Here is a 72,089-nt window from a genome sequence, read left to right on the forward strand (position 1 = left end):
CCAATCAAAATCTGAAATTCAATTCAAAAATTGACAGCGGGGCCCATGTCTATGAATCTGGAAAAACGTTACAAATTATGAACGCCCATTCAACCACGAGTCCAACCATAGAAATTTTATCAAATTCCGACATCAACTCGACCTTCAAATCCCCAAATCTTATTTTCAAATCTCTAGGCCCAAATCCTCAAATTTTACCTCAAAAACACGTAATCTAGTCGGAATAATCAATGATAATTCAATATTATTGACTAACAATGATCACAAGTGACCTACCTCAAGTTTTTCCGTGAATTCTTGCTCAAAAGTCGCCCCAACCCATACTTGAAATGTTCAAAAATGAGAAAAATCTCGGAACCACTCTGTTTTGTAATATGTCCAGTGCTTTCGCACTTGCGAACACTTAACCGCATTTGCGGTTCCGCTTTTTCGGAAATTGTGGTTGCTTCTGCGGCCTGGCTCGCTTCTGCGACGAGGCTGCACCTTCCCCTTTTCCGCTTCTGCGATGCGTGTGCCGCTTCTGCGAGGCATCGTCTGCTTCTGTAGACCTCACGCTTCTGTGATGCAAGGCTCGCTTCTACGAGCTCGCACCTGTGAGCTAAATTTCGCAGGTGCGATTGCACCAGAAGGCCAAAATTTCCAGCAGCTGTTTAAGTTCAAATTTCGATCTGTTATCCATCCGAAACTCACCCGAGGCCCCAGGACCTCAACCAAATACACCAACAAGTCCTAAAACATCATATGAACTTAGTTGAAACCTCAAATCACATAAAATAACGCTAAAATCACAAATTATACCCCAATTCAAGCTTAAGGAACTTAAGAATTTACAACTTCTACATTCGATGCCAAAACCTATCAAATCAAGTTCGATTGACCTCAAATTTTGCACACAAGTCATATATGACATAACAGACCTATTCAAATTTCTAGAATCGAATTCCGACCCCGATATCAAAAAGTTGAATCCGCGGTCAATCTTTGGAAATCTTTAGCCTTTAAGTTTCCAGTTTTCGTTAAATGGCGATAATTCAAGCTAGGGCCTCCGAATTCGATTTCGGGCATACGCCCAAGTCAAAATACCGATCCCGGTCTGTTTCCTTAAAACGTTGACCGAAGTCAACTCAAAAGAGTTTTGAAGCTCCATTTTACATTTTAATCAATTTTTTCACATAAAAACTTTCCGAAAAAATTTATGGATTGCGCCCGCAAGTCGAAGAATGCTGAAAGGTGCTATTTGAGGTCTTAGAACACATAAGTAAATATTAAATTTAAAAATGACATATTGGGTCATCACACTGATTCGGCTAAGTGTCTTCTAACCACAGACACATAACAATTTCATTTTCAACAAAGTTTTGAAAGAAACATACAATGAAATACAATGTATGTTACATGAATACACCATAAAAAAATGTTGAATACATTTGTATACAACAATGTATTATAAACACAATAATATAAATAGTTCACGAACCTATAACTGTTTCAGCACATTCAATTAAAAACACTGATACTATTCATATTATGTTATATTATGAATACAACATAATATATGTTGTATAATAATATGATGCCATGAATACACCATAAAACTATTACGAATACATATACATACAGTTGAATACAACATATTGGTGAAGAGGTTGTAAGTAATAACACTCAAACCTGATAGCATTTGACCTATCAACACGGAATTAAAACCTTTCAGCAATTGCATATTGCTCCATCACCGCCTTCAATGTGGCCTTATCCTTTAATACTTGTCCAGCCATCACCTCTTTTTGTTTAGAAATAATCAAATCTCTTTCCGGTTCGAAAACCTCAATTGGTTCACCTGAGTTTAAAGACATAAGTGCAAGTGTATCAAATGTATCAAATTTATTCACCCCATCGGTTGTGTCAAGTTGCATTAGGTCTCTTTGAAATAAACTTCCTCCATCTACAATTTCTTGATCCAATGTAGTTATACACAATTGATACATCCCTAATTCTTTGTTCTCCTTTTTTAACTCTACATACACCTTGTAACCCATGTCGTTGTGTATTTCCATAGGAGTGCAATTTCCTTCCACTTTGTATTCAATTTTAATTGACTTGGAGCTCAAATCTATGCCAAGTTGCTTCGAAATTGAAGCAACCAAATCATTGTACGACGCATACTCCATTATCAATATCCCATCAATCGAATAATCGACATAACAATTTTCAATGTTCCACTTTCCAGAATGACGAATTAGCACTGTTAAACTTGCCATCTAGAAATTCGAACTTCAAAATATTTTTGTAGATACTTGTATCAATTCCGAGCAGAACCTTGAACAATATCAGGAACAAAAACCTCGAACTGTGTTAGAAAAAAAAGAGGGACTGAAATTGTAAGGCCCCATAAATTTTACCTAAAAACTCGGGACTTCGTGGTGTCGGGGTAGACTTACGTGTTCATGATTGTAAATATCTCGCTGCGGTATGGACTTTTTGGATTGCACGGTGTGCTGAGGAGTAAAGGAAATATTATTCACGCTGGGTAGACACTACCGCGCCGCCCCATGCGGCGCGCTTGTGGCGATTTCCAGAACACTTCGAAAAAACATTTTTGGGCACATTTTTCACTGTCGCATCACGCCCTGCGGCGCGTCTGTGCTAATTTTGGGTTTTTATAACCTCGACCCCCATTTCATTTATCTAGACTAAGGGTTCATTTTGGGGGGATTTTCTGGTATTTTAGAGAGAGGGGAGAGCGACTCTAGAGAGAGGAAAGGGAGGACTAAGGTTTTCACTACTCTGCCTTGAATCAAACCTTGAAATTTTATCAAAGAGTTACTAGGGCTTCAAAGAGGTAAGAATTTCTTTCCCCAATTCTTCAATTTCGAAATTTAACTAGAAATGGGTAATTAGTAAGATAATATTTGGGCATGGGAGTTGTCCATCTTGCATGCATGTGCTTTCAAAGGGGTGTAAGGAGATTGTTGAGCTAAAAATGGTAGATAATGGGTTTGGGATGATGGAATCCTCCATAAAAGGTCCTAGGAACCTTAATGCACACCTAGTGTTTGATAAAATGCTCAACTGAGCTAGAACCATGAGCATCTTCCTAATTTTGGTTCAATTTATTATATTTCTAAAATAGATTGAAGTTGCTAAGATTTCTGGAATATTTTAGAGTGTAAGGAATCTCAAGTGAAGTATGTTGGCTAAACCCTTCTTTAAGAATTGAACCCCATATTACCCTTGTAAGTTCCAAGATGTTTATTATAAATCGAGTATTCCGAATAAGTTTTGTGACAAAGATATATGTCAATTCGTGTTTCAAATGCTCTTATCATGTTGTATTATAAATTGAGGATGTGTTCCAAACTATGGATTGCGTATCTACATGTTATAATTCCAAGTCGTGATTTATGTGAAAGTTATTATGCCAAATTGTGTAGAGATTGTGATTAAGATTACACCTCCACCCGCATACATTGGGGTGAGGCGGCATGACTGCTTTGTGTAGGTATTGGTATCGTTGATGGATTTCCACCCGCATATATTAGGGTGAGGCGGCATGGCCGCTTTGTGTAGGTTTTTGGTAGTGTGGTTATACCTCCACCCACATACACTGGGGTGAGGCGGCAGGGCCGCTTGAGTAGAGTTGTGGTATTGTGCTTACACCTCCACCTCCATACACTGGGGTGAGGAGTCGGGGCCGCTTTGTGTAAAGATCGTTATAGAGGATCTCATCTTAAATTCTATAAATGTTATTGACAGTTCTTGATAAGCTTGCTTTGGCTTAAACGGCTAACTATGCTATTTCTATTGTCGACCCGATTTATCATATTCATATTGTACTTCCGAGTTCTTAAATTGGTGTTTGGTTTTCATACTAATACTATTAGACATGTACTAACGTCCCTTTTGCCGGAGGCGCTGCATCTTTAATGGATGCAGGTGGTTCCACATAGGAGGATATTGACCAGTGATAGTGGTGCTCATTCTTCCCAACTGACTTGGTGAGCCCCATCTCATTCCGGGGTTGTGCATCTTTTGTTTCGTATGTGTTATCGTATTTTTAGGTATAGCCGGAGCCTTGTTGTTGGCACTATCATTGTACTCTTTGGTATCTTTAAAGGCTCTGTAGACTTGGTGTGGGTTGTATATAGGTGTTGAAAATGTTAAACAAGTTGTGTTGTGATTGAATCACTTGCTCCACTTCTGAACCATGAAGGTGTGTGTGTGTGTTTTGAGACTTATTAAATGAAGTAATTAATCGTAATGAATTTAGTATTGTCAACATGATCTCCTTATTGGTTAATTAACAAAGTTATGTATACTCTTAAAATCATAGGTGAGTTGGGTAGAAAGTATTCAATAGGCTTGCTTGACGGGTTCACTCGGTTGAGCGCCGGTCGCGCTCCCCGAGTTTGGGGCATGATAGAAACTCTGAAGAATGCTATATTTTTTGGTGTTTAGCGTCTGATAAATCTTCTCATTAATTGGATTGATAATGCTGCGCGTTATAATTGATTTAGTTGAGTTATATTAAGAGTGTATCACGTTAAATTAGCAGCTTTCCATTATTAAACAACTGGATATACCTATTATTACGTTGATTATCGTCATTGTATTCATGAATACATGTGAATACAACGGCTAACAACTCGGCTGCCCTGTTTTTTAGCCGATTTTTGCTACCGTATTCATGAAAGTAGCGCGAATAAATTGAATACATTACCATAACAACTGAAAGATAACTATAAAAGTAATTATGTATATGATAACTATAGAAAATTAATAACCACTAAACAATAGTGGTTTTACAAAATTTATCATTAAAAAAATCTGAGGTGAGACAAAGGGAATGAAGCCAAAGGAGCTGATAAGGAGCCGAATCAGCTGAAAATGGTCTGGCCCACAATAGTGTAGGATAAGTCAACCAACCTTTTCATGAACACGTTGTTCAGTTGCTAAGGGAAAAAATTCATTTATTAAGTAAAGAGTGAAGAAAGAGAGAGAAGCTCTTTTCTTTGTTGATATGGCAGAAGTAGGAGGTGCACAAGTGAAATCAATATTCATATACCCAGTGAAATCATGCCGTGGTATTTCAGTTTCTGAAGCTACCCTTTCTTCTACTGGTATGAAATTACTTCAAATTTCTTTTAGGATTCTCCAATTATCCTTTACAGTTTTTATGTGGGTTTCATCAAGAAAGAAAAAAAGGACCCCATTTGAATTTTGAACTTAATTCCTTTCAAATCACAACATAACCATTTCTTGTTATTTTGCATCCTTATAGTTGTACAGTTACATGTTTTAGTAACTTTTTTTTTTGCAAGTTGGAATTCTTAGATCATTGGGGATATGAAGTTGGTAAGAGTGATTAGTCAACTGAAATTGAGAACTAATTCCTAACGGATGTGCAGTAAATGACTGCTTTCTGTTACAATAAGCCCTGTGATTTCACCATTTTACAATTACAACACTAAATTTGCTGATATGGAGCATAAACACTCATCCAACTCGAACCCTCGATCGAGAAAAGACGATGACTTGGTAAACTTTAAATATCTTGGGTTATGTCAATATTAGCCCAAATTAGTATAACCCTTCCAATCAAAGTTTGATAAGTGAGGTGATTGATATAACGGAGTAACTGGGCTAAAGGAGTGTAACTCGACAAGTTAATTGCCAACGGAAGTGGCAGATTCCTTTAGAATAGCTGATGTTGTGATACAGTTAAATCAGGTTAGACAACAGTACCAAGTTGCAACGGACTTTCAAGTCGCAACAGTAAGGATTGACAATAGCAAATGATTTACTTCCTAGAGTTGCATGTTTAGTGCGGATTGTGGTACATGAAGCCTGCCTTACACTCAGAGGCGGATGAAGGATTTCTACTACATGGGTGCACTATTAAAAAAAGGAGAAAAAAAATGTATCTAGTGGGAATTGATCCCTATACATCTTGGTAAATAACTCAACCTTCAACCAAGTGCACCATTCAACCTTCTTGAAGTATGGGTGCCAAGAGTTAATATTAAACCAATTTTAGAAAATATATAGATAAAATATTTAATTTTACAGAGAGACTATGGATTCACGTGCCCCATAATTAAACCTATAAATCCGCCCCTGCTTACACTAGATAATTTGATGAGAATGGGGTTCACATCTGTAGCGGATGCTTTATGTATGAAAGAAGTTGGAAAATGTAGACCATTTCTTTTTTCATTGCCCTTCAGCAATAGAATTGTGGAGTATATTTTTGAACGTCTGTGAAGTCAAATCAGTGATGCCTAAGACCATAGAGCAATCTTTTTGCAATTGGTAGAGAAGGAGAATCTAGAGAGAGGGATCAATCTATGTTTTAAAGGGTGTAGGAGATCAGGGATCAATCTATGTTTTGAAGGGTGTAGGAGATCAGGGATCAATCTATGTTTTGAAGGGTGTAGGAGATCTTTATAAATGATTTGGACATTTTGCTATATTTGTTAGTTCCCTACATACACAGCTAATAGGGAAATACTTTTGTACTTTCTTTATATTTAACCGGCACTTTCTTGATGCTAAATATGAAGAAGAGGAACCTTACTTTAATAAAGATAAAAAATGTTAAATGAGGCATTTCTCTCTCTCTTGGCTTTTTTTCTTTTTTTGGCTGCAAAACAGCCGTTTTGCTCTTTGGAGATTCAGTTTGCAGAAGCTTCTATGTTTGGCTGTTGTCAGTAGAACTAATGCACTAAGCCTTTGCAGCATGCTGAAAATAGCATATTTTGTATGCATTTCGGCCTTTTCTGATTCCATGTGAAATTGCTGATATTTTAGCTGTCCTACTGTTGCTTGATACTCAGGATATCGATCCCTGCCCGGGTTAATTTGAAGCCCATCAGGAACTGCGCTTTACAACCTAATAGAATGAATAATATACCTGGCTCCATAGCAGATCTTCTCGTTTTAAAGTTCAGTTGTCACCAACCAGATATGGGGTATGTAAATTGTTGAGGAGAAAGCCATACTATGATACCTTCTGTCATTTACTAATGTTAAAATGTTCAAAAGAAATTGAAAAAAAAAAGAAACAAAGTTATTTAAGAAGTCAAACCCATCGACAAATATTTTGATAATTAACGAGCAACTCTAAACTTTGGACAACAAGGAGCGACTCTGAACTACTTGGGAGTTCTTTAACTGAGGCTTCCTCTATTTTCTATAAATTGTTCATTTCCACTTAAGTTCGTATCAAGGTTTTAATTCTCAATTCGCCTAAACTGTCTCGGTTTTTGGTGTGCATCACCAATGCCTAATAATCTTTGAATTGGTTGGCTATTTAGTTAACCTATTGTCTCAACCTGTAGTTACCAATAGAAGAAAAATAAAAAGATATTATCATGTAGTAACTGCATTGTTCTGTATTTTTTTTTTTTTTTGAGAAGGTAACATATTTATATAGAAGATAAAGTAACCCTTTTCACAAAGATTGTGCTAAGAGAGTACAAAAAGTTTCAAGATCCCCCAAAAGAGCAAAAACATAGTCTTGTGGTAGTTGTTGTGCATTATAACATTTACCATTGTTATGGAGGCATATGGTGCAAGATCATAGACTCTGTACGCTGGTATGTAATGAGTTGCGCATATGTTTGGTAGCATGTCTTTATAACAGTCATTTAGCACATTTTTGCAGAAATTGAATTTTAGAAGAAAATGTTAGTGAGATATTGTAACCCAAAGCTTCAAATATATAGTACACAAATAATTCTTATTAATTTCTTAGTTAGTTTTCACTTTCAAAGTCAATGACGCGTGAACTCAACAATCACTTCTTGTGCTTTGTTGTACTCAGGATTTCGATGGGATCGGCAGTGGATAGTTGTAAACTCCAAAGGCAGAGCGTGTACTCAAAGAGTAGAGCCATCCCTTGCTCTAGTTGAGGTTGAACTTCCAAAGGAGGCATTATTAGAGGGTTGGGAACCCAATCCAAGCTCATATTTAGGTTAGCGAGAGAACTAATTTTATGATCCTTGTTTCCTCTTGCCTATGCTCCATTATCTCTGTGAGTGATTATGAGGAAATTTACTGGTAAATTGGAAGAATTATCAGTTCATGATAATAGAAAAAATCATTTCTTCCTTTCAAATCTCAATACCGTTAAAAGGAGCAAGCCAAAATGTTGTGAATATGGAGAGCAGCAAAAAAGTATGAAAGAAGAATGCAGAAAACGCTTTAGTAAAAGCAGAAGCAGAGGTGCTCCTGAATTTGTTGTGTTTACCCATTTATATAGTACCATTTTTGGTCTGGTTGTTGAACAGGGAAGAATGTTAGTTGAGTATGAGATACGTCACATTGTCAACTCTATCACAGTTAGTTCATACTTTCTTCTTCTTTCTCTAGTATTGATGAAATCAGTTCTAATTGATAATTCTCTTGTTTCCTTTTGAATTTGGAAAAATCCTTCTATTGTTCAGCCATGAAAGACCACTTCTTACTCGGTCTTTCTTGAGTCCAAAAGTTATTTTTTTGTACTAGAAGTTGCGGACGCAGGCAGCGGAAAGTTATCATGTTATATCCCCTCTACTGAAAATAATAAATTCTGAATACAGAACTGAAAAGACAAGTGAAGTTTCTTATTTTGTTTGCATCTTTTGCATTGTGCCTTTAACTGGTTATTTCAATCGCTTTGCATTTCTTGATACAACAACTACGACGCCTCAATCCCAAGTTGCTTTGCTTTTCGTGAAACTTAATTAAAAATAATAATAATAAAAAGAAGCTTTGCATTTCTTAATCTTCATCATTTCTTTTGAGGCATTGTCCAAACTCCAAAAGTAAAGCAATTTTACCTGCAAAAAATGTGAAACTTCACTAGTATCAGTAGTTCACCTTTTTCTGACAGTGATAAAGGCCCCTGGTATGGATGTGCTTAAAGTCCCACTGGTTGAGCCATCTGAAGTAGCAAATGGTGTCTCAGTGTGGGAATGGTCTGGCTCTGCTTTGGATGAAGGAGATGAAGCATCGAGGTGGTTCTCCAAATATCTAGGGAAACCTAGTCGCCTCGTTCGTTTCAATGAAGGTATACTTATGTGTCTGGCTATACTGATGGTTTTGTTACTTCTGCTTATAAATTTCCCTTTGTAATCCACCAAAATTATCGTGTAGTTTGTAACTTCATGGTATTACGTTTACCCTTGAACTGCTTTTGAACATTTAACATTAGAAGCTTCAACCCAGACAGATAAAGATCAATGTAATGTTATCAACACTGTCTGTTTTTTTAAACACTGATCGGCAGTATTTGCTTTCTATATTGTATCTTTTATATTTCTCATCAAATGCTTGTATTCGATGCGGCTTCAACTACCTCTAATTCCTTCCTCCCGGGTATAGAGGGGGAAGGGGGGTTTAACAGAAGGAATCCAAAAAAAGAGAATCATATGGTCTAGAGATTGATGTCTTGAGAAGCCTGTATGTAATCTAGAATATAACAATCTCGGAAATACCAATGGTCTCTGAAACTACTTTATTGTCACTGACTCCATAGTCTAATCATATCTTTTTTAAAGCTTGTTCTTGAACAATCAGTTATATACTCTATTTCTTCCATCTTATTTGACACTATTTCTTTATTAGTCCGTTCCGAAAAGAATGAGATTTTTCTATATTTAGAAATAATTTAACTTTAAACTTCCTATTTTACCCTTAGTGACATGCTTTTATGGCCATAGAAATCGCATGGCATGTTTAAGATCACAAATTCCGAAAGTCTTTTTTTCTTTCTTAAACCCCATATCCACTCAAACTACGCCACATTTATTTTTGAAACGGAGGATGTATATTTAAAGATGTGTGCATCTGAAAGCATGCTCAACCATAGTCATTTCACTCATTTCTTTTTGCTCATGCAGTATCAGAGTCTAGACCTACCGACCCTAATTATGCCCCTGGGTACAAAATTAAATTTAATGATGTGTATCCCTTCCTCCTTATCTCCCAGGTTAGACAAGTTATCATTAACTTATTATTTCTTTCTAAAGATGAAATCTTATCTCTCAATTTGTTTTTATTTTCTAATCCTGTTTCCTTTATCTTTGGCAGAAATCACTGGATACATTAAATGAACAACTCAAGGAGCCTGTGTCAATTAACCGCTTTAGACCAAAGTATCTTCTTGCTCTTATTCAACCTTTTAATGGAAGTAATTAAATTTTTTCTTCCAATACAGTGATTTTATATCGAAGGAGCTTCTGTTTGGAAGTACTAAAGAGGTCAATCCAGTAGCTTAATTCTTTCATCTTTATTTATGACATTGAAGCCCTGAAATATGAGCCTATTTCCTTAGAGTAAGAACTTAATTGTTGCCTCAACATGACTCCTCTACATGGTCTACTCGTTAAGCTAATGATACTGGCTTCTTTGGAATAAACGCTCTGTAAATGAATCTTAACGAAAATCCCCTAAACCATCATTCATTTCTTTTGTTGTCAACATAAATGGTATTCTGTTTTCGCATCAATTTGTAACATCTAACTGTTGGATGCATGCATACAGCATCCTCGTTGATGGATCTGAGCCATTTTGTGAAGATTTATGGAAGGATATCAAGATAGGCGAAAATACATTCCATAGCACGGAGTTATGTTATCGCTGCAAGGTAAATGGTATCCTTTCTCTAAGTCTTGATAATTGCCATTACCAGTGGCGGATCTAGGACTTTTAAATCATCGGTGCTCGGCTATTTTTAATCTGGAAATTGGTACTGAGGCTGGTGCTCAGTTAATATATTTGTATGAATTGCTAGTTTTTCTATATAAGTAATGATGTTTGGATCCAAAAGTAATGGGTTCTTGAACACCCATACCTCATTGGCGTTACTTTGGGGGGATTTTCAATTGTAAAAGATTGAAGGAATGTCATCTAGCATGTTTGTGTCTGAGTGTTTGCATACTCACACACACAGACACACACTTAACATATGCCTGCGAATAAGCAAAAACATGCTGAACATTTTTCGGATCATATTCCATTTACAATAAAGTAACATAATGGAGGAAAAAGGGGTTGCAAACTTATATCAAAAGTAATGCTTTGTCGTCTCAAACTTCTTGAGGTTGAAATTCTCAGTGATGAACTCTAGGCTCTGTGTCAGAAGCATGAAATTCCACTTTGTTTGCCCCTACTGTAATTTTTTGTTTATGAAACTCTTGGTTCTTATGAAGCTCCAATGATAATAAACTTGCCTTTGGAAAAAATATCCTAAATCACGTACATCAACGCTCATCTTCTTCGTTAACTTTTCACATATCGCCTTCAGGTTCCCACAATCAATCAAGAAACTGCAGAAGCAGGTTCCGAGCCAAGTGAAACACTCATGAAGTTTCGTTCAGATAAGATCTTAAAAACAAATAAGAAACCGCAAGGACGAGTAAGCAAATTAAATAAGTTCTTGTGTTCATCATTCACTTGACGACAATTAAATTGCTAAAATTTCATTGAATGCAGATTTACTTTGGTCAGAATTTAGTGTGCGTAGATTCCCTTGCTCAAGAGAAGAGAAAGACCATCAAAGTGGGAGATCCCGTTTATGTCATCAAGATGGTCTCGTCCTATATTGATGTATCTGTTTGAGACTACTATATGCAGTCATTGGCTTTGAGGAGACTTTGAGAATAGACAAAGCATGATATAATAACAAGCACTTGACAAGAGACTAAAAGAGGAGTTGGAAACTATATAAGAGCAAGATTTGTGAATTCTTTATATTGATGATTGTTACAAATATGAGATAAAGAAATGTATGTGAATGTTATAACTACAACAAATAATTGTGTGCTTGCATTTATTGTGATAGATCTTTCCTTTACTTCTATGTCGTGCACTTTTTGAGTGAGTTGTGGACTCTTGGTCTTCTTGTTCATGGTGCAATGTATTGGGGTGAACTTGACTCCTCAACTTCTTCATATCATTATTTTCCCGACTTCCAACATAATTTTCTTATCTTCCAACTCTCCCTCTCAAGTTGGTGCATATAAATCATATGTACCAAACTTGTCACAAATGCATGGACTATGAGGTCCTCTAAGAGCTTGGTAAAGATGTTTGTTAGTTTACGTGAATTATGTTATAATTTCGTTGAAAGAGCTTTTTTCCCGACAATGTGGCAGTTTATTTCTATGTGCTTAGTGATTTCATGAAAGATTGTATTTGAAGTAAGGCGGGCAAGTGAGCTGGTCCAGGACCGGCCCAGGACCATGGCCCATGTGGGTAGTGGACCTAAACGGGTTGAACCGTTTAAGACCGGGACCGGGGGAGGTGGGCCGGTCCTTATCTTGAGGCCCGCGAGACCGGACCATTTGAGACCGGGACCGGACCGGTCCTAGCGGGCCTAAACGATCCCAACGGCCATAATTTTAAGAAAAACAATCTGCCCGTCTGGGCATTTAAATTCCTCTGCCAAAATAGCCGTTGGTTATTTACAAAAGTCATTTAACCCCCCAACTTTGTTTTAACCTCAAACTTTTTATAATTACACTTTTTCCCTATTTTTAACTATATATACCCCATCATTCTTTCATTTTTCTCACAAAATCATCAATCTCTCTCTAATTTTCTTCTATAGAAAAATTGTGAAGTTGGTGAATTGAAGTCTTCAAGTATTCAACGATAATTAATTTTCAACAAGTTGTTCGTCAATTCGGTAAACTCGTTCCAACTCTTAAGTTTTAATATTATAGTTTTGTTTGTTTTATTTATTTTAGATTGCTTGATTAATTAAGATGGCTTATTCCTTAAAAAAATATTTAGTAAAAATAAGGGAAAATCCAAGAGTGGTGAATCTAGTGGCCAATCTGTTCCTCCTCCACTTCCCCCGGCTCCCTGACACAAACCTGTTACCCGTCCTACACCTGCTATTCTTGATAGCGATAATAGTTTATTCCAATTTACCGAGAGTCAATTTTGCCATAATATTGCACCCGGTGAACAATTAAACCATGAATATATGAATGCTCTTTATGGTAATCCAACTATTGATGAAAATGATGATGAAGAAATAGATTTTGATGAAACGCAACTGGATGACGATACACACACTAGTCCTGCTCCTGAAGTTAACCCAACTAATAATAATCCAAATGATGCCTCGTCTGACCCTCCTATTACTGCTCCTACTTTTCTAGACAACCTTTTAAACGGACAGAAATATCTGTTGTTTGGCTATTTTTTACTCAACTAAGAGAAAAATATAGGGCTAAGTGTAAAACTTGTGGCAAAGAGTTAGCTTTAAAATATGTTGGAGGTCGGGGGAAGGGGAGGGAGGGACGGGAAGTTTGACTAGACACATATTGCTACACCCTCAAGATAAAGTTAGATATTTTCGTATGAAAGCTTTGGCCGAGGGGACAAATGTACCTAGTCAGGCTGACCTTAGTACCGGGTCAAATCAATTTCAACCGGGAATTAACACTGTTACCGGTGGTATTTTATATTATGATCCAAAAAAAGATCGGGAAGAATTGGCAAAAATGGTTACTGTTATGTGCTTACCCTATAGTTTTCCTTCTAACCCTCACTTTGTGCATTATATTAGAAAAGTTTTTAATCCTACTTATAAAGGTTTTTTCTAGCACAACCGTAAAGAGCGATATTTATAAATATTATGGCTGGCATGTGGGCCGAGCCCGGGCCTAATTGGGCTTCGTGGGCCAGTCCTAAGTGGGCCCGGTCCCAACTTTAACTCAGTGATTATAGAGCGTCTATGAGGGAGCGCTTGAAAAAATCAGTACTTTTCAGAGATTGGATCCGTTCGGAAAGAAGAAATTTTGGACTTGCTGAATCGCAACCAGAGGTAGACGAAGCTTACGAAGAAATGCTAGCTGAACTTGCGGAGGATGCTGCTTCGCCCGGAAGCGGTAATGACCAAGCTTCTTTTCCTCCACCACCAACGGAAATTCCTCCGGACCTTGAAGGATTTATGAAATTTTTAAGAGATACCATGTAACTTGTATGAACAAAAATTAGTATGTATTATGTACTGTATTTTAGCACATCTTGATTAGTTTCTTTTTCTTCTCAATGGTGGTATTAGCACCTTGTTGTGCTCATTCCATAGGGGGGAGGAAGACTAAGAAAGATATTGCCATATTTTTTTAATGCTATAATAAAATTATAACGCATTGCTTTGAATATCTCTTTACAATATTTTTGTCTTTAAATTTGAATTAAAAAATTTAGGTTACAATTATATAATATAATTACAAGGAATTGCATTAGATATTTTTATTACCATTTTTTTCCTCTAACTTCTATAAAAAAAAATTAAAAAATAGAAAGTATCTGTTGGACCCACTTAGGCCCACTTGGGTACACTTAAGCCCGGGACCGGCTCACTTAGACCGGGACCATTAGTTCGTGGGGCCGGTCCCGGGCCGGTTCCTACAAAAAGCCCGTGAAGCCCGTTTAAGTTGGGCCCGTGCCCACTTAGGACCCATCCACTAGGCCCGGCCCACATGCCAGCCATAATTTGAAGCTATGTGCACTGTTCCTTAGTTGTCACAATATTACTTCATTTCTTTAATGTCTGTAAACTTGAATTATCATAGTAATTAATTTGTTTTACATGTGTGAGCTCAGAAGCAAATATTTCCCTTACTCTATGTTCGACTTTTGCACTAGACTGAACAGCAATGTTTTGCTTCTTATTTTTGGATAATATTAGATTATGACCAGCAAAGATGCAATTCCCAGATTTAGATCGTTGATCAATTGGAGAACTAGCTCAATTTGCATCAGAGTATTCTATAATTTGGGTGTTCCTTTGTTTTCATCCAACAATATCTAATCTGGTTCTTTCTTTGTGTATTATAGGGCTCGTATTGATTTCTGGTTTCACTCTGGCTCTATGATATTCTTCTCAGGTAAATATCCCCTCTTATTGGCCAGATAAACTTCACACGAAAAGCTTTTCAAAGCTCTTAAAAATGTCTTATAGTAGGAGGACCTAAGGCTCCTTCCTGAACATATAGACACATAATATCAAAAAATATTCATACTTGCCAAGGTATGTATCGCTCGGACGAGTAGTAGCCTGTTTGGCCAAGTTTTTTGGGGGGCAAACGTGCTTTTTTTTGGTCAAAAGTGCTTTTGGCCAAAAATTGAGGTGTTTGGTCAAGCTTTTAGAAGAAAAAAAAGTGCTTTTTGAGGAGAAGCAGAAACAGATTTTGAGAAACAGAAAAATGTAGCTTCTCTCCAAAAACACTTTTCTGAAAAGCACTTTTTAGAAAAATACACTTAGAAGTAGTTTTCAAAAGCTTGGCCAAACACTAATTAATGCTCAAAAGTACTTTTCAAATTAATTAGATAAACACAAACCGATTCTCACCAAAAGTACTTTTTTGAAAAATAATTCTCAAAATAAGCAAATTTTAGAAGTTTGGCCAAACAAGCTATAAGTTTCATTGAACTTGCTGCTTGCCCAGTATATCAGCCCCTGTATGGTTTTTATTTTATTCTTTTTTCAAAGAAAGGAAAAAAAACTTCCAAATGGAAATTATTCATTCTCACATGATTGATCTCTTCACATGGCCAGCAGGAAACCAGCTCCAAAAGAACTCTTTAGTCTCATTAAGTACCTAAGATAAATTGCCATGGATAGAAGGAAAGAACGGGGTAATTATAACTGAGGCACAAGGCTTAAATTAGCAAAAGACAAGTAACTGAACTCCTAATGATTTACACCGTCACCCAATTAGTTAGTCTCAAACAAATATAAATTAGCAGTAGATGCCATTACATTGTCTGAGTTTCCTTTGATTACAGCAACTTCCTAGGCTAGTTTTTGACCTATACATTTCACTATTTTCCGGTGAAGTTGAGTTTCCAGTCAGGTGTGCTACAATCCAATGGACTCCTCTGCATCACGGACTGCTTCCAGAAACACCCACATGATCTGCAGAATTAAAAGAAAATAATGCGCATAGAGGTCACTCGACCAGAAGTTCTGTAGGGAAAGAGGAAATAAGAATTTCATTTGTTAAGTAGGCGAGGAAAGAGTATTTACCATAGCACCAGGAGCATTACGAACAGACTGCTTTCCGAGACGTGAGTAGAAATTAGAGCCTCCACCTGGCTTAAGAACTTTTAAGGCATAGAATAAAAAACTATGTGGGGATTTAACTCTTTTGGATCGTATAAAGCCAATAATTTCAGCTGCATAACGAATTGATATAGCGCAGGCTCCAGAACACATCCCTGAGAATATTCCTGCACCTGAAGCACAACAGAAGATAAACTTAAGCTTTTTTCACTTAAAAAAAGATCAAAGAAAAACATTAGTAAGCACATTTTTGCTGAGACAAATAATATGTAACCACTAACCACATAAGCGTCGGATCAATAATAAGAATGGACAATAATAACAGAAACCAGACGGATACTAAGAAAGTGAAAGGGAGCCTTGGCGCAACTGGTAAAGTTGATGCCATGTGACCAGGAGGTCACGGGTTCGACCATGGAAACAACCTCTTGCAGAAATGCAGGGTAAAACTGCGTACAATTGACCCTTATGGTCCAGCTCTTCCCCGGACCCTGCACATAGCGGGAGACCGGGCTGCCCTTTTTTAGACGGATACTAAAAAGTAATTACCTAAACGTGCAGCATTTTCCCTTAGACCATATCTTTCTTTCAAATAAATCCGAGTCCGATCATATGATACTAGCATTCCTGTGCATGATGCCATTGATGCCGGATTAACACGCGGGGCTCCTTTCCATAATGCTAAAACCCCTTCATTTCTTACCACCTGTGTGATTGTACTGAAAATATGTCCAAAGCGATTACATTTAAGGTTTACTGCTTGAGCAATGCCAGCAGCAACATGTCCTTCTATCAGAGGATAACAAATATAAGCACGAAATGTTCCAGAGATAAGCCCACAACCAGCCTCCTGATAGATGGTCAAAGGGCTCCCTTTATTCAAGACTTTCACTTTTCTTGTCAAGATCCTAGAAGGGGCAAAATCATTCATCTAAATACTTTCTAATCATCATCAAATTAGCTTGTCAACAAAAAAAAAATTATATTATGCAAATGAATTTATAAGCTCAACACCTCAACCAGGTTAAATATCAAAAGTATGTCGTCTCACCCTCCTCCTGGTATGACCAAAATGATAATGAAACAACTTACCTTTCAGGCGATGAGTCAAAAAGTGTGATCTCTGTAAGTTGATCAAAACTGAGTAAATGGCAATTCTGACGGCCTGAGTAAAGATGCTATGTCTTTCACAAACACAAGTATGAATCCTTAAAAGTAAACTCCATATAAACATCTGTAAAAAAAAAAAAAAATCTTCCTGATTTGGTAACCTCCCCCCCAAGAATCTCCTCCTCTGTGATCAGTGGTGTATTTTTCCCACATTTCTCCTCAGTAACTCGAAGTTCTAACCTGTTAGCTGGACATAGAGTACTCTACGACTTGGAAGAGTTTTCTTGCACAAATTAAGTATAAGATCTCAGAACCTAACAAGGGTTGCAGAGCAGAATTTTATGATGTTAGAACAGGTTTTACTTCATACTACTGTGTCTATGGTGATCAATAGGTGACCTGAGACTCACTTCTTCTACTTTTGATTTGACTTCAGTATTAAAGAAAAAAAGAAGAAGAAATATACCAATATAACTTCCCGGGATTGAAGGTTCTGAAAGCATAGGGCAGCCCATAGAACTATGAATTCTCGGCTAACTAGATGCAGTTTCACTTTCTTCTCCTTATATTCAATCATCCACCATTAGTGAGAAAGAAATGCTGGTGGTTATTGAACTTTTTCGAGAAACTTTAAGGTGGATGTTGAATTGCCTGTGGGTATTTTCGGTTGCAAATATCAGGAATTTTACCTATTTTTTAATATCAAAAGTTTCCTTGTTCAGTTACCCCATATTATTACCATTTTATCTCAGAGTTGCTTGTGTCAAGAGATTCAATACGTGCCACATCGTTTCACAGTTAATCAAATAGCTCTAAATTGTGGAGAGAAGCATCGTTAATCAATTCAACCATCTGATGATCTTAAGTTACTAACAGAAAATTGGCTCACATCTCGACCAGTTTTAGAAACTAATTGCTTGAATTGACATGTTCACACTGACTTGACTGGTGGAAAATAAACGGAGAAAGGATAATCTTGAATTTTTATCCCATTAAACCAGTTGCAGTTTGAATTCTTGCATATGGGAAGATTTTCGAAAAGTTGCAAGAAATGTCTGCTACTTCTGTTAGAAAAAGAGATGAATACTTGTAGGAAATTCAAGGCGAGTTAATGTATTCCTCGAGGCAAAATTTGCTCCTGAAGAGAGTCAGCGAATCTGTCTTGAGCATATAATAAAACCAAAAAAGCCTGATTCTGTTATGCATAAACAGAGTCACATTCCTGTGCATTCACTTAGAGGACAAAGTTTCTAACTTGCTAAATATATATGTATACTGTTTGATCGAGTTCACTAAATTAAAAAGAATGTTGATTACTAAGTAGTTTAAATATAAAAAATATGGAACACTTGTTCTGAAAACTACAATGTATAGAACACTATATAAAAGTATTAATTGGGGATCGAAGATTGGCCAAACTGTTGCATTTAGCCTATTAAGACAAGTTCTCTATTCTTCCACAAGTAAATTTTTTAAAATCTTCAACAACTTTTTGCTGGATTTTCTTATAAGGACAAACCGTATGCGCCAGTTTTCGTTTTTTCTATTTCAAGTAAATAAGTATACTTACTCATAGGATCCAAGTAGCGCAGCCATGTTTATCCCTCCTCGAGACAACACGAATGGCATTCTCTGTAAGATGAACAAGCCAATCACATCGCCATAATATTCCATTACAGAAAGAAAGCTTTGTGAAATTAATCGAAATTAATATTATTAAAATCAGAAAAAATATGAATGAAATGACTTGTAAACTTGAATAATACCAATTCTCCAGTAAAAAAGATACAACACAGAAACAAAGGTAGAAGTATGGTCTTTTAAAATCCAATATGTGCTAGCACTAAAGCAAGACCATAACCAACAAAGAAGATGCTGTTTCCTAAGCCTTTAGGTGCTATTTTCAAGTCTCACATGCAAACTACATACACAATAAACTAATTGAAGTAAGCATCACATAAGCGGTTTTAATATTTGTCCAAAATTGCAACCAAGGGTGTGGCCTAGCTGTCAAAGTAGGTGAGAATCATGTGAAATCAGGGTTCAAATTTCAGGAGAGGCAAAAATCTCTAATAATTAGGTAGCTCTAACCTATACAAGGGGGTCGTTAGACAGCCGCTAAGCTCCGATCCTATCTCGGCAAAGCAACCAAACCCGGGTAAACACATTATGTGACTTTTTTCTATGTTATCCAGTATTTATGCTGGTGGGTTTATGCTTGTGGGAAGTAGTAGGTAGAAATGGAATAATCGAGGTAGACACAAACTGGTTGGCGACTTTTTTCTATATGGTTGGCAGAGTTATCAAAATACCACATCTGTAAAAATAAACCTCTCTAAAAAATTGACTTCATAATATAGAAAAAGTAAAACAAAAACAAGCAGCACATAGTAAAATTAAATAAAACATAGAACAATGCGAATTCAGCCCAAAAGAGTAATAACCAAAACAGAACTAAGAAAACCTGAGACACATTAAAATACGTTTGATGGAGCCATTTAGGGTTGATTAATTCTTGACCCGACGACTTGACCATGGCGTTTAAGCTGTGGTAAATGCATGATTGCAAAAAATACACACTACTCAAAGGAAGCACCGCAGCAAGCCCTCCATTGACAAATGGCTTCAGTGATGGCCACACACTGTTTCTGAAACTACTCTCAGAAACTTTCACCATTTGCTTTTCTTTTTCGTACATCATATTCAACTCCGAATCTTCCATTTTCTTGAATCCACAAAATATAGGAAGAAAAGGGGTTTTCAGTTTTGTGGCCTGCTAGAGTTTTCTTGAATTTCTCATTTCAATAAGTTTGGGGTACTGTTGCAGTGTGCACTGCCACTTTCTTTCCTTTGGCTTGAAAGTCACCTTTAGGGTGCGAGAAAAGCAGAAACAGAAGTATATGTTTTGGGAAGTTTGTCATTATTCCGCTGACCAAAAGGAAGCAGCTTCTTACTCGCAGGGCAATTGCATGATGTAGCGGGTTAAATGGCGTTAGGTAGGTGGTGAAAGAAGTCAAGAACCATGATATATGGGTGTTTTCCATACTTCTATAAAATAATGAGAATAAGATGCTATGACCAAAATATTCATTTTTGAAATATGACACAATATATCCCTTTTTGTTATAAAATAAAAACTGTAAAGTAAAGATAAGTATAGAGAGAAACTGATATATTATTCAAACTTCAAACTTATGTACATAATGAATTGCAGACTCCTCTATTTATAAAAGAAAGGAAGAAGCTGCGAGGCTTTTCAGGAAGCAGCTGCAAGGCTTTTCTTTAGCTGCTTGTAAGCTGTCTGCATGAGCTGCTTGCAACCTACCTGTTTAATAAGAAGCTGCTGCAAATCATTTCATTGAGCTGCTTGCAACCTGCTTGCATCAGCTGCTTGTAGATAAACTTCAATAGAGTACTAAATGGATAATCTTCTTCAGGAAGATTATCTATAGCGGAGTAATAAATGGACATCCACAATATAATTATTTTCATAATACTCCCCATTGGATGTTCATTAAAAAGGTATTGTGCCTCGTTAAAACCTTACTAGGAAAAAACCCTGTGGAAAAAAATCCTAGTGAAGGAAAAAGAGTACACATATTTAGTAATACGCATTGCTAGCTGCCTCATTAAATTATAAGGAAAACCCTGTGGGAAAAAACCTTAGTAAGGAAAAAAGAGTACATCGCGTATTTCACTCCCCCTTATGAAAACCGTGTTTCAAATATTTGAGTCTCCGCATTCCAATCTTGTATACCATCTTCTCAAAAGTTGAAGTTGGTAAAGATTTAGTGAATAAATCTGCCGGATTGTCACTTGAACGGATTTGTTGCACATCAATGTCACCATTTTTCTGAAGATCGTGTGTGTAGAATAATTTTGGTGAAATGTGCTTCGTTCTATCTCCTTTTATAAATCCTCCCTTCAATTGGGCTATGCATGCAGCATTGTCTTCGTATAAAATTGTGGGTCTTTTCTCACATTTCAAACCACATTTTTCTCGAATAAAATGAATTATTGACCTCAACCATACGCATTCCCTACTTGCTTCATGAATAGCTATTATTTCAGCATGATTTGAAGAAGTAGCAACAATAGATTGTTTTGTGGAGCGCCATGATATACTAGTACCTCCACATGTAAATACGTACCCGGTTTGAGATCTAGCTTTATGGGGATCAGATAAATAACCTGCATCTGCATAACCAACAAGATCTGCACTATCTTTGTTAGCATAAAACAAACCCATATCAAGAGTTCCCTTTAAATATCGCAATATATGCTTAATCCCGTTCCAATATCTCAGTGTAGGAGAAGAACTATATCTTGCTAGTAAATTAACAGAAAATGCTATGTCAGGCCTTGTAGCATTAGCAAGATACATTAGTGCACCAATTGCACTGAGATAGGGTACTTCGGGACCAAGGAGTTCCTCATCCTCTTCTGGAGGTCGGAACAAATCTTTATTCACTTCAAGTGATCTAACAACCATTGGTGTACTCAATGGGTGCGCTTTGTCCATGTAAAAGCGTTTTAGGACCCTTTCTGTATAGGCAGATTGATAGATAAAGATCCCGTCTGCTAAATGTTCAATTTGCAGACCAAGACAAAGTTTTATCTTTCCAAGATCTTTCATCACAAATTCTTTCTTAAGATATTCAATTGCCTTTTGGAGCTCTTCTAGAGTTCCAACAAGATTTATGTCATCAACATAAACAGCAAGTATAACAAATTCTGAAGCCATTTTCTTTATAAAAATACATGGACAAATAACATCATTTATGTAACCCTCTTTCAGCAAATATTCACTGAGGCGATTATACCACATGCGCCCAGATTGCTTTAAACCGTACAAAGATCTTTGTAATCTGATTGAGTACATTTCCCGAGATTTTGAATATGCTTCAGGCATTTTAAATCCTTCAGGGATTTTCATGTAAATTTCATTATCAAGTGACCCGTACAGATAAGCTGTAACCACATCCATTAGATGTATTTCAAGCCTTTCACGTAAGGCTAAACTGATGAGATATCAAAATGTTATGGCATCCATAACGGGTGAATATGTTTCTTCATAATCGACTCCAGGTCGTTGTGAGAATCCTTGTGCAACAAGGCGGGCCTTGTATCTTTCAACTTCATTTTTATCATTCCTTTTTCGCACAAAAACCCATTTATGACCAACTGGCTTTATACCAGCAGGTGTTTGGACTACTGGTCCAAAGACCTCTCTTTTAGCAAGTGACTTCAATTCCGATTGAATTGACTCTTGCCACTTTGGCCAATCAGATCTTTGTCGACATTCTTCGACAGATCGAGGTTCAAGATTCTCATTATCTTGCATAATGTTAAGTGCAACATTATATGCAAAAATATTATCCACCGCTATTTCAGATCGATTTAAATTAATCTCATCACCAGTAGAACTTATTAAAAGTTCCTCACTCACTTGAGTCTCGGGTTCATTGATTTCTTCAGGAATCTCAGAACTAATCAGATCTTGGGTCTCTTCAGGAGATCCCTTCATAATATCATTTTGATCATTTGTAGATTTTCTTTTTCTAGGATTTTGATCCTTAGAACCCAAAGGTCTACCACGCTTCAGGCGTGCTTTAGGTTCACTAGCTCTCATGCTAGTAGATGGTCCTGTTTGGACATCAATTCGGATAGGCACATTCTCTGCAGGGATATGCGACTTAGTTATCCTTTTCAAATCAGTGAATGCGTCTGGCATTTGATTTGCTATATTATGTAAATAGATGATCTTCTGGACCTCCTGATTACATATAGGGGTACGTGGATCAAAGTGAGATAATGATGAAACTTTCCACACAATTTCTCTTTTAATTTCCTTTTTCTCTCCCCCTAATTGTGGGAAATTTGTTTCATCAAATCGACAATCTGCAAATCGAGCAGTAAATAAATCTCCTGTCACTGGTTCAAGATAGCGAATAATAGAGGGTGATTCAAACCCAATATATATTCCTAAACTTCTTTGGGGGCCCATCTTACTGCGCTGTGGTGGTGCTACTGGCACATATACAGCACATCCAAAAATTCGTAGATGGGCAATATTTGGTTTATGATCAAAAACCAATTGTGACGGAGAATATTTATTATAATGTGTCGGTCTGAGACAGATAAGTGATGCTGCATGCAAGATAGCATGGCCCCAAATAGTAGTGGGCAATTTTGTTTTCATAAGTAGTGGTCTTGCTATCAATTGCAGCCGTTTAATAAATGACTCTGCAAGGCCATTTTGAGTATGAACATAAGCTACAGGATGTTCAACTTTTATTCCAACTGATAGACAGTAATTATCAAAAGCTTGAGATGAGAATTCTCCAGCATTATCAAGGCTAATAGCCTTTATAGGATAATCTGGGAATTGTGCCCTTAATCGAATTATTTGGGCTAATAACTTTGCAAATGCCAGGTTGCGAGATGATAGTAGGAAAACATGAGACCATCTTAAAGATGCATCTATTAGAATCATAAAATATCTAAACAACCCACTTGGTGGGTGAATAGGTCCACATATATCCCCATGTATACGTTCTAAAAAGGTAGGGGACTCAATGCCAACATTCATTGGTGATGGTCTAGTGATCATTTTGCCTTGATAACAAGCATCACAAGAAAATTCATCATTTGTAAGAATCTTCAGGTTCTTTAATGGATGCCCACTCGAATTTTCAGTAATTCGTCTCATCATTATTGATCCAGGATGGCCCAAACGGCCATGCCAAAGCACAAAAGTATTTGAATCAGTAAACTTCTGGTTTACGATAGAGTGTGCTTCAACTTTTCTAATCTTTGAATAGTATAAGCCAGAAGATAAAGTTGGTAACTTTTCTACAATGCATTTCTGGCTAGAAATATTCTTTGTAATACAAAGATATTCCACGTTCATTTCATCTATTGTCTCAACATGATACCCATTTCGGCGGATATCTATAAAACTCAACAAGTTTCTTCGGGACTTGGAGGAGAATAATGCATTGTCTATAATAAGTTTTGTTCCCTTAGACAGAAATACAATAGCTCTTCCGGAGCCTTCAATCAAACTTATATTACCAGAAATTGTAGAAACATTTACTTTTTCCTTATGCAAATAAGAAAAGTATTTCTGATCTTTGAATATGGCATGAGTTGTTCCACTATCAATTACACAAATATCTTCATGATTGGTCTTTGATCCAAACATAATTTGAGGATTATCCATATTCTTCAAAATGACATAAACAAATTAAATATGATAGTAAACATTATTATCAAAGCATAACTTTTATTTATATACAACAATTAAATAACCATACTATCTACTACAAACAACAAAAATTAAAATATTTACATTTCTACATATTCACTACCGATCACATGACTTGTTTCTCCTTCTGGGAGTGCAAAATAATCAGCTACATCCAAATGCATGAAGTCTAAATTATCTTCAGAAATAAAATTTGCTTCAGCATTTTTCTCTGTCTTCTTCAGGGAGGCTTGATACAGCTCAACCAGGTGCTTTGGCGTACGACATGTACGTGACCAGTGCCCTTTTCCTCCACATCTATAGCATGCATTTTCTGGCTTTACTTCTTGCACCGCTCCATGCTTTTGTTCCTTCCTTTTCCACTGCTGGTGGTGGGGAGGGTTCTTTGGTGCATTGTTATTACCACGATTAGAGTTTCCTCCCCGACCACGGCCATGACTACGACTGGGGCCACATCCTCTTCCACGTTTAGCTTGGTGGAAGTTCGTCTCATTCACTTCAGGGAATGGACAAGAACCAGTAGGTCGGCTTTCATGGTTTTTCATTAATAGCCCATTATGTTGCTCGGCTACAAGAAGATGTGAGATAAGTTCAGAATACTTTTTGAATCCCATCTCTCGATATTGCTGCTGCAGGAGCATATTCGAGGCATGAAAAGTGGTGAAAGTTTTCTCCAACATATCATGATCAGTAATATTATCACCACATAGTTTCAATTGGGAAATAATTCTGAACATAGCAGAATTATACTCACTGATAGATTTAAAATCTTGTAGCCTTAGATGAGTCCAATCATAACGTGCCTGTGGAAGAACGACCATCTTCAGGTGGTCATACCTATCTTTCAAATTATTCCACAGTATGACTGGATCTTTAACAGTAAGATATTCTATTTTCAGGCCCTCATCAAGGTGATGACGTAGGAATATCATTGCTTTGGCACGGGCTTGGTTTGATGCCTGATTTTTATCTTTGATGGTGTCTGCCAGACCCATCGCATCAAGATGAATTTCGGCATCAAACACCCAAGACATGTAGCTTTTGCCCGATATATCCAGGGCTACAAACTCAAGTTTAGAAAGATTTGACATTATTTAGAAAAAGGAAATCCGTACCTCTGATACTTTCAAAGTATTTTCTCGAGATGGCAGAGTCTCGTGCTGATAACGTGTTATAAAATAAAAACTGTAAAGTAAAGACAAGTATAGAGAGAAACTGATATATTATTCAAACTTCAAACTTATGTACATAATGAATTGCAGACTCCTCTATTTATAAAAGAAAGGAAGAAGCTGCGAGGCTTTTCAGGAAGCAGCTGCAAGGCTTTTCTTTAGCTGCTTGTAAGCTGTCTGCATGAGCTGCTTGCAACCTGCCTGTTTAATAAGAAGCTGCTACAAATCATTTCATTGTGCTGCTTGCAACCTGCCTGCATCAGCTGCTTGTAGATAAACTTCAACAGAGTACTAAATGGATAATCTTCTTCAGGAAGAGCGGAGTAATAAATGGACATCCACAATATAATTATTTTCATAACACTTTTGAAAATTTTATTAACTAGCTATCTCCTGCCTTGTTATGCATATATTCCACCTAGGGCCCTCCTCTTTTTTCTTTTTCTTTTTTCTTTTTATTTTTTCACTTATGCTATTTTTTATTTTTATTTTTTCCCATCACATTATTATTTTTTTACTTTATTTTTCTTTTTCTAATAAAATTCTGTACTCTTTTTTAGCTTTTCTAAATTCTTTTGTAGTTATTTTGTCTTTTATTTCTTTTTTTTTTTTGCTTTCTAGTAATAACCCCTTAGACTCGATCTCTCTTCGTCAGCTTTCATGATTCAGATCTGTTGGACCCCAAACTTCACTTCCCCATTAACACAGCCGTCCAGCACCACCGCCGGTGACCCTGGTAAGGTACTAACCCTTCTTCTCTTCGCCCTCTCTTGCTTTCTCTGCCCATCCTCATTTCTTTCTCTTTCTCTCTCCATTTCCCCCTCATTCCTCTCTTTTCTTTCTCCACTATGACTGGCTGGAATCCGGCACCGGAACTCCGTGTATCTTGGCGCTTCTCTCTCTCTATTTCTCTCCCCTTCGCCGCTTGCGTGTGTGGGGATTTATCGGTCGATTCCGCCTAGACCAATCAATTTTCTGGCGTAGATCTCATCACGTGCCGACGCGTGAGCTCCTGTCCATGTGGTTTTTCGGCACGTGAGTCTCCTCCCAGTGATTGAGGCTCAAGAACGACCCGCCCAGGTTTCTCGGATTGTCCCTTCCAGCTAGCTCGTCGCGATCCATCACCACCTGCCAGATTTTCATTAACTTCAAGGGTTGCAATTCAGGTTCTATTATTCCTCTCTTGTCTTGATATCTTGATAGTTTGATATTTTAGCTTAACTGTATCTCCTTGCCTGCCTATTTTTGTTCTTGAATCTTTAGTTGTTGTTTGCCCTAGCATTGTAAAAATAGTTGCTTTAGTGATAGCTTTGCCTACCTGTTTACATCTTTATTTTGAATCTTTATTTAGTATATCCCCTAGTAGTTCTGCTCTAGTTTTGCTCATTTTCTTTTTGACCTTTAGTTGTAGATTATAGTTCCTTTTAGCTCTTTTATTTTATTTCTTCACCTGTTTTTCTGACCTTTAGTTGTAGATTATAGTTCCCTTTAGTTTCTTTATTTTATTTCTTCACATGTTTTGCGACCTTTAGTGGTAGATTATATTTCGGTTATTCATTTTATTTTTGTCGCTTGTATTCGAGTTAGTGCTTGCATAGTAACTCCTAGATTATAGTGGCTTTGGTGAACGATGGTAGGGTAAGGTCTTTTCCTCGGGGGTGTCATCGCGGGGGAGGGGGTAAAGGGGTAAGAGGGCTAAGTGAGATACTAGGCTAAGAGTGGGATCTTGGAACATAGGAACTTTGACTGAAAAATCAGTAGAGTTAGCGAAGATTCTCGAGAAAATAAAGATTAATATAGCTTCTATACAGGAGACTAGATGGGTAGGAGATAAGGCACGGGATGTGGACGGGTTCAAACTATGGTATTTTGGGAGGGTGGGGGGCAGGAACGAGGTAGGTATCTTGGTTGATAAGGACCTCCGTGAACTAATGGTGGAGGTTAGGAGGGTGAATGATAGGCTAATGACTATTAAGTTAGTTGTTGGAGGTTTTACTTTGAACATAATCAGTGTGTACGCAACCAAAGCAGGCTTGGATGAGGAAGTCAAGAGGTATTTCCGGGAGGATTTGGATGAGATGGTGCATGGTATTTCACATACCGAGAAGCTTTTCATAGGAGGAGATTTCAACAGCCACATTGGAGCGACGTCTAGGGGATATGATGATGTGCATGGTGGCTTTGGTTTTGGAGATAGAAACAGATGAGGAACGTCTCTGCTAAACTTTGCTAGAGCATTTGATTTAGTGATAGCAAACTCGAGTTTCCAGAAAAAGATGGAGCACTTGGTCACCTTCCGGAGTTCGGTGGCCGAGACTCAGATTGATTACCTACTTTGCAGGAAGTTCGATAGAGGTCTTTGCACGGATCACAAGGTCATCCCGAGTGAGAACCTCTCGACCCTTCATAGGCTTCTGGTCATGGACCTTGAGATTAGGAGGAAGAGGGAGGTGTATAGCCAACATAGGATCAAGTGGGGAGCCTTGATGGAAGCTAAAGCACAGGAGTTGGGGGTCAAGCTGCTGGCTATGGGGGCTTGAAAGAGTAGTGGAGATGCAAGCGCTATGTGGACCACGACTACACAGTGCATTAGGGAAGCAGTGAGAGAGGTATTAGGGGTCTCAAAGGGTTACTCTGGTAGTCACAAGGGAGAGTGGTGGTGGAATGGAGAGGTGCAAGGAAAAGTGGAAACCAAGAAAGCGGCGTATCTAAAGCTAGTGTAAAGTGTAGATGAAGAGGAGAAGAGGACGAGTAGGGAGAAGTATAAGTTGGCTAAGAAGGAGGCAAAGTTAGCAGTTACAGCGGCCAAGACTGCAACTTTTGGTCATTTGTATGAGGAATTCCAAGGTCGAGGTAGGGATAAGAGGTTGTTAAGGTTAGCCAAGGTGCGAGAAAGGAAGGCTCGTGATTTGGACCAAGTGAAGTGCATCAAGGACGAACAAGGTAGAGTTTTGTTGGATGAGGGGCTTATCCGTCGAAGATGGCATACCTACTTCCATAGTCTCTTGAATGAGTAGGGGGACAGGAGCATTGTACTGAGTGATTTGGAACTCTCCGTAAGTCGTTGTGACTTTGGGTATTGTAGGCGGATTAGAGTTGATGAGGTTAAGGGGGCTATGTGTAAGATGAGCAGGGGCAAAGCGACTGGGCCGGATGAAATCCCGGTGGAGTTTTGGAAGAGTGCAGGCAAGGCGGGCTTGTAGTGACTCACTAGGTTATTTAATGTCATTTTTAGAATGAAGAAGATGCCCGAAGAGTGGAGGTGGAGCACGATGATTCCTTTATACAAGAACAAGGGTGATATCCAAAATTGCAATAACTATAGGGTATGAAGCTACATAGCCATACTATGAAAGTCTGGGAGATGGTGGTAGAGTTAAGGGTGAGGAGGAGTGTGTCTATTTTCGAGAATCAGTTCGGGTTTAATGTTGGGGCTTTCGACTAAAGAAGTCATCTACCTTGTTAGGAGATAGATGGAGCAGTATAGGGAGAGGAAGAAGAACTTACATATAGTGTTCATCGACTTAGAAAAGGCATACGATAAAGTCCTGAGAGAGGTTTTGTGGAGATGTTTGGAGGCTAGAGGTATACATATTGCCTACGTTAAGGTGATTAAGGATATGTATGATGGAGCAAATAACCGAGTAAGGACGGTGGGAAGGGACTCAGACCATTTTTCGGTCATGATAGGGTTGCATCAGGGGTCGGCGCTCAGCCCTTTTTTGTTTGCCTTGGCGATAGATATACTGACATGCCATATCCAAGGGGAGGTGCCGTAGTGTATGCTATTTGCATATGATATTGTATTGATTGAAGAGATGTGAGGCGGTGTGAACGTGAAGTTAGAGGTATGGAGGCAGATCCTGGAGTTTAAAAGTTTCAAGTTGAGCAGGACCAAGACAGAATACTTGGAGTGTAAGTTCAGTGGTGAGACTCGGGAAGGGGAAGGGGAGGTGAGGCTGGACTCATAGGTCATCCTTAGGAAAGGAAGTTTTAAGTACCTTGGGTATATTATTCAGGGGAATGGGGAGATTGATGAAGATGTCACACATTGTATTGGGGCGGGATAGATGAAATAGAGACTCGCTTCCGGTATTCTGTGTGACAAAAAGGTGCCACTAAAACTTAAAGGTAAGTTCTACAGAGTGGTGGTCAGACCGACTATGTTGTATGGGGCTGAGTGTTAGCCTGTTAAGATCGCTCATGTCCAGAAGATGAAGATAGTAGAGATGAGGATGCTGAGATGGATGTGCGAGCACACCAGGTTAGATAGGATTAGGAATGAGGTTATTCGTGACAAGGTGGGTGTGGCCCCTATTGAGGACAAGATGCAAAAAGCGCGGTTTAGGTGGTTTGGTCATGTGAGGAAGAGGAGCACAGATGCCTCGGTGAGGAGGTGTGAGAGATTGTCATTGGAGAGCCTATGGACATGTAGAGGTAGGCCGAAGAAGAAGTAGGGAGAGGTGATTATGCAAGACATGGCGCAGCTTCAGCTGACCGAGGACATGACCCTTGATAGGAAGGTGTGGAAGTCGAGGATTAGGATAGTAGGGTAGATAGTCTAGAGTGTTCATACCAGTAGTATTGGTACGCAGTCTCGTATTCTGTTGGTAGTAGGTTTTTATGACTAACCGTGTAATAAAATTATGCGTTGACTTTAGGTCTTCCTCCATATCGGATAAATTTATTGTAAGCTCACTAGGTAAAATACTAGTAATTGATATCGTGTACTTACTCTCCATCTGAGTATACATGATGGATCAATGAAACTAGAGCTATTAATTATGATGTTCACTTGACTTAAATTAACAGTATACTCTCCATCTGAGTTGGGCCTGTTTTAATCATTTGAGTGAATAATCTAGCATTACATATGTATGTTGCATAAGTAGTTCTTTTCCCATCGAAATTTGCTATTCAAGATGCACGAATACATATATGTGTAGTGTGTTTAAAATTTTCATATTAAATGGTTATATACAATTGACTGAAAATAATAGTATACTCTCCATCTGAGTTAGTTCTATTTATTTTTGGATTGTATAATTCTTGCATTATATAATATGCTTTGCATGAATGGTTCTTTTCCCATCGAAATTTATTATTCGAGATGCATGTATGTATATAAATATTGAATGCAGTCTGAATTTTATTATTCAGTGTTTTGACTTATTATGATCTATTTAATGTTTTTATCTCAACTCCTCAATGACTTTATGCAATTTGTCGTATTACTTGTTAAAATTATCTTTTGATAGTGATAAGACATTAATTTAAAGGATGCAATAAATGTACCTTTTGTTAGAAGGAATTTAATTTTGATTTTTGGGCAAAATAAGAGATGGATATTTGTTTTATTTTTCGAATAACTCTTAAGTTATTGAGCTTGATAAACATTTTATCTCTTGTGGCACATGAATGCATGACCTCGTTATTGTATATTAATGTCTCTCCTGAACAGAACAATATTAGTCTACCTCATAAGAGAATATGTTCTTCAAAATTGAGTAAAACTTATCTGTGCACTTTTGTCCAAGTCATATTTATCGGATAGGATTTCAAGTTGGTCAAGGATGGATCTTAAGGTTCATTGAAAGTAAAGGCACTACCAACTTGTGGATCCTGTCTAGAAGAAAATTGACTAAAAGATATTTCCCTTCAAAAGGAAATAAAATTGGTGATAAGTTAAAAAGAATCCATTCTGATTTGTATGGTTTAATGAACATACTGGTAAGAGATTGTTTTGAGTATTTTTGTGACGTTCATAAATGTTACTCAAAAATTTAATATATTTATTTGATGCACCGTAATTCTGAATGATTTGAGTAACTCAAGGGTTTTAAGTGTCACGACCCGAAATTTTCCACCGACGAGACCGTGATGGCGCCTAACATTTCACTTGCTAGGCAAGCCAACGTTAGAAAATCGTTAAACCAATTCCTCATTTCCATTCAGTAAATAATAATAACTAACTAAGATGAAGTGCGAAATATCGTAAAACTGTATTAATTACTACCACCCGGATCTGGAGTCACAATTCACGAGCATTCTAGAATTTACTACAAGTAATAGTATGAAGAAATACAATTGTCTGAATGAAAGAAAATAGTAGGACATAAAAGATAGACGGGGACTTCAAGGTCTGTGAACGCCGACAGATCTACGTTGAGTCTCCGGAGAGCGGACCAGTAGCAAATCTCGATCAACCTGCACCGGTATCCAAATTTGCACAGAAAGTGCAGAGTGCAACATCAGTACAACCGACCCCATGTACTGGTAAGTGTCGATCCTAACCTCGACGAAGTAGTGATGAGGCTAAGGCAAGGCACCTACAAATCAACCTGTACAATTTAACAGTGTATACGCAAATAACAGGAATGAAGAACTAAACAGGAAAAGTCGGGAGGGGAAACATACTGAGGGGAATACAAGATAAAGAACTACAAAAGAACGATCACCGGAGCAGTCAATATACCATGAATCAACAGGAATAGTGAATACAATAAGGAAAAATGCACGGCATCACCCTTCGTGCTTTTACTCTCAATCTCACCATAAAACCAATAGAAACGACACGGCATCACCCTTTGTGCATTAACTCTCATATCATGGCACGACATCACCCTTCGTGCTTTAACACTCGGCACGACATCACCCTTCGTGCTTTTACACTCACAATATGGCATGGCATGACCCTTCGTGCTTTAACACTCTTCCTTACCATAATGCAATGCATAAATAACAACATGGAGATAGAATAACAAGTATAAACCTTACTTCAACATTTGGTTCCACAATATAAATCTCAACTTTTAAATAAATACTCGATTACCAACAGAAAATCTGTAAATATGATAATGACGATCAATTAAACAACACTAATATAAAGATGTAGCAATTAGTCATAAGAAGAGACAATATAAGAAAACGGAAGAAACATGAAAAAATAGGTAAATTGGCGGCGCATAAGTACTCGTCACCTCACATATACGCCGCTCACATAAATTTCACTTAGAAAATAATCTAAGGTTCCTAATTCGCTCAAGTCAGGGTTAGACACAACACTTACCTCGCTCCGAAGGCAACTTAATTCTCAATCACAGTTTTTCCTTTGGAATTCACCTCCAAACCACTCGTATCTATTCAAAAATGACTCAATGATATCAAATATTGCTAAAGGAATCAATTACATTGCATACATTTAAATTTCCTAAATTTTCCTCCAAAAATTCAAAAATCGACCCCGGGCCCGCTTGGTCAAAGCCCGAGGTTCGGACCAAAATTCTTTTACCCATTCATCCCCGAGCCCGAATATATAATTAGTTTTGGAATCCGATCTCAAATTGAGGTCTAAATCCCCAAATTTCCGAAATCCCTAGTTTCTACCCTAACCCCTAATTCTACCATGAAACTCTAGATTTTTAGGTTGAATTCTAGTAAAATGAAGTAAACGATTGAAAGAAACGAGTTAAGGAACACTTACCTATGATTTGGGGAAGAAAATGTCTTTGAAAAATCGCCCTAGGCCTCATATCCTTTTGAAAACGAGAAAAACAATGGCTGGAGTCCGAATTAAATGCTCACTGCCCAGCGACTTTCGCACCTGCGTTGCTTTGGTAGCACTTGCGCATCCGCATGTACGGACGGGATGTGTGCTTCTACGAAAAGGGACTAGACCAACTGGGGCTGCACCTGCGGACAGGGTTCCACTTTTGCTGTCCCGCTTCTGCGGAGAAAAGTCCGCATCTGCAGAAAAATGAAGTCCAGGCCTGGTTCGCATCTGCGGGGCTTTTGCTCGCACCTGCAACCAAAGGCTCGCAGGTGCGGGCACACCAGATTTGGTTGGCCAAGGACTGAACATACAATGCAAGCAGTCTCTCACCAACTGGAATATATGCAAGGCTACCCATACTGACTAACTTTCTACTCAAAGCATCGGCCACCACATTGGCCTTCCTGGGATGATACAATATGGTGATATCATAGTCTTTCAATAGCTCCAGCCACCTCCTCTGCCTCAAATTGAGTTCTTTCTGCTTGAACAAATACTGCAAGCTCTGATGATCAGTGAATACCTCACATGGTACGCCGTAAAGATAGTGCCTCCAAATCTTTAGCGCGTGAACAATGGCTGCCAGCTCTAGATCATGAACAGGGTAATTCTTCTCGTGAACCTTCAGCTGCCGTGAAACATATGCAATAACCTTGCCACCCTGCATCAATACCGCACCTAGACCAATACGAGATGCGTCACAATATATTGTATAAGATGCTGAACATGTGGGTAACACCAATACCGGTGCCATAGTCTAAGCTGTCTTGAGCTTCTGAAATCTCGCTTCACACTCGTCTGACCACCTGAACGGGGCACCCTTCTGGGACAATATGGTCAACGGGGCTGCTATGGAGAAAAACCCTCCACAAATCGACGGTAATAGCCCGCCAAACCCAGGAAACTACGGATCTCTGTAGCTGATGTGGGTCTAGGCCAATTCTGGACTGCCTCAATCTTCTTAGGATCCACCTGAATACCCTCTGCTGATACAACATGACCCAAGAAAGCAACTGAACTCAATCAAAACTCGCATTTCAAGAACTTAGCATATAACTGGATATCTTTCAGAGTCTGAAGAATGATCTGAAGGTGCTGCTCATGCTCCCCTCGACCGTGGGAGTAGATCAAGATATCATCAATAAACACAACTATAAAGAAATCCAAGTTGGGTTTGAACACCCGGTTCATCAAATCCATGAATGCTGCTGGGGCATTTGTAAGCCCAAATGACATCACTAGAAACTCATAATGCCCATACCGAGTCCGAAAAGCTGTCTTAGGAACATCGGATGCCCTAATCCTCAACTAATGGTAGCCAGATCTCAAATCAATATTTGAAAACACCTTGGCACCCTGAAGCTGATCAAATAAATCATCAATCCTCGGCAATGGATATTTGTTCTTGATGGTGACTCTGTTCAACTGCCGATAATCTAAACACATCCTCATCGATCCATCTTTCTTCTTCACAAACAACACAGGTGCACCCCAGGGCGAAAAACTAGGTCTAATGAAGCCCTTATCAAGCAAATCTTGCAACTTTTCCTTTAATTCTTTCAACTCTGGCGGGGCCATGCGATATGGCAGAATGGAAATTGGCTGAAAGCCCGGAGCTAAATCAATGCAGAAATCAATATCCCTATCGGGTGGCACTCCCGACAGGTCTGCAGGAAACACCTCTGGAAACTCACGAACAACTGGCACTGAATCTATGGAAGGAACCTCCGAACTAGAATCGCGGACATATAATAATCTAGACACCCCTTCTCGACCATATGCCGAGCCTTCACAGAAGAGATAACCCTACTGGCAGAATGGCCAAGATTTCCTCTCCATTCTAATCTAGGCAACCCCTGCAAGGCTAAGGTCACTGTCTTGGCGTGACAATCTAATATAACATGATAAGGTGACAGCCAATCCATACCCAGTATGACATAAAAATCAACCATGTAAAGAAGTAGAAGATCTACACGAGTCTCAAGACTCCCAATGGTGACCACACACGAACAATAAACATGATATACAATAATAGCATCTCCCACTGGTGTGGACACATACATAGGAGCACTCAAAGAATAACGGGGCATAACCAAATAAGAAGCAAAAATAGGATGACACATAGGAGTAAGTAGATCCCGGATCAAATAGAACTGAAGCATCTCTACTGCAAACTGAAACAGTACCTGTGACAACAGCGTCAGATGACTCAGCCTCAGGCCTGGCTGGGAAAGCATAACACTGGTGTAAGGCCCCGGAAAAATTTTCTAACGATTTAATATTTTAAAGTACGCCAACAGTATTTGGGAATAACGTGTTAGAGTATTAAAGGAGACCCATGGGATAGAACCACATTGTTTCGAAATGAAAAGTATATGTTTATGGTTTGTTGAAACATACTAAGGAGTTTGTAAATGGAAAGAATTTGTGTGGAACAAGTAGGATACATTAAGTGGAAAGGATGTCCCAATTTGCACAAGATCCTACTTCAAATGTATGCTTCTACCAAAATATAACGACTTATGAGGTGATATACCTATAAAATTAAATCCCTTTGAGTGTAGTTTCTAAAGCTTCAAACCGTTCGTCATTCGGATATTCCTACAAGAAGTTATGATCAAACACCCAAAGGCTATCCTGTAGCTCGCTACAGAGCTCGTGAGGCCAGGTGTAATACCAGGCTTTAGCCTGGGGAGGCCAGGCCTGTCGTGCGCTAAGACTAGGCTTTGGCCTGGCGAGGCCAAGTCTGTAGCCTGGAATGGAATATTTGGAGTATCCATTCTTCTATTGTTATAACCCGACCCAACTTCGATAAATAGGCCTTGAAGCTCATTTTGGAGCAAAAATCTAATATATTTAGAGAGAAGTGAGAGGGTTCTAGAGAGAGGAAGAAGCTCAAGTGCTTTGTTCATCAAGATCTTGTCCAAGCCTTGAAATCCAATAAGAAATCCCTCAAGTTCTTCATCTAAGAGGTAAGGTTCCATACCCTAGTTTTCAATTTCGAATTTGGGTAAAAGATGGTTGATTTGGAGTATGATTCTTGGGTGTGAGAGTATTATTTATACATTCATGTACCAATAAGTTTTATGGGTAGATTGTTGAGCTCAAATGGGTAAAGATTGGGTTGTGAAGTGAAAGAAACCTTGTGGAAGAATCTTGTAACTAATTTGCACATAATTGTTAGATAAAATGCTCAAATGAGCTGTGACCATGAGTATCTTCCTAATAATGGTTCAATTTTGTTATGTCTCAAAATCGATTGGGATTGCTAGAATTTCCAGAACGTTGTAGTGATTTAAGGAAAACTCAAAGCAAGGTATGTTGACTAAACTCTTCTCTTAGAATTGAATCCCATGATATTTATGTAAATTATGTAAGTCCCGAGTGATTCATTATGAAACTAGCTATTCCAAGTAAGATTGGGTTGAAAGATATATGTTCAACAAGCATCCCAAATGCTTTATTCATGTTATGTTACCAATTGAGGATGTGTTAAAATATGGGTTGTGCATTAATAATGCTTCGACTTTAAGTCAAGTTCACATGAAGGCTAATATGCCAAATGTTGTGAAATATCTCTATGTGCCTGACTTTAAATTGCTCATATGTGTATCTAAAGTCTGGATTGGAAATGTATTATTCTTGATAGCCTATAAAGGTGGTTGGAAATAAAATAAGTGAATTGGGATATAAAGTGTGGCCAATGTGGAGTGAAAGTTATACTTGTGGCCAATGGTGCCAATGAAATGAAATGATGTGAGAAAGGTTACGAAATGAGTCTCGACTCAAATGTTTTAAAATGACTTCTAAAATAGAATTGCCTAAAAGCTTTCGTACTCAAGTCATGCCATAAGTGGATGTTTTAACAAATACTATGCTTTGTGAGTATTTTCAACGTGTTTTGCATTCTTACATATTCGTGAGTGAAAATTGTGTATTGCCCTTTGTGGGGGAAAATATGTCAAGAATAAATGGTGTGTTATTTGCTGATGATTTAAACTTGCGCATTAATTGCCAATCATTTTACTCCCCTTCTCGAAAAGAAATCTATGGTACTTAAATTGGTCATTTTAAATGAACTTAAAGTTGTGATTTCCGGAATATTATATGTATGTTGATATTTATAATGATGATACATGAAAGGAAAGAAATAAAAGTGTGGAATAACAACTATGGCCACCGTGCCTTGAATAAAGAATCTTGTGAATGGCCAAAAGAGCCAAGGAAATATTGTTGTTATTATTGGTTGAAAATACTAGTGGAGATTTATACGATGTGGAAGATGATGAGGTAAATACATTTGTACCTATGTTATTTTTGTGAATTATTTCCCTTATTTGGGATGCGATTGATGTGATAAAATTATTCCTCTTAATTGGGATAAGATTGATTGATATAAAAGGGTTGATGTCTCGAATAAGACAGCCTAGCCGATCGGGTCGTGATCGGACACTATGTCGCACACATGGTGGTGATTGTGCTGGAAATTATAATTGAAATTGAGATTTTGGTTGATGTCTTCCAATAAGACAACTATCATATTGCATCATAAATTGAGGATGTGTTCCAAACTATGGATTGTGTATCCATATGTTATAATTTCAAGTCGTGATTTATGTGAAAGTTATTATGCCAAGTTGTGTAGAGATTGTGATTGTGATACACCTCCACCCGCATATATTGGGGTGAGGCGGCATGACCGCTTTGTGTGGGGATTATGGTATAGAGATGGTGATTGTAATACACCTCCACCCGCATATATTGGGGTGAGGCGGCATGACCGCTTTGTGTAGGGATTATGATATTGTGGGACTGCACCTCCACCCGCATACATTGGGTGAGGCGGTACAACCGCTTTGTGTATGATTTTGGTATTGTTGTGGCACCACCACCCGCATACATTGGGGTGAGGCGGTATGACTGCTTTGTGTATGGTTTTGGTATTATTGTGGCACCACCACCCGCATACATTGGGATGAGGCGGTACGACCGCTTTGTGTAGGTTCTTGGTACTGTGGTTATACATCCACCCGCATACATTGGGGTGAGGTGGTACTACCGCTTTGTGTAGGTTCTTGGTATTGTGGTTATACATCCACCCGCATACATTGAGGTGAGGCGGCAGGGCCGCTTGATTAGAGTTGTGGTATTGTACGTACACCTCCACCTGCATACATCGGGTGAGGCGGCGGGGCCGCTTTGTGTGAAGATGGTTATATAGGATCTCATCTTAAATCCTATAAATGTTGTTGATAGTTTTTAATAAGCTTGCTATAGTTGAAGCAGTTATCTATATTATTCTATTGTCGCACTGGTTCATCATAATTATCTTGTATTTCTAAATTCTTAAATTGGTGTTTAGTTTTCATACTAGTACTATTCGACGGTACTAACATCCCTTTTTTCGGGGGCGCTGCATCTTTCAATGGATGCAGGTGGTTCCACAGCAGGAGACATTGATCAGTGATAGCAGTGCACCTTTTTCCCAACTGACTTGGTGAGCCCCACTTCATCCTGGGGTCATGTATCTTTTGTACCTTGTGTATTCCGTTTGAGGTATAGCCGGGGCCTTATTGCCGGCATTATCATTGTACTCTTCTTTATCCATAGAGGCTCCGTAGACATAGTGTGGGTTGTGTATTGGTGTTGGGAAAGAAGAAAATATGTTATGTAGTGGTTGTATTACTTGTCCATTTGAGACATTAAAAATGATGAAGCTATTGGAAATGAATTGGTATTGTAGACGTGAACACCATTTTGTCTAATTAATGAAAATATGTATTATCTCCATTCGTGGATGAGTTTGGGTAGAATGAAATCTAACAGGCTTGCTCGGTCGGGTTCACTCGGTTGAGCGCCGGTCATGCTCCTCGGTTTTGGGGCGTGACAACCGGGGCTGGGCCTCACCACCCTAAACTACGTCCCTGGGACGAGCTCTAACTGGCTGGTCTCCACCTCTAACAGTCTGGCCTCTACCTCTGGCTGGCTGAGCAGGTGGTGCAGCAACTGGTGCCGGAACCATGGCACGAGAACTCTGATGTTGTGAGCTGCCCGTTGCTCAATGGCAAAATCTAGCAATATGCCTCGGATCACCACAAGTATAACATAACCTCGGCTGATGTGACTGCTGACCCTGTCGACCTGAATAACCACCCTGATAACTCTGGAGTGAAGGTGCACTAATAGGAGCTGGTGGTGCACTGTAGGCTAGTTGGTCGGAATAATGCATCTGAGGGTCACGACCACCTGAGGCACCGTGGGATGCCTGGAGCGCTGAATGAAATGGCCTGGGAGGATGGCCTCTACCAAAAATACTCCTGCCTCTAGATGAGGCACCGCTGAACTCACCGGAATGATGAAGCCTCTTGTCAGACCCCTGACCTCCCTGAGTAAGAACCATCTCGACTCGTCTGGCGACATTGGCAGCCGCCTAAAAAGAAATCTCACTCCCAGTCTCCTTAACCATCTGCAATCTGATAGGCTGAGCAAGTCCATCAATAAACCTCCTCACCCTCTCTCTCTCTCTCTCTCTCTCTCTCTCTCTCGGTGGGAAGCAGAAGAATAGCATGACGGGCTAAATCCACAAAACGGGTCTCATACTGAGTAACAGTCATACTGCCCTGCTGGAGATGCTCAAACTGACGGCGACACTCTTCTCTCAATATGATAGGCAGAAACTTCTCTATGAAGAGCTGAGAGAACTGATCCCAAGTAAGAGCAGGCGACCCAGCTGGTCTGGTCAACAAATAATCTCTCCACCATTTTTTGGCGGAACCAGTCATCTGAAATGTAGCAAAATCGACCCCCATTGGTCTCCACTATACCCATGTTCCATAAAACCTCGTGACAGCTGTCAAGATACTCCTGGGGATCCTCTGAAGGAGCACAACTGACAATGGACAGGAAAGAGCTTGGTAAACCTATCCAAACTCCACAAAGCCTCAAAAGACATAGCTGGCTCATCTCCGATCTGTGCCGTAATAACCGGCTGAACTAATCCAACAGGCTGAGCTACTAGAGCCTGATACTGGGGAGCTACCTGCTCTGGAGCGGGAGTGGTAGGAGTCTGGGCTCCTCCTCTAGCCTGAGAGACTACTGGTGCCATGGGAAATGCACCAGTCTGGGCCACACTCTCCATAAGGCCCACCAAACGGACCAAAGTGTCCTGAAGTACTGGGGTAGCAATGAACCCCTCTAGAACTTGAGCTGTTCTGACAGGAACAGTCTGGGCTGGAACCTCCTCGTCAATCTCTATCTGAGGCTCCACTGCTGGGGCTACTGTTCGGGCCCTAGCCTGAGCCTTGCCCCTACCTCGGCCTCTAGCACAGCCCCGACCTCGACCTCTGCCCCGCATAGGAGCTGTCACTGGAGGCTCTGGCTGCTGCTCAGTTGAGGAAGCGGTACGTGTTCTCGCCATCTGCGAGAGAATAAGAGTAGAAGAGTTCAATCAGTATTGAGAAAGCAAAATCGCACGACAAAGAAGAATAGAAGTGAAACTTGTTCCTAAACTTCATAGCCTCTGGAAGATAATCACAAACGTCTCCGTGCCGAACCTCCAGACTCTACTAAGCTTGCCCGTGAATCGTGAGACCTAGGTAACCTAGTGCTCTGATACCAACTCTCACGACCCAAAATTTCCCACCGACAGGACCGTGATGGCGCCTAACATTTCGTAGGACAATAATAACTAACTAAGATGAAATATAATAAGTGCAGAATATCGTAAAACTGTATTATTTACTACCACCCGGATCTGGAGTCACAATTCATGAGCATTCTAGAATTCAGTACAAGTAATAGTCTGAAGAAATACAACTGTCTAAATGAAAGAAAACAGTAGGACATAAAAGATAGATGGGGACTTCAAGGTCTGTGAACGCCGACAGATCTACCTTGAGTCTCCGGACAGCGGACCAGTAGCAAATCTCGATCAACCTGAGCCGGTATCAAAATTTGCACAGAAAGTGCAGAGTGCAGCATCAGTACAACCGACCCCATATACTGGTAAGTGTCAAGCCTAACCTCGATGAAGTAGTGACGAGGCTAAGGCAAGGCACCTACAAATCAACCTGTACAATTTAACAGTGTATACACAAATAACAGGAATGAAGAACTAAACAGGAAACGTCGGGAGGGGAAACATACTGAGGGGAATACAAGATAAAGAACTACAATAGAATGATCACCGGGGCAGTCAATATACCATGAATCAACAGGAATAGTGAATACAGTAAGGAAAAATGCACGACATCACCCTTCGTGCTTTTACTCTCAATCTCACCATAAAACCAAAAGAAATGGCACGGCATCACCCTTCGTGCATTAACTCTCATATCATGGCACGACATCACCCTTCGTGCTTTTACACTCACAATATATCACGGCATCACCCTTCGTGCTTTAACATTCAGCACGACATCACCCTTCGTGCTTTTACACTCACAATATGGCACGGCATCACCCTTCGTGCTTTAACACTCTCCCTTACCATAATGCAATGCATAAATAACAACAGGAAGATAGAATAACAAGTACAAACCTTACTTCAATATTTGGTTCCACAATATAAATCTCAACTTTTAAATAAATACTCGATTACCAACAGAAAAAATCCGTAAACATGATAATGACGATGAATTTAACAACACTAATATAAACATGTAGCAATTAGGCATAGGAAGAGAAAATATAAGAAAACGGAAGAAACATGGAAAACATGTAAATTGGCGGCGCATAAGTACTCGTCACCTCACATGTACACCGCTCACATGAATTTCACTTAGAAAATAATCTAAGGTTCCTAATTCCCTCAAGTCAGGGTTAGACACAACACTTATCTCGCTCCGAAGGCCACTTAATTCTCAATCATAGCTTTTACTTTGAAATTCACCTCCAAACCACTCGTATCTATTCAAAAATGACTCAATGATATCAAATATTGTTAAAGGAATCAATTACATTGCATACATTTAAATTTCCTAAATTTTCCTCCAAAAAGTCAAAATTCGACCCCGGACCCATTTGGTCAAAGCCCGAGGTTCGGACCAAAATCCTTTTACCCATTCATCCCCGAGCCCGAATATATAATTGGTTTTGGAATTCGACCTCAAATTGAGGTCTAAATCCCTAAATTTCCGAAATCCCTAGTTACTACCCTAACCCCTAATTCTACCATGAAACTCTAGATTTTTAGGTTGGATTCTAGTAAAATGAAGTAAAAGATTGAAAGAAACGAGTTAAGGAACACTTACCTATAATTTAGGGAAGAAAATGTCTTTGAAAAATCGCCCTAGGCCTCATATCCTTTTGAAAACGAGAAAAAAAATGGCTGGAGTCCGAATTAAATACTCACTGCCTAGCGACCTTTGTACCTGCGGTGCTTTGGTCACACCTGCGCATCCTCATGTGTGGACGGGATGTGCGCTTCTACGAAAAGGGACTGGGCCAACTGGGGCCGTACCTGCGGATAGGGTTCCACTTCTGCGGTTGCGCTCCTGCGGAGAAAAGTCTGCATATGCGCAAAAACGAAGTCCAGGCCTCAGTCACATCTGCGGGGCTTTCGCTTGCACCTGCGACCAAAGGCTCGCAGGTGCGGGCACACCAGATTTGGTGCACCAGCAGCCTTGTTGAGGTTTGAACTCAACTCGCGCATCGCCCAAATGGAGCCCGAGCCTTCGGGGCTCCAAACCAAACATGCACGCAAGTCTAAAAATATCATACAGACCTGCTCGCAAAATCAGATATCCAAAATAACACCTAGAACTCTAAATTTAGCACCAAATCAAATGAAATTCTAAAGAACACTTTAAAATTTCTCTCTTCTCAACTGGACGTCCGAATCACGTCAAATCAACTCCGTTTCTCACCAAATTTCACAGACATGTCTTAAATATCATAATGAACCTGTACCGGGCTCCGGAACCAAAATACGAACCCGATACTAACAATGCCAAACATCAATCAATTCTTAAAACAAATAATTTCCAAACTTTTAATTTTCATCAAAAATTCATAACTCAAGCTAGGGACTTCCAAATTTTATTCCGGGTATACGCTCAGGTCCCATAATTCGATACGGACCTACCGGGACGGTAAAAGCATGGATACGAGCCCGTTTACCAAAAATGTTGACCGAAATCAACTAAAATCAACTTTTAAGGAAACGGTTTTTATTTTTATTAGTTTTCAACATAAAAGCTTTCCGGAAACCTGCCCAGACTGCGCACACAAATCGAGGAGGGTAAAAATGAGATTTTAAGGCTTAAGAACGTAGATTCGAGTTCTAAAATGTAAGATGACCTTTTGGGTCATCACATTAAGACTTGAAACGGAGAAGCACCAAGGAAATATTTTAAGTTACTGTAATTTGATTGTAGTGGAAAGCACCCCTCTAAAGGATTCTTTTGTTGCTTATCAGAATAAGGGATCACATCTCAATTGTCTACACCGTAAACTCCATAATAAAGTGGTGTGGTAGAAAGAAGAAATAAGTCTCTTTTGGAAATGGATAGATTAATGAAGTGTTATTCAGATTTGCCTTATTCGTTTTTGGAATATTTCCTAGAAACTACAAATTACATTCTGAATTTAGTTCCTTCTAAGTTAGTACCCTTGACATCTATAGAACTGTGGACTGAATGTAAGTTCAGTCTGCGGCATATTCATATATAGGATTGTCCAGCATATGTGCTGAGAGGGAAAGCCGATATGTAAGTTGGAATTAAGAATTGATAGCTACATGTTTATTGAATATTCAAGAAAATGAATGGAGGTTTATTTTATTGTCCTGAAGAAAATAAGGAAATTGTTAAAACAAATGCATTTTTCTAGATAAGGACTGTTCAATAAACCATGTTCCTAGAAATAAACTATTTTTACAGGAACTAGGCAAAGAAATAACTAGATATTCAAGAACATCAAAACCCACACGTCGGAATTAGGCAAGAACTAGGCAAAGAAATAACTAGATATTCAAGAATTAGGCAAAGAAATAACTAAGTAGTGGGAGAACGTTAATAGACAGAATATGCCTTTATCGAGTGGGAGTGATGTTTGAACACTTAACACTTGTTTACCCTTACAATTGGATAACAATAAAACTTATAATATGGTTCTAAGAACACGTGATTTCACTTAATATCAATTGATAAATATGAAGATTAATAACAGAAATGAACTAGAAATTAAAGCAAACCAGTGTTGAAACGGAATTCAACCCTCGAGCTAGGGTGCCCTCGAACTGATTAATACCAAAACAGTTAAAAATAAAGCAAGCTGATGAACAAGAAAGTATAAGCTAAAGAGAGAGCGTTATATTGGCCTTTTTATGCGAGAACAATGTGTCTTATAAATGATTAATACTCCCCTTTATGTAGTAGAGGAATTATACTTATGGTATAACTCTAATTACAGAAGGAAATCCCATGATTAGCTAATTAACCATTCCTGATTTGATCTATTTCGAGATTTCAGCCATGATCTTCGACCAGTCACAGATATTTCGCCTTTCCGTTATTATGTTATCTTCGATCTCGCTCGATGTCTGTCTCATTCAGTCTCGATCGCTGCTGGCCTCGATCTCGAGAGGTACCTCGAATTCTGAACTTGGTACCTTATCCTCGTACCTTGGTCAAATCCACTACGGGGCCTTCGATGCAGCTCCCTGGTCCCGATCAGATAGAAAAATTAGGTGGGCTCGATTTTAACCGTATACAGATAGTCCCCTCATTTTTTAAAGTGTAATGACAAGAAACGAATTGAGCCTTTGATTTTTGCCTCGTCCTGCCATGATGTCACCGTCGTGACGTAAGTGACGGATGTGACCGAAACGTCCCGTCAGTACAGTTTCCCAAGTTATTAATGTGTATCAGTTGGTGGTCGGCCACTAGTTCCCTTGAACCATCACTGTGAATTCCATAAATAGGCCTCTTTTTACACTCTTTCAACCTTTTCTAATCTCCAATGTCTTTTACATCTTCTAAGTTCTTCATTTGCAAATCTACGATTTTCACTACTAACCTCTTCTTACAACACCAAATCTTATTATCTCCATCTATTTTTAACTTCAAATCCAAATGGTGAAAACGTCAAAAATGGTTCCTCAAAAGGAAAGCGCCTCTTCATCACGGCTGACCGGCGACAAAACACCGATGGAGCCGCGCCCTGAGAAGTGTGTTCCTGGGGGGTGCATTCTCACTTCATACTTCAAGATCTATAAAGCCTCGTTGAATCCTGGTCGATGCGAGCCAATGTCGAGATACATATGCTAGATAACTGAGGGATACCTTAAGCAGGTAAAGAAAGACTACAGCTGGGAGGGCAAAGAGATGGTGGTCCCGACCCCCGAAGAAGACATCACCACTTATGTGGAAGGGTTTCTAAGTGTCTACACTTACCCTTTCACGTTGGGCCCCCTCGACCCCTTCATCGTTGATTTTTGCCGTCAATATCAAATAACCCCAGGCCAAATCCATCCTTCCTTTTGGCAAAATGTCATTCTGCTCCGATTCTTGGTGAGCAAAGTCGAGGGGCTTCCTTTCACCCTCGATCACCTTATCAGACTATATAGCCCCCGCCTCTATCGAGGCAGGTTAATAAAACTCCAACGTCGGGCTACCAAAGTGTTGTTCTTGAGCATAGACGAGGACAAGGATCGAGGTCGTATGGGCTGGTTTGTTCGAGTGAGGACTTCCGACCAAATCCCGGCCGAGAAGATGACATTTCCTGAGATATGGAATATGAATCGTAAGTACAATCCCACTGTTATCTCCTATTTATTGCTTTGCTCCTTTGCTTCTTCTCATCGATATCCTTTTTCGTGATGTAGAGGCCTCTTGGATACCCGGTGTAATTTCTAACCTCGAGAGATGGGTTCGGGACCTGGCCTCGACCTCTACGTATGGCGAGCACTCCTGGCGCGATTTATCAAAGGGCCGATGGGAGGCCAAAAATCATGGTAAGCCCCTTTTCCACGTCTATGATGATTTTGTTAAAGCATTTCATACTTAATTTTCTTTCATGTAGGCCTTGGCAAAGATGCTGTCATGAGGCCCCTATCTGGTGAGGAGGAGACTTCGATCCCGGCACCGAAACCGGTGAAGGACAAAAAGAGAAAAGACCTCAACCTCCGAGGATCTAGAACCTAAGAAGAATGCGGGTTGTAAGCAGAAGAAGAACATCATCCTTCTGACCGAAGACTCTATTCGGCGTTTAATTGAGAAAGACGAAGAAGAGGAAGAAGATGAATCCGGATTGGTGGCTCGAGTGGGAATGAGTACCGAGGCCCCAAAGGCCACTGAATCGGTGAAGGCTGCAGAGACTCCATCTCGATATGAGGGGGTCTCGGGAAGAGACTTGGGAGAATTCCCCGAGTCATCGAGGATTGAAGATGCCTCCCACCATAATGAGCCAATGGTGGGTACGGCTGTAAGGGTTGGTCTCGAGGCCCATCGAGATAGAGAGAACGCCCCAGGTGATACAATTGGGGCAATAGAAATTGGAGGTTCCTCACTGCTCCCCTCGTTTTATGAGGAGATGATGCAAGAGGCTCGTGCCTTGAAGACCCCCTCCATCGAAGGAGCCCATGAAAGGGAGGACCGCTTCCGTGATTACTTTACTGGGGTCGAAGATGCTATCGGTCTGAGCGACTTGGAGGTCTCGAGGAAGGACTCGGGCGAGGCATCGAGCCTTTTCAACTAAGCGCAACAAGCTTTGAATCGAGTAAGCCTTAACTCCCCTTGTTGGTATTACCCTTATGTTCATTTTTCTCTTCCTGTCTAACTTTTTTTCTTCTTTCTGCGTAGGCATTAGCGCTTCATCGGGAAGCATTTTCTCGATCTCTAGCTGAGTTGTGTCGGTACGAGGCCGACATTCAAAGGCTTACCGAGGAGAGGAATTCCCTCAACCTTCTCGGTGGGCAAAAAGAGGAAAATTTCAAGGACCTCCGAGCCGAGTTGGCCACGGCTCACAAAGATCAGACCGACCTGATCGAGAATGTAATGAAAATCTTAAAAGCTCATGGGCTCAATTCGGGAACGGTGGCTAACATTTCAATCTCACAGCTGCAACAGAAGGTCGAGAGGATCAAGCAGTTCCGCGAGGAGGTCAACATGATGAAGGCAGAGGCCTTGGGGTGGAAAGAAGGTATGGACCGCTTTGCTGCAGAAAATGAGACTGCTCGAGCCCGATTGTCATCGGTCAAAAGTCAACTTCGAGGCATGAAGGAGAAGAGCTCGGCTCAAGCAAAGAAAATAGAGGAGCTTGAGGCTCGGTTGGCTTCCAAACTTGCAAAGGCCAAATCTGAAGCCGAAAAGGCAAAGGCCAAGGCAGATGCGATCGTGGCCGTCTACCAGGGCGATGCTGAAAATGCTCAAGTCCAAGCGAGAGAGGTAGTCGAGATTGCTCAAACTCAAGCACATTGGATTGCTGAGCTAGCCAAATGCCAATCTCGGAGGGAGACCCTCGAGGAGATCCACGCTCGAGGTTTTGATCTTACCGACGAGATAATAAAGGCTAAAGAGCTTGAAGCTAATGCTGGAGCGCTGGCCTCTTCCGATGATGATGATGATGATGGCAGTAAGAGTGGGTCCGAGAATGGGGAGGACCTCGATGGAGAAGAATTTACCCCTGAGGAAAATTAGGAATCTTAAGCTTTTTCTTTTTTGATATTTTTTGTGCGGGACCCTGATCGGTCCTTGTAAATATCTTCGTAAATATAAAAAATCCTTTCTTTCTTTGACTTGTCTTTATTCTATTTTTTGCCTCGTGAAAATCCCGTTTCATTCATACTTTATGAAAATTTTGCTCATAAAGTCGAGGCTTAGGCAACTTCATCGAAGCCGGACTAGTGTAGTCTTAATCGAGTGAGTACTTACTTGAACTCGGAATAGGGTGACCCTTAGGTTTTTATTGAGTGAGAATGATTTCTCGAACTCAAAAATAAAATGGTCATTTAGGCTCTTGAATTAGGCTGATACGGCCATAGTAAAAAGAATGGCTTTCTCCCCCTTCTCCCCCTTTTTGGCTTGAAAAGTTTATTGTTTAATCATATAAAATATGTTGTACCTTAGCATGAAATAAGGGATTTGCTCGAGAGTTTGAATGATTCCCTACCCATTAGGGTTTTCAAGGGTCGATATTATCGAGACCCTTTATTTCGTAATGCCTTAGCATAAAATAGAGAATTTATTTGAGAGTTCGAACGACTTTCTACCCATTAGGGTTTTCGAGGGTCAATATTATCGAGACCCTTAGTAACTCAGTCGAGGGTAGTCTTTTTGACCGGTTTATGAAAGCATTCGAAGGCCTGTTTTTTAACGAAAATCGGACATCTCTGAACCGTTTTAATTTGGCCGTAGCCTTTAGCTTTGGATTCGCCTTTTGGTCTTGTTCCCCTATTATACTTCGAACTTGTTCGAAGTATCAGTCCCCGAGTGGGGTCCTATAAAATCAAGGGTTGCCCTTTTAAGGTCTTACGATCTCGAGGTTTTAGTAATTCGATCATATCGATTTTTCGGATGGCGGTCCCCGAGTGCGGGGTCAATTGTTCGAACTTTAGTTGTGACCGGCCCTTAAGCTAGTTTCCACAATAGATCACAATCACGGCATTGTAAAGTAAAATTTCTCTAAGGAAAGGGAAAATACTTTTTTCAATAGATTAACATGCGTACATGTTTGCCATTAGGGCTCGAGTAATCTACATGGGCATGGTTCGTTCGACTGTTTGACCCTTACAAAATTTACCTATCGAGACCCTGTCGGCACGAAGTATTTTTCTTGTAACTATCCGAGGGTGATGCTCCCCAGTATTCGAGGTTGATTGTAAAGGAGCCTCGGATACTGTTGAATTGCTCTAAGTTAGCACGAACAATGGTTGCCTCGCTGAAAACCTCACCGGAAAAAACCCATTTGAGACAAAAATAGGTCTAAGGGAAAAAGAGTGCAACACGTACTTTCAGACCTAAGGACTTTGTGTTTGAAGAATCCTTTGATGTCTTCGATTGAACACCTGCAAATCATTAGTATAAAATCTAAATGAAATTATAGAAGGTCGTACCTTAGCAGTAATATCGTTTGAGGAGTGATATGTTCCAATTATTTGGTAATTGATCATCGTTCATCATGCCAAGTTTGTAGGATCCCTTTCCGATGATATCGAGGACCTGATACGGTACCTCCTAGTTTGGGCCAAGTTATCCTTCATTTGGGTCTCGAGTATTGAAGGTGACCTTCCTAATAACCAAGTCCCCGATTTTAAAGTGTCGAAGATTGGCTCTTTGATTGTAGTACCTTTTGATCCGTTGTTTTTGTGCGGACAATCGAACGAGGGTGGCTTCCCGTTTTTCATCTAGTAATTCGAGGCTTGTATTCATAGCCTCGTGATTTGACTCTTCCGTTGCATATCGAAACCTGAAGCTGGGTTCGCCGACTTCAACCAGGATTAGAGCTTCAGCGCCATATACTAAAGAGAACGGTGTTGCCCCCGTACTGGATTTTAGCGTTGTTCGATACGGCCAAAGGACTTCGGGCAATATCTCTCTCTATTTTCCCTTAGCGTCGTTCAATTTTTTCTTTAGATTTTGAATAATGGTCTTGTTTGTCAATTCGACCTGTCCGTTCCCACTAGGATGATATGGCATTGACAGGATCCTTTTTATTTTGTGATCTTCGAGAAACTTTCTCATTTTGCTGCCTATGAATTGCTTTCCATTGTCGCATACGATCTTGGCAAGCATCCCGAATCGGCATATAATGTGGTCCCAGATGAAGTTTATGACTTCTTTCTCTCTAATTTTCTCAAAAGCCTGTGCTTCAACTCACTTAGAGAAATAGTCAGTCATAAACAAAATAAATTTAGCTTTACCTGGGTCCGATGGTAGAGGGCCGACGATATCCATTACCCATTTCATGAATGGCCATGGGGATAAGACTGAGTGGAGTTGCTATCCGGGTTGGTGAATCATCGGCGCATACCTTTGATATTTGTCGTACTTTCGAACAAACGCTTTTGTATCCTTTTCCATATCGGCCCAATAGTATCCTGCTCTGATGACTTTGTGAACCAATGATTCGACACCGGAATGATTTCTACAGGTGCCCTCGTGGATTTCTCGTAGGACGTAATCGGTATCTCCTGGTCCCAAACATATTATCAATGGTCCATCGAACATCCTTCTATATAGTATTCCATCTTCAGCCAATGTGAATCATGCAACCTTCGTACGTAGAGTCCTCGATTCTTTAGGATCCGATGGAAGCTTCCCATTCTTTAGGTACTTGATATATTTGTTCCTCTAATCCCAGGTTAGACTTGCGGAGTTTATTTCGGTGTGGCCTTCTTCGCTTACTGACCTTGAAAGTTGTACGACAGTCCCTGAGCTAATCTCGTCGTCTTCGACTGATGACCCCAAATTTGCAAGTGCATCGTCCTCGTTGTTTTGTTCTCGAGGCACATGTTGTAGGGTCCATTCTTTAAACCGATGTAGAGTCACCTATTGTTTGTCCAAATACCTCTGCATTTGATCTTCTCGAACCTCGAAGGTTCTGTTGACTTGGTTTACCACAAGCAGGGAGTCACATTTGGCCTCACTGACCTCTGCTCCCAAACCTTTAGCTAGCTCTAGACCTGCAATCATGGCCTCATACTCGGCCTCATTGTTAGTTAACTTGGAAGTTTTGATAGCTTGTCTAATTATATTACCCGCGAGTGGCTTCAAAATGATTCCTAGTCCGGACCACGTCACGTTCGAAGCGCCGTCTATGAAGAGGGTCCACACCCCCGATGATGTACCCGACTTTAATAATAGTTCCTTTTTGACCTCGAGTACGAGGGATGGCGTTAAGTCGGCCACGAAGTCCGTTAAGATTTGAGACTTGGTGGCCGTTCTGGGTCGATACTCGATATGGTACCCACTGATCTCGACGGCCCATTTGGCCAATTGGCCCAAAAGTTCGGGCTTATATAAAATATTGCGAAGGGGATAAGTAGTCACCACAAAAATCGGGTGACACTGAAAATATGGTTTTAATTTCCTAGAGGCGCTTATTAGGGCAAGCGCAAATTTTTCTAAGTGTGGGTACTGAGTCTCGGCCTCACCTAAAGTTCGACTAACATAGTAAACAGAAAATTGCGTACCTTGCTCTTTTCGAACTAGGACCCCACTTACCGCGATTTTCGAGACTGTTAAGTACAAGTAAAGTTGCTCGTCCGCTTTTGGAGTATGAAGCAGTGGCGGGCTCAAGAGGTACCGCTTTAATTATTCCAATGCTTGTTGGCATTCCGCGGTCCATGCAAAATTGTTCTTCTTTTTGAGCAGCGAGAAGAACCTATGACTTTTATCTGAAGACCTCGAGATGAATCGGCCTATGGAGGCTATGCGCCTTGTTAATCTTTGTACGGCCTTAACATTGTCCACGACTGTGATGTCTTCGATTGCCTTGATCTTATCGAGGTTGATTTTGATCCCCCGATTTGATACCATAAAGCCGATGAACTTGCCCGAGCCGACCCCGAATGCACATTTCTCCGGGTTGAGTTTCATGTTGTATTTCCTTAGTATATCGAAGGTCTCCTGCAAATGTGTCAAATGGTCCTCAGCTCGCAGGGACTTAACTAGCATATCATCAATATAAACCTCCATTTATTTACCTATTTGTTCTTCGAACATTCGATTTACTAAACGTTGATAAGTGGCACCAGCATTGTTTAGTCCAAACGACATTACATTATAACAATAGGTGCCGTACTTAGTGATGAATGAAGTCTTTTCCTGATCCTCCGGGTTCATTTGTATTTGATTGTACCCGGAGTAGGCATCGAGAAAACTAAGGATCTCGTGGCCGGCCGTGGCATCGATCATGCGATCGATATTCGGCAGAGGAAAAGAGTCTTTAGGACATGCTTTGTTTAAATCTTTATAGTCTACGTACATTCTAAGTTTATTTCCCTTTTTAGGGACTACGACTACGTTTACTAACCATTCGGAATATTTTACTTCCTGAATGGATCCTATTTTGAGAAGTTTGGATACCTCGTCCTTGATGAATGCATGTTTTACCTCGGACTGGGGCCTCCTCTTTTGTTTTACCGGGCGGAACTTCGGGTCCAAGCTCAGTCAATATGTAGCTATTTATGGCGGGATTCCTGTCATATCTAGGTGGGACCAAGCAAAACAATCCATATTATTGATAAGAAATTTAATGAGTCTTCCCCTGAGCTCGGGGGTTAACCCCGTACCCAAGTATACCTTTCGATCGAGTAGATGCTCGATCAGTATGACATGCTCCAGCTCTTCGACTATCGATTTGGTGGCGTCTGAATCCTCGAGGATTATTAAGGATCGAAGGATCCAGTGTCCTCGTCCGTTACCTGCTTCTCCGACTGAGTCGAGGCTGGTGGTTGTGGTTGCTATTTAGCTTCCTGTTTCCCTTTGGACTCCGATCCCTTTGTTGATGAAAGCGCCGATACCGGTATTACTTCGTCGACCGCGAACATCGCTTTGGCAGCATGATGTTCCCCATACATCATTTTTACTCCATACGGTGTTGGGAACTTCAGTATTTGGTGAAGGGTCGATGAGACTGCCCTCATGTTGTGAATCCAGGGTCTTCCGAGTAGTGCGTCGTATCTCATATCGCCCTCGATCACATGGAACTTTTTTTCTTAAATAGTTCTGGCTACATTTACTGGTAGGATGATTTCACTTTTAGTTGTTTCACTCGCCATGTTGAAGCCATTGGGAATCCGAGCTGCGGGTACGATCTGATCTTGTAGTCCGAACTGCTCCACGACCCTCGATCGAATAATATTGGCCGAGCTTCCTAGATCAATTAAAAAATATTTAACCTGAATTCTATTTATAAGGATAGAGATTACCAAAGCATCATTGTGGGGTTGTGAGATCCTTTCTATTTCCTCGTCATCGAATGATAAAGTGCCTTCTGGCACAGTCTCGAGTTCGTTTTTCCCTGGTGATTGATACTTTAGTGCGTTTGAACACGAGCCCTTGTGGAATATCGACCCCACCAATGATCATGTGAATCACGTGCTATGGCTCTTCCTGCTTTTTTTTCCTGTTTACATCCCTGTCTCTGAAATGGTTTTTAGCTCGGTCGCTCAAAAATTCTCGAAGGTGACCCTCGTTGAATAGATGGGCCACCTCCTCCCTTAGTTGTCTGTATTCTTTGGTTCTATGACCATGTGTAGCATGTTATTTGCATATTTGATTGGGGTTTCTTTGGGATGGATCAGTTTGTAGGGGTCTAGGCCATGTAGTATATTTGATTCTCCCAATGGCTGACACAACACCTGATGCGTCGATGCTGAAGTTGTATTCTGATAATCATGGTAATTCTGTGGGATCAACATGTTTATCGAAGCCACTTTTGCTCATGAGCCCTCGAGAGCTCTGTCCTCGATCGTTCCTTCGATCATTTCGGATGGAATTGCATCCCGGGCCGTTGTTTCTACGATCTGCATTGTATGGTTGATACCGATCTCTGTTCGACCGGGTTCTCTGTGTCAATATCCCTTTGAGTTCTGCCGACGGGCTTGTTTCGATAAACGGAACCGGAAGGGGTCCCCAATTGATCATCCTCGACCCTGATCTTTGACTGGTACCGATTATGTACATCAGCTCAGGTTACCGCTGGATATTCAATTAAATTCTGCTTTAGCTGTCGTGATGCCACCGAACTTTGTTCGTTCAAATCTTGAGTAAAGGCTTGAACAACCCAATCGTCTGTGACCGGAGGTAGTTCCATGCGTTCTATCTGGAACCGAGATACGAATTCCCTCAACATTTCATTGTCTTTTTGTTTTACCTTGAAGAGGTCCGACTTCCTAGTTTGAACCTTTATTACTCCGGCATGTGTCTTTACGAAGGAGTCTGCGAGCATGGCGAAGGAATCGATGGAATTAGGCGGCAAATTGTGGTACCATATCATTGCTTCTTTCGACAAGGTTTCTCCATATTTCTTCAGTAAAACAGATTCAATCTCATCGTCTTCCAAGTCATTCCCTTTTATTGCGCATGTATAAGAAGTGACATGCTCATTAGGGTCAGTAGTCCCATTGTACTTAGGAATTTTTGGCATTCAGAATTTCTTCAGAATGGGTTTCAGTGCCGCACTTGGAGGGAAAGGCTTCTGTACGAATTTCTTTGAATCTATACCCTTTAGAATCGGCGGTGCCCCCAGTATTTGGTCAACCCGGGAGTTGTATGTCTCTACTTTCTTGTCATTTTCCTCGATTTTCTTTTCTCTCGATTCAATCCGTTTAGTGAGATCCTCGAGCATTTTCATAATGGCGGGGTCAGTCCCCGATTCGTTGGCGTTCGACCTTTCCGGCACAGGCTCGGTCCTTTGGACGACTTCTGGTTCGATCCTACTCGGTGTTCGGTGTTGATTTTGTAGTTGTGCTATAGAGGCTTGTTGAGCCTGTAACATTTCGAATATCAATTGGAGGCTAAATTCACCATCTTCTCCGCCCTGCGTACCTCGACCACCTGATCGAACTTCCCTTAGTACGCTACCTTCGGGATCAATGCCCAAATTTGTATTTAGGGCGACATGTGAACTAACATCGACGAGATTTGCAATTGGTGCTTCCTCGAGGTCAGCCTGAGGCACCTCGATTCCTGGGGCGGCTATATTATCATTTTCCCCGTGAAATTCGAGGCTGTTGTCACCATGTGTAGGTGTTGTTTGTGAGTTTGACATGTTTATCCCGAAAATAAAAATTCTTACGAGAACAAGTGTAAAGCAGTGTGTGTTACCGGAATCAGTATTAAGAAATCACTATTATCCTTAGCCCCATGGAGGGCGCCAAACTGTTTACCCTTAAAATTAGATAACAATTAAACTTATAATATGGTTCTAAGAATATGCGATTTCACTTAATATCAATTGATAAATATGAAGATTAATAATAGAGATGAACTAGAAAGTAAAGCGAACCAGTGTTGAAACAGAATTTAACCCTCAAGCTAGGGTGCCCTCGAACTGATTGATACCAAAATAGTTAAAAATAAAGCAAGCTGCTGAACAAGAAAGTATAAGCTAAAGAGAGAGCGTTATATTGGCTTTTTTATGCGAGAACAATGTGTCTTATAAATGGTTAATACTCCCCTTTATATAGTAGAGGAATTCTACTTATGGTATAACTCTAATTACAGAAGAAAACCCCATAATTAGCTAATTAACCGTTCCTGATTTGATCTATTCTGAGATTTCTGCCACGATCTTCGGCCAGTCACGGATATTTCTTCTTTCAGTTATTATGTTATCTTCGATCTCGCTCGATTATTGTCTTATTCGGTCTCGATCGCTGCTGGCCTCGATCTCGACAGGTAGCTCGAATCTCGAACTTGGTACCTTGTCCTCGTACCTTGATCTGATCCACTACGAGGCCGACCTTCAATGCAGTTCAGTGGTCCCGGTCAGATAGAAAAATTGGGTGGGCTCGGTTTTAACCGTATACAACACTATAGTAAGAAGTTGCTAATATTTCAATACCGTAAGGTAATGGATTTAATATTAGTAGTACTTCGTCGTAGTGGGAGAATACTAAGGAAATCATAGTTCGATGTACACTCTTGGGATAGTTTTGGTAACAGGATCCCTAAAGAGTTTAATACCAAACTAGATAATGACAGCAAAGAACTACTGGACAAATATTGCATCAGAATATAACTTGGCAAGATTCTTTAACAAAACTTTATTTGGTGAAGACTTTTAATAGTCATGTAAAAAGAATACCTAAGAAAGTTGTAGATGCATGGTTATGAGTCTAAGTGGGAGATTGTTGGGGCATATACTATTAACCATGCATTTGGATATAGTATATTCTAACAATTGTCATGGTTAAAAGTCTAAGTGGGAGATTGTTGGGATATATACTATTTACCATGAGCTTGGTTTAGATATAGTATTTATTATGAAATAATTATTTATTCTATTTTAATAAAGTTTTAAATAGATCATATATTAGTCTGTGTCCTTTGGTTATATAGTAGATGATTTAGTGTATAGAGTTTAGCTTATACATGAAAGATTAAATTATCGGTTCTTATACGTATAAAGTTTGAGTTCACAATTTAATGATGGAATTGGACAAACCATCATGGATGATTGTAGCACAAGATTAAATATAATTTATCTTGATTATGAGAATAGTTTAATTCCAAATTCTTGTGCTGTATGTATTGAATGGACCAAGTAGAGATAAGTATTTTATACTGACTTAATAAAATAAACTCTCTAGCCATTAAATGTACTTATACTCTTAATCTTGATATAATTATTATTAGTTATGTATATTATTATTGTTTTGATTTATTAAAAGGCAAGATCCTTTCGTGGGTCAATATGCATGGTAAATTGGATAATAATAATATACATTGGCGAAGTAATAGTTAATTGATGGAATCCATGTCTCGATTTAAAGATTGATGATACACCTTTATGAAAGCTTATAAGTTTTCATGTGTAAACCCAGCCGGTGGATTTTGTATCCAACACATGAAATAAGTTAAGCGAAAGTCTAAAGGACATAATTAATAAATTGTCAGTAATTTAACTTAATTGATTAGTATATGAATCTTAACATGGGGAGTTAAATAAGATTTAATGGATAAATTTCAAAATTAAATAAGAAGTACAATTACGAAATTTTAGTGTAATAATTCGTAATTAATTATGGTAGATATTAATTTCAAAAATTAGAAATTAATTCCACAATTAGAAGCCTTGTTAATTAAATTTGGTAGTCCCTGCTGTGCCTAAATAATAGTAGAAAATAAAGGAATCCTTTTTCTGGTGGAAAAGAAAACCTAACAGGTTTTGAAAAAGGGTTTTAACCCTTAAAACTTGTGCTATAAATACATAAGGGTTTTCACCTAGAGGGGTAGAACAAGGTGGCCGAATTTCAGCCTCTTTTTCCTAGAAATTTCGCCGACACGAAATTGCTATTTTTCAGATATTATTTGGGTAACACAATAAAAGACCGTGGAACATTCGGAGATCATGATCGTGCATGTGATTGAGATTTCATTGAGTTGCTGTGGAATTGGAGGCTCACGTGATAGAGGAGCTTTGTTCACGCTTCAAGAGGTAACCCGTGAAATCTCCGTATGTTCTAATTGTTTAATTTACACGTGAATATGATACGAAATTACTTCCACCGCGATATATAATCCAACATCTAGAACATCTCAAATATAGGACATCTCAAAGTAAATAAATAAAATTGATAAAGACGTAGCACTTTCAAAACTTGATTTTAAAAAAGACAAATCAGAAGAGAATAGTGATGATTGTAATACATGCTCAACCTATATGTCAAAAACATCTCTCTTACTCTTAGGTGTACGTTTGACTAGATAAAAATTTTAAGAACAAGGAAATCATTTAGAATTTGTGGGTTTAAGCTGTCATGATATTTCTGTGGCTGTAATTATGAAATTAAGGATAAAATTAAATGAATATTTTAAAGTTGAATTATTTGTGAATACAAACAAGTATTATCCTTCTTTGAAATATACTAACAATAAAATAGTTTCACATAAAATATGAAACAGAACGACTAATTGCAAGTTCATTATAGAGGTCTCTTAGGATCTTTCATGATCTAATAAGTTCTACATTTTAAGGGAAGAGCTTATTACATGTAAGCTTCATCTACACACTGTGAATTATAGCAGTAGTGAATGAGCTTTTTCATTTCAAACTTTTCAATGCTGTGCAAACTGATTTATCCTTCTTATGACAATAAAGTGATTCGCTGCTTGTTCAGTGTATCTAGAAGTATTGAGTAACTAGTGAACTAAGCGCGGTTGTTAAAGAACATTAGTGAATTTATAAAATAATTATTTTTAAATTAAAATTAAATATAATGTGAGAAGTTAAGCAGATTCTTTTAGAACTATATTTTTTGAAGTATTCCTTAAAAAGTACTAATAAGTTGTTAACAATGTAATTTATTTTGTTTTCATGCATTTTCTAAATATTAGTGGTTATTAGAGGTAAAAATTGCGTGGGGCACCCTATTTGGTCGCCCCCATTTAACCTATACCCATATTTTTAAAATTATTTAACCTATACCCTAATTTTGACAACTTCAGATCCTGCGACCTATGCGCTCCTTTCTTCCTCCTCTTCTTTTCCTCTTCTTCTTCTTTTCTCTCTCAAACATGTTATCATGTAAGCTACACATGTTATCGTTTCTGGAAATTGGACAAAGCGACAAATCAAGAAGAAAGAAAGACTCGCCACTGCCTCTCAAACATTAATACATCCCAACACAAAGTACGTAAATAATAAAACAAGAGTTTATTGTCAAAACTCGAAGAAGCATCAAATGAAATTTGGGACTGCAGGGACAAACTTCAGACATTACCAAGTTAAATTTTATCTGAAGTTTGCAACTATCATGCCAGGAAAAATTATCTTAAGTTCAAATATAACAAACTGATTTTGTCTGAAGTTTGCACTACAAATTGAATAACTTTAGACTAATTTGTCTGAAGTTTGCACCCTAACACAAAGTACGTAAATAACAAAACAAGATTTTTTTGTCAAAACTCGAAGAAGCATCAACTGAAGTTTGGGATTGCAGGGCCAAACTTTAGACATTACCAAGTTAAATTTTGTCTGAAGTTTGCAACTATCATGTCAGGAAAAATTATCTGAAGTTCAAATATAACAAGCTGAATTTGTCTGAAGTTTGCACTACAAACTGAAGAACTTAAGACTAATTTGTCTGAAATTTGCACCCCAACACAAAGTACATAAATAATAAAACAAGAATTTATTGTCTAAACTCGAAGAAGCATCAACTGAAATTTGGGATTGCAGGGACAAACTTCAGACATTACCAGGTTAAATTTTGTTTGAAGTTTGCAACTATCATATCAGAAAAAATTATCTGAAGTTCAAATATAACAAGCTGATTTTGTCTGAAGTTTGCACTACAAACTGAAGAACTTCAGACTAATTTGTCTGAAGTTTGCACTACAAAATGAAGAATTTCAGACTAATTTATCTGAAATTTGCACTACAAAATGAAGAACTTCAGACTAATTTGTCTGAAGTTTGCACTACGAACTGAAATTGTTTTGATTGATTTTGCAAGTCAGGCCAAACTTCAGACGAAAATATCTGAAGTTTTACTTTGATAAGATCACATTTCAGGCAAACAATTCTGAAGTTCAAACTTCAGACATAAATTCTTGCTACTTCAGGCCCGTATGTCTGAAGTTACCCGAAAAGTGGGTACGCTTGCAATTATTTTTGCATAGTGAGTATAAGTTAAATTGTGACCCAAAAACTGGATATAGATGCAAATTCCCCAGAGTGCTAAATACGGGCCCATCCCAAAAACTAAAATAGAGAAATGAGGTTTACGACATGTCCATTAGATAAAAGTTAAATCTATATTACTTAAATGCAAAATTTTAGATCTATATTACTTAATGCAAAATTAGAAGTTTGGCACACTGCATTGTACCTATTCTAATAGTTTTATGATAAACATGTATACTCCTTTGTCAAGGACCTCTACCATAACACTCTTTAGACAAATCCTAGATAACTCAATAGCTTAAAATGTCCCACAAAAGTGTTAAGAGTATAAAGGTTAGTTAAGGTGGTTATCAAGAAAGGAAAGTTATTTGCACAGTTAACTTGCCGAAACAGATTGCCTGATATTGCACAAAGTACATCGGTTATTCTAGGATTGAAATAATTTTGCAGATCCGTGTTTTAAAAGGCTTTTTTGGAACTCGCCCCGAAGCGGGGCACTATCAAAATGCCTTGAGACTCATGTATGGTTCTTAGTTCTGTGAGACTTACGCTCCCAAGTGCCCGACTTACGTCCTAAACACGCCTAACGCTCAACGCTTGGGACTTGCCCCAAAGTTCATATGCAAATCATGTGTTGAATTCATTAATTAGCACTGTTAACCCTCAAAATTCTTCAATAAATGAATGATTAAAGTTCTTTATGTATAGGAATATGAAAAATGTGAATAACTCAAATAACAAACCATAGTATTGCATATTTACTAATTGAGAACATCGTGAGGGTGAATATCATTTGAATATTTCTTCTGAAAATAGAGAACCAAAATATAGATCTTTACTTGATAGAGTTCTATGTCTCACTAAATCATCATATATTTATTATTTTATTCTTTAAAAATAATTTTATATTTATTATGAATGAGTAATATTTTAAATTACAGTATTGATAAAATTTATTGAGTATTTACTTTTAAAGAGGTAAAATATGGTTTGATAATATCTTTTAAGAAATTATGATTTTTAATCGTTTGAAAGTTAAAACATTATAGTAAATTTATATTTTATAGTAACTTTAAAGCACTATATTATTTATACTTATAAAACATGCTAGATGTTTTATTTTATATGAGTTTCTTTAATTCTTTTTAGTATTCACGAACTTTTAATGTATCTTTTATATTTATGTTTGTTATAATGCTATATTATTCATTCATAAATTTTAAAAATTAAAGATTCATGGGCTTACGCCCCACGTCAACATGGAAAACATGGAAAAGGACATTTACCCATGCAAATAACATTTGAGAATGATCAAGAGAAAAGCATTATATGACCACTGAAATGAGATGTAAAAGATCACTTGAGAGTTCAGACCCCGCTCCAGCCCTTGTTCATTTGTTTTCTTCAATTGTGTGTTCAGCAGTCAATCAATTCATTTCCACCTAAAACTAAGACAAAAATAATTAGACTTAACAGATGGCTAACATTTATCTAACAATATGGCTGATGAAAGCTATAAAAAAAGTTCGTAAATGAAAGCAATAATGGATATATGTACTCAAGCAATATATAAATATCGCCCCCACTCTACTTACTTTATTGCCATTTCAATGCTTTGAATCTTAGTTGACTGAATTAAACTTTTAAATCTTTTCCTCTTTAAATACGATTGAAGCATTACGGAATTTTGGCATCTCGTAGTTCTCTTTCCAGTGAATAGGCAAAAATAAATCTCTCTAACAGTTGAAAGGCTTCACCAACAGTAATAAATCCATTTCGCTAAAAGCTTCATAAATAAACTAAAACAAAAGGTTGTAGACAAAGAGTATGTCAAGTGTAAATGAACCAATACAAGTTTCAAGAGCGACTACTGTTGCAGGCCCTTGATCTGGCCTCGACCACATCTCTACTACAAAGGTATAAATAACCAAATAGGGAATTAACCAACACGATAAAAAGAGAATAAGTAAAGTGTTTCACTAAAAATAGTTAAACATATTCAAGAAGCAGTTAAAATTAGAAGGCATAAATGGGTAGATTAGCTTTGTTCAGAATGTTGAGGGAGAGAACCGAGTCTTGACGTAGAGAGAGATTTCTGAAACTTGGAAAGAGAAAATAAGTGATTTGATTAGGCAAACCAATTAGACAAATTTGAACAGTAAAGTTGCAATTAGAAAGCAAAAATATTCATAATACAGTTACTCACTCACCAAAAACACCTACCCCGGAGAACAATGAACTGCAAAATAAAGAAAGCGCCAAAAGCAAAACTTTACATAGCAAGGCACGTAAGACCCAAAAAAATAATGAACCAAATTTGCAAACATAATCAGAACAATAGGGACATTAAAAGACAAATAAATGGAACTCTCTAATGAAGAAGGGGAAAGGAAAAAGGAAAAAAGAGGAGAAGAAGATGCAGTAACAGAGAGAGAAGGGACTACCGGTTGAAATTCAGAACTCTCACTCTGTTGTAGATTCAACGCACACAATTTATATTGCTGTAACGATCCGGTCGGTCGTTTTGAGTCTAACGCGTCGTTCGGCGGTTTGAGGCCTTGAGTAGCTTCACTTCTTGTATTATAACTAGTACGTGTGGTCAGAATTGAATTCCGGAAAGTTCGGAGTTGATTCGGATGGAAAATTCTCAATTCGTAAGTTTTAAGTTGAAAGAGTTGACCTAAGTTTAACTTTTGAGTAAACGACCTCGGAATCAGGATTTGAAGATTCCAATAGTTTCGTATGATGATTTCGGACTTGGGCATATGCCCAGATTCGTATTTGGATATTTCTAGAAGGTTTCGGCACTATTTGGCGAGATTGGAAATTTGAAGGTTTGGAATGTTCATAAGTTTGATCGAGAGTTGACTTTGATGTTATCAGGTTCGGATTGTGGTTCCGGGAATTTGAATGGTTTCGTTACATTATTTGGGATTTGTGTGCAAAACTTGAGCTCATTCCGAGTTAATTTGAAAAGGTTCGGCACGGGTTTTGGAAGTTGAAAGATTCAAAGTTCATTAAGTTCGATTTGGGGTGCGATTCGTCGTTTCGATATTGTTATGCGTGATATGAGGCCTCAAGTAGGTCCATGTTATGTTATGGAACTTGTGGGTATATTCGGATGGGGTCCCAAGTGGCTCGAGCGAGTTACAGACGTGGTTCAGATCGTTTTGCCTCATGATTTCACTGTTGAAGGAATTTTGGTGCTGGTGTAGCCGTTTCTGCGGAATCTTGGTCGCAGAAGCGACTTCGCAGATGCGGGCTATTCATCGCAGAAGCAGGTAAAGGTTGGGTTAGGAAGGATTGCAGAAGCAGCATTTTGAACGCATCTGCGATGGCGCAGATGCGGCTTCTTGGAGCGCAGAAGCGAAGGGCGCACAGAAGCATGGGTCGATTATCGCACCTGCAATTTCGCAGAATCGAGACCTTGTCCGCAGGTGAGAATAGACGGGCCTCCAGTGCTTTCCGCAGAAGCGGCCATTATCATCGCAGATGCAAAAATGCCTGGGTACACTATATTTAATTCGAGATTTTGGTTCTTCTATCATATTTTGAGATTTGGAGATCGGTTTTGGGAGACTTTTGAGAGGGATTTCACCACATGGATTGGGGTGAGTATTTTCTACTCGGTTTTGATTGTATTTCACGAATTTATCTTTGATTTTGGCATTTTATTGATGATTTTGAAAGAAAAATTGGGGTTTTGTCTAAATTTTCATAGGGAATTTTCGAGTTTCGAACATCGATTCGAAGTCTGATTTGAGTGAAACTAGTATAGTTGGACTTGTTATTGAATGAATGTTCGAATTTTGTTAATTTTGTTGGATTCCAGGCATGTGGGCTGGGGGGTTGACTTTTCGAGCGGAGTTGAGAATTATTGTAAATTAATTGATTATCATGTTGGAGTATATTTTATTGGTTTTCTTGATTGTTTGGCTAGTTTCGATCGATGGGCATTGGTTTAAGGTACTAGAGAGGCGTTGGAGCCAGTTATGAAACTTCGGAGAGAGGTAAGTCTCTTGCCTAACCTTGTGAGGAGGAATTACCCCGTATGTGTTATGCTTATTACATACTACATATTGTGGGAGCTATACACGTATGAGGTGACGAGTGTCCGTGCGTATGCTAAAATTTCTGGTTATGTCCGGAAAGACTTAGATTCACGCCATGCTTTAATCGTACTATTTGAGTTATCATTGCCTATTTAATTACTTTATTTCGCATTATGACATGAGACTAGACTCGTTAATGGACTCGCTATTTTGGATATTCGACGAGCTACTTGATTAGCCATGAAAAATTATGCTTCCCTTACGAATTTCTCTCACGTTGTGCGTGTTCATCGAAACGTTTCCTTAAATTTCATAACTCACACGTATATTCGTGAGTGGGGTCAAGGACCCGTTAAAGCTCCTTATTCTAATGGGATCGGGCCGTTCGCATCGGCATGATATTGTAACACACTCTTATGGGATCGGGTCATTCGCCTCGGCATGATTATGTACCATACTCTTATGGGATCATGCCGTTCGTGTCGGCAGGATATTGTAACACACTCTTATGGGATCGGGTCGTTCGCCTCGGCGGTATCATGTAACACACTCTTTTGGGATCGGGCCATTCGCCTCGGTAACTTAATGAAATACTTTATGGGATCGGGTTGTTTTCCTCTCCAGAATCGTGCGTAATATTTGACAAGAAGCCAGTGTATCCGTGAGTTTTCTTGACTTGAGTTGTGATGACCTATCTAGTAGGGACCATATTATATACTCCATTGGAGGAGGTAACCTATATTTGAGGACTTATGTTTACTGTTCAAATGAGGATCGTATCATGTACCTATATTTGTTTTCAGTGTTTAATTACCGTGCTTCATACTTGTTTACTTTCTACTAAACATGATTTATTGGACCACTAGTAAGCGTTGATGTCGATCCCTCGTCACTACTTCTCCAGGGTTAGGCTAGATACTTACTGGGTACGCGTTGATTTACGTACTCATACTACACTTCTTCACCTATTGTGCAAGTATATATTTCTGGTGGTCTCTTGGGAGCAAAGATGCATCTATTGCGGGGACTTTATGGTGAGTTGTATCCCATATTACGATCCGCAACGTACAGAGCCTCCATCATAATTATTTACATTATCCTATCTATCTTGTATTCCAGACAGATGTTGTATTGTTATTTTACTTCCTAATAGATGCTCATGCACTTGTAACACCGGATTTTGGGGTGTTCTAGAATTTGTTTATGATTCTGCTTACCATTAAGACATTTTTACTTTATATTTTACTTAAATCATACGTATCTACGATTTTTGATGCATCGATCTTTCTATCTAATAAGATTCATGATTTTGAAAATAATAAAATGAATAATTAAGTTGGTAGTTCACCATTGGCTTGCCTAACAACGACGTTGGGGCCCATCACGACCTATAATGGGTTTTGGGTCGTGACAACTTGGTATCAGAGCTCTAGGTTCACTTAGGTCTCACGAGTCATGAGCAAGTCTAGTAGAGTCTTGCGGATCGGTACAGAGACATATGTACTTATCTTCGAGAGGCTATAGGGCTGTTAGGAGCACTTCCCTTCTTGATTCCTCGTCGTGCGATTTGATTCCCTTGAAGCTTATGCCTTCATTTCTTTTCTACTCACTTTTATACGATGTTTAGCGCTTGTTATCAATTGGCCATCGAGGAGTTGTAATGGTACTGCAGATGTGGTGTAGGATGTTTCTCCCCACGTATTTGGGCGGGCTATTTTCGTCACCTTGTGGAGGGGTGTTCTGTCATTTCAGCCCAGTGTTGGTGTTGCGACTTTAGGATCAAATCGGCATTTCCAGTGTTGATGGTTCGAGGGAGATGACCTCTGAGGTAGGTGTTTTGCTTAGGAATTTTGATTCTGATGAGAAGGGCTTGATTGGAATGTAGGAAAATGTAAGTATTTGGTTATCTTTTGGGATGCAATACGGCTTAGAGTTTCAAACATATTGTTGGACCTTTGGGTGATGTTAATGAATGAGAGAATTCTTACGACCGACGAATCAATAGGGACCTAGGGAGATTAATTGAGTTCATGATGGATGTAACTATAGAAATGATGTTGGAGGAGGTCAATATGAGGTTACACAAGTGGGCTATCTCCTGTGAGCAGGTTAGCGGTTGTGTGGTTTTGAGGAGGTTCCTATGAAGAATTATAGTTCTGTCCAACATAGGATGCATGTTTTGCGATGTGAGCTTGGTCGCTTGAAGAAGATGGTACGACTGTCAGGAGGTCGAGTGTGCGATTGTGGCTGATAATTCGGGACGTGTTAGGATTAGTGCAACAAGAACTTACGAGGAATTTGGCTGAGCAACTGTGTGGGATCATGGTAACTGGGAAGAAGAGGTTGTTGTGGGGTCTGGATCTATGTTGTTGTAGCGTAAAGCTAAGTGGGGGAGCTCACCGTCTATGATTGAGTCATATAGTTGTGTGCATGTATAGTTTCTGGTTATCGGTGCATTGGTGGATTAGTTATGACCAAGAGGACAAGGAATTTTGGACAAAGAATTTGATGTATATGTGTTACATTTCGCCTTAACGATGTGCAAGTATCAGGGATGGCTCACAATTTATGTTTCCTATGGATGTGATGTGCAAGGAAAAGAATCCATTTGGTTGCTTCGTTAGAAATGTTCATGTGTTAGTAGAGTACTAGAGTTTGGTTACATATTCGGGACCATATCAGAGTGGGTGACTCTCAACAATGGTTCTGGTGGGTTCAAGAATTAAAGTGTGGTGTTTAAAGATATTGGGTTCATTATGTGGTTGGGGACTGGGTTTTGCAGCAGAGTGTGAAGAATACTTGGGGAATTTTTATGTTATCATCGGGTCTATGGTGCAGTGTTAGAGAAATGGGAGAAACAACCTCAGATTCGCAGAAGGTCTTTTAGAACGAGTGTATCAGTTGGAGATACTAATGAGTGCATAAGAGGGTATGAGATGGCTGATGGGTATTGAGATGATGTGGTCTTGTGATTTGGGTTACTCGGGATGAGTGTTGTTTGAGGCCCGTTATGTGTTTGAATAGAACTATTATATCAAAGGAAAGTCAAGAGTAAGTTGGAAGAAGTTGAGTCAGTTCGTAATGGTTTGAATCAACATGGTTGTGGAAATAATCAGTTTTTTCAGTGTGTTAAGGCTATACATCTGATTCGTGGTTGTACGTGCGGTCATGACGACCACCGTAATTTGATTGATTTGGAAGTATTTGATTATGATGGCATGTTATGTGTAAATGGATCCCTGAAGAGTTATGGTAATTTAGACTGTAACTTGAGATTTGATTTTTTGCGGTTATAGAAATTTGGTTGCATATTGCAATTGTTCTTCTGAAATAAGTGGAGTGAAAGGGGTTTTAGCCGATGAAGTGTTTATTCTACTAGTGGTTCAATGGTTATGATGAAATTCTTGGACTCTCGTATATATGCATGGTAAATGCAATGAGAGGTATGGATATTGAAAGTTGAGGATCAGGGTTGCGGTTCGGTTTTGATAAGAAGGTCACGAGCTCGGAGGAGCGGGGGAAGATTTCAGATGTTCAAAGTATGCTAGCACTATTTTCGGGCAGCCTGAGGATGGTCTATTTTGTGGAAGAAGTGCTGGGTATTGAAATGCGGATGCTTGACTAGCACTATGGAAATAGCATGGTTGATATCTATTAATGTTCAGATTTTACTATTTGGTGCGGATGGTTGTGGGAGTATATCCCACAGGAAGATCGTATAGGTGTGACTTGTTAGTCATTCGATTGTTAGATATTGAAATCAAGTATAGAGATTTTGGTACTATCTCCAATGTGAGAGGTTATGACTGAGAGGCGCTCTATTTCTTTGGCTGTGGACGGTGGGAGTTTGTTCCGGATTTGACGGCTACTCTTATGTGTCATGCATATGGTCAGTGTGGTTCTTTGAAAGGTTATTGACCCAGTATGGAATGATTGGAATTAGCTTGAGGTTAGCTAGTAGATCTAATGTGAATGCATGCCCTACATTAGGTCGGAAGTATTCATCCAGCATAGCATTACTTATGGAGGAGTTTTCGGATGTTGGATATTATTCCCGTCGTCAGCTATTCTCTTAATACTCTATTATGCCATGTGGGTTGTGAGACGACTTGATTATTCACACGTGTGTTTTGGTCCCATATAGCTTGTCGTTTATTATACCTTAGTCAAGCTCGAGTTTTGTAGCGCATGGCGCTATCCGTATCCCCAGTGTTGTTTTTTTGCACTTGACGTGCTCGTGGTCGATATTCGAGCATTTTGTAGGTTTGAGCAGTTTGGCTCGATAGGTACTTCCTTGTTGATTATTATGTATGGATCGGGTGGCACACCGCCATGGTTATGATGCTTGGATTGAGTTGCACGCCACAACAGTGAGATGTTGGGTACGGTTCCCTATACTTATTTTTGTGTGTTTTGTTTCTCATTCTCTAAGAAAGGTTCATAGCATCTGTTCAGCCATTTTATTCGTTATGCGGGCTAGGTAGTTCTTTGCCAGAGTTCGTTCTTCCTTATATGTCATATTCGAGTTGTAGCTTGTTGGTGCATTGATGGTGTCATATGAGATCTTAGTCAGTGTCTGGGGTGGCGTATTGCCTGAGCAGCTTGTACTGGGTGAGATGAGGTTATTAGACTTGAAATCAGTGCGATCAGATTTATGCAAGGTATATTAAAGAGAAAATATCACTATTCAGTTCAGAATGAGGTAACAGTTCTTGTCAAGCGGAGAAACACCATGAGTTATTGATTTGACGGGTGGTTATGAGTTCCTGCACATCTCTTTCATCGTTGCAGTATTGTGAGGGTTGAGACCAGGCTTATATGTGTTATGAGGCATACTACGAGCATCTGGTTCGTGAATTTGCTGTTATTGTAGTCGGAGGATGTTATTATGGACATACGAATTGTGCGGGGGCATTGTGTGATCTCAGCACGGGTGCATGATCATATTTGGTACAATGGGTTGAGATTGTTACGGTTTTCATATGTTGGAATAAGGTATCGTGGAGAATTTCGGATGTTGGAAGAAGGATCTTCAGTCTGCTCGAGCTAATGTGTTCACGTGGGTTGTGGTGGCACGAGTAGGTGAAGCTTCGACTAGGTTCGTATTTCTTTTTCGGACGTGTTGGTATAATTGGTTGAGGTCCCGAGGGCCCCAAGTGGATTCCAGATGGTAAACAGATCGAGTTTGGGCTTGGAGGAATGCTGGACCTGCTGTCATCTAGTGTAACTGCACCTGCGAGGTTTCACTGCAGAAGCGGCCAGTAGGGTCACAGAAGCGATTCTAGGAGAGCTGGGCAGTGCCAGCAGGTGCGAGACTTTTTCGCATCTGCGATGGCGCAAATGCAGCCTCTTGGAGCGCAAAAGCGAAGTGTAGCGCATGAGCGAGGTAGATTTGCGAACGTGCGATGTCGCTGGAGCGGGACGTTGTCCGCAAGTGCGAAGGGGCGGCCTACAGTGTTTTACGCAGAAGCGGTCTTAGTGTCGTAGAAGCAACGTCGCAGAAGTGGCCTTTGGCTTCGTAGGTGCGAAAGTCGCCGGGGCAGAATGTTTAAGTTAGCCAAATCGGGTTTTGGCTCATTTCACCTCTTTTCTCTCGTTGGAGCCGGCCTTAGGGGTGATTTTGGAGTGCCATTTTGTCATCCTTCATGAGGTAAGTAATTCCCACATATTGTGAGTTAAATACATGGTTTATATATGAATTTAAACATGAAAATTTGTAGAAATTGGTATTTTTGGATTTTGACCACGAATTTGGACATGGAATTGAGAATAAATTATATATTTGAATTCGTAATGTTATGGGTAATGGTTATTCGAAAATATTCAGAATCCGGGCACGTGGGCACGAGGGTTTCTTTTATAGACTTTTTGAGCGGAGTTGGAAATTTGTTTAAATTGATTTGTTATGAGTATTAGAGTATATTGTTATGGGTTTGCACATTGTTTGACAAGGTTTGAAGCGACGAGCATTAGTTTGAAAGAATTTCTTCAACAAAGATTTCGAGTTTTGAAGGGGATTGTGGTCAGATTTGAATAAATTTTATATGGTTAGACTCGTGAGCGAATGGGTGTTCGTATTTTATGACTTTTACCTGATTTCTAGACATGGGCTCCACGGGAGATTTTTGAGTTAATTTTGAAATTTTTGTTAAAGTGTTGATTTCATTAATTAGACGAGTCTATTATGGTTGTATGTATGATATGTAATTGCTTTTGGCTAGATTTTGGCCATTCGGAGCCGGATATTCGTGGGAAAGGCATTGTGACCGATTGATTGGGCTTGGTTCGAGGTAAGTGACTTGCCTAACTTTGTGTGGGGGAAATTCCCTTAAGATTTGAAACTATTGTGATATGTGAGCGCCGTGTACGTGAGGTGACGAGTACCTACACGTGCTAGTTGTGGAAAAACCTGATTTGTTTACTGAACATCAACTTGTTTTCCTTTTATTTTGAGTTATACCATTTTTATGAGTATTAATCTATTTTCATTATTAATTGAGTTATTCCCATTTGCGTAGCTATCCTTTTTAGTCTAATACAATATGTCTACGTGTCTTAATTGCCTATGTGAACTCTGTGCAGCATGCTTAGTGAATTTCCTGCTTTTTCCTTGACTGTTACTTAGTCTAAATCATAAGATTTCGTGATGTAGTTGCATTTCTATTGTTTGTGCTGCATATTTACTTTGGGACTACGGAACGGTATTCCAGTAGATCCCCCTGCACATTTACTTTGGGACTACAGAACGGTATTCTTGGAGATCCCCATGCACATTTACTTTGGGACTACGGAACGGTATTTTGGGAGATCCCCCTGCACATTTACTTTGGGACTACAGAATGGTATTCCGGGAGATCCCCCTGCATATTTACTTTGGGACTACAAAATGGTATTCCGGGAGATCCCCCTGCACATTTACTTTGGGACTACGAAACGATATTCCGGGAGATCCCCCAGCACATTTACTTTGGGACTACGGAACGGTATTCCGGGAGATCCCCCTGCACATTTACTTTGAGACTACAGAACGGTATTCCGGGAGATCCCCCTGCACATTTACGTTTGGGACTACGAGACGGTATTCCGGGAGATCCCACTGTTCTATTTCTGTGTACTGAGTTGTTACCTTCAATGATTTCATTGTTGATAAATTTTTAGCCTTTATTTCATTGCGGTATTACACTCTATACTATTTTATTATATAATTACCAGTAGGGCCCTGACCTGACCTCGTCACTACTTGACCGAGGTTAGGCTGCTTGACACTTATTGGGTACCGTTTGTGGTGTACTCATGCTACTCTCTGCACATGTCTTTCGTGTGCAGATCCAGGTGCACCTTATCAGCCGCACTATCAGTGAGCCGGGACAGCCTTAGAGACTTCAAGGTATATCTGCCGCATCCGCAGACCTCAGAGTCCCCTTCTACTCTTTTTCATGTCCATTATCTTCTGTATTTTTTCTTGTTAGATTCTGATGTATAGAGACACTAGATTGTTTCCTTCTGTAGTTTGTGATTCACGATGTTCCGGGTTTTGGGATTTGTTGTGTATTTTTGAATAGTTGATTAAATATATATTTTTATTTCATTATTTCGCAAAATGTTAGGCTTACCTAGTTGTAGAGATTAGGTGCCGTCGCGACGTCACACGGAGGGGAAATTGGATCGTGACAAATTAATGATGGGTTGATGGGTCGCACAAGAATTAGAACAATGAAGAACAACGGAGGTTGGAAGAAAGGCATGGGAAAAATACCCACGGGGTTGTATACAAAGAAACCATACCTGACAACTGGTAAAGAAGAGATAGGCGCATGATGCACATTAAAGACTACAAAGAAGGAAGATTCATTAATAGCCGCGGATATGAAAAGGAAATCGACATGATCCCTGATTTAGCGCGATTGGTTATTATTACGATAACCGTTACAAATTACTCAAGTAACGGGCAATCAATGTAATTAATATTGGTAACAGGAGTGAATCAAATATGGCAAAACAGTTACATATTGTATCTTTATATAATCCCCTGACCATTGTTTGTACGATCATCAAAGAATTCACAAATACATACTATCAGTATTTTATTCTTATTTCTCTACTTGATTGAAGATACTTATTCTCAACTCTTGGAAGGAAGCTACGATTATCAATAAGATTTTCTTTTCTTTATTCACTTAATATTTTATTTTCATTACTTCTTATTCTTCTATATTAAAATTAGTTATCCGATTTATTTTATTATTTGCTTTGACCACAAAAATTATTTTTTGGTTAAATAAATTAGTTTCGTTGCTGGAAAATCTAGTAATCTTTTCACTTTCCATATTTTATCTTTAGCAACGAATTATGTCTACTACTAATGAAACTATTCAGGTGGTGATGGAGAATATGGAAGGAAACAAGAGGGAACTCCTCCATACCACACCCGCATCTACTTTACCGTATTTACGAGAAAATTTACCTAAAAGATATGCTAATCGTAATGTTGGACAATAAATTGACGAATAGTCAAATGAGCAAGATAATTTAAAGTAGGTTATTGCTCAACAGATTGGTGAAGCCTTGT

At 39.2% G+C, this 72,089-nt stretch overlaps 2 protein-coding genes across 5 annotated transcripts; one reads left to right on the forward strand and one right to left on the reverse strand.

Annotated features, from left to right (window-relative positions):
- The first annotated feature begins 4,845 nt into the window (after window positions 1-4,845).
- LOC107769249 (uncharacterized) lies at window positions 4,846-11,863 on the forward strand. 2 transcript variants are annotated; one of them, XM_016588453.2, is made up of 8 exons: window positions 4,846-5,117; window positions 7,823-7,972; window positions 8,873-9,049; window positions 9,882-9,970; window positions 10,072-10,136; window positions 10,525-10,627; window positions 11,288-11,398; window positions 11,476-11,863. In XM_016588453.2, exons 1-8 carry the CDS (start codon window positions 5,018-5,020, stop codon window positions 11,599-11,601), a joined length of 921 nt encoding a protein of 306 aa, XP_016443939.1. In that variant the 5' UTR covers window positions 4,846-5,017; the 3' UTR covers window positions 11,602-11,863. The 2 variants fall into 2 exon arrangements, with proteins under 2 accessions (XP_016443939.1, XP_016443940.1); XM_016588454.2 differs by lacking the exon at window positions 7,823-7,972 and having other exon boundaries at window positions 4,937-5,117.
- Window positions 11,864-15,571: 3,708 nt separating this feature from the next.
- LOC107769248 (mitochondrial dicarboxylate/tricarboxylate transporter DTC-like) lies at window positions 15,572-20,183 on the reverse strand. Of its 3 annotated transcripts, none has more exons than XM_016588451.2 (5): window positions 19,641-20,183; window positions 18,747-18,808; window positions 16,616-16,785; window positions 16,031-16,239; window positions 15,572-15,919 (listed from the first exon to the last, which is right to left on the reverse strand). In XM_016588451.2, the coding sequence occupies exons 1-5, from the start codon at window positions 19,896-19,898 to the stop codon at window positions 15,863-15,865; spliced, it is 756 nt and encodes a 251-aa protein (XP_016443937.1). In that variant the 5' UTR covers window positions 19,899-20,183; the 3' UTR covers window positions 15,572-15,862. The 3 variants fall into 3 exon arrangements, with proteins under 3 accessions (XP_016443937.1, XP_016443936.1, XP_016443938.1); XM_016588450.2 differs by having other exon boundaries at window positions 16,616-16,974; XM_016588452.2 differs by having other exon boundaries at window positions 16,616-16,974; window positions 19,660-19,810.
- Window positions 20,184-72,089: the final 51,906 nt, after the last annotated feature.

This window comes from Nicotiana tabacum, chromosome 19, assembly GCF_000715075.1.
Source record: "Nicotiana tabacum cultivar K326 chromosome 19, ASM71507v2, whole genome shotgun sequence".
NCBI lineage: Eukaryota > Viridiplantae > Streptophyta > Magnoliopsida > Solanales > Solanaceae > Nicotiana > Nicotiana tabacum.

Bases quoted from the DNA above. Each gene is read 5' to 3' on its own strand.
- LOC107769249 (XM_016588453.2), top strand. From the start codon at position 5,018: ATGGCAGAAGTAGGAGGTGCACAAGTGAAATCAATATTCATATACCCA. The intron at 5,118-7,822 runs GTATGAAATTAC...TGTTGTACTCAG, and splicing joins AGCTACCCTTTCTTCTACTG to GATTTCGATGGGATCGGCAG. The intron at 7,973-8,872 runs GTTAGCGAGAGA...TTTTTCTGACAG, and splicing joins CAATCCAAGCTCATATTTAG to TGATAAAGGCCCCTGGTATG.
- LOC107769248 (XM_016588450.2), bottom strand. From the start codon at position 19,898: ATGGAAGATTCGGAGTTGAATATGATGTACGAAAAAGAAAAGCAAATG. The intron at 18,809-19,640 runs GTTTTCTTAGTT...TTCATCTTACAG, and splicing joins CGTATTTTAATGTGTCTCAG to AGAATGCCATTCGTGTTGTC. The intron at 15,920-16,030 runs GTAAATACTCTT...TTAATTCTGCAG, and splicing joins GTAATGCTCCTGGTGCTATG to ATCATGTGGGTGTTTCTGGA.